General features: G+C 37.0%; 1 long non-coding RNA gene across 1 annotated transcript; it reads left to right on the plus strand.

Annotated features, from left to right (window-relative positions):
• Positions 1-21,997: 21,997 nt before the first annotated feature.
• LOC114017443 (uncharacterized) lies at positions 21,998-41,772 on the plus strand. The gene is made up of 4 exons (XR_003562504.2): positions 21,998-22,234; positions 23,369-23,502; positions 25,063-25,201; positions 41,698-41,772. It is a non-coding gene; the product is annotated as an uncharacterized LOC114017443 (long non-coding RNA).
• The last annotated feature ends 30,317 nt before the right edge of the window (positions 41,773-72,089 follow it).

Here is a 72,089-nt window from a genome sequence, read left to right on the forward strand (position 1 = left end):
ATGTGATGTCCTAGTCTTCTTTGTGCAGTGTGAATAGGTAGGAGGAATTCAACTTGGAATGGGGTTGGCATATCAATGGAGGAGCTCCATCACCACCACCACTGACGAAAACCTGACTCTGATCAGGAACATCTCCCTCCGCCCGCAGGACGGCACTCTGAATTGCTTATTGAATACAAGAGAGCTGAGCAGCACTTATGCTTTCCCAGGAAGAAGGTGTCTCCACCCTTTAGCATCTAAAAGTACATTTGTATGGTCATTAGTAAGCAGATGTGAGCAGATCTAATTACCTCATGCAAAGTGTCATGATAACTGCAGCTATAAAGCCTGTAGGGAGAAGCTGGTTTGCATATAGCAATCTTGGAGCATGGGTGGACCCCAGGATTAGCATTCAAGAAGCTTTATTGCTAATTGGACTCAGCCCCCACTCCATCTGTATTATTTCTTTATTTGCATATAAGTTCTGGTTTTATGGAAAAACTGTGAGCATCTTTATATAGAGTACCTAAGTTAATCAAATATAAAGAGCAAAACTGTATGGCAAAGTCCAGTTGTCCCACTTAACACTGAAGGATTCCTAAGACACTTTGAGTGGAAACATAACCTTCACAGAAATAATCCTGCCAGGGAAGAACTGGCCCATTAGGAGAAGGATAGAACCTTGGAAACAAAGACAGACGTTTCATTGTTTGAATGACCTTATTACCTTGACAGAGTAGGATTCTAATCAAGTGGAGCTAAAATATGAAGAAAAAAAAATGAAGAAGGCTTTGTTATTTAAAGCTCTTAAGGAACAAGGTACAAAGTAATATATTTCATCAGAAATATGTAAATGTATTCTGAATATTCTTCTAGGAAAAAAAAAAAAAACAAACTTTTTTTTTAAAAAGGAAATTCTTCCTCATAAATTCATCATGAGTTCAGTATCTAAATTAATGCCATGAAAAGGGCTTCGGGTGTAAGGATTTCCTGTAAAGGAAATTATTTTAACCTTAACCCAGAAATCAGAGGTTGTGATGGGAAACTGTGCAAGCTTGATGATTAAAAGAGGATTCATATAAAACTGTCCTGAACCCTAACGCAAGTTTTCTAAAGAAATGACAAAGCTTTCTTTCCTTTAGAAAGTGTTTCTGACTAAGTTCCATATTTTAGGTTAATGACATGTCTACCGGGTTGGAGTCTTTGCAAAAATCAAAAGTTGACTAAGGACATGATGCATGAAAAAAGGAAACAAGAAATGAAACAATTCTAGATACCTCCTACCATGTTGGCAGAAATACTAAACAATAATATTTAAATGAAAGAAACGCCCTGTACATAGTTATATCCTGTCCACACCGAGCTCCACTGTGGTCAGTGGAAGCCTTACCTCCAATTTCAGAAGCCATTGGAAAAATTACGAGAAATTTTGCTTTCGATGTAATTATAAGATGGTGGTAGATATGCAGTGTGGAATATTCAAATATAGCAGAGAACCTCTCTAGGAACTTCAGTCTGCCATTTGGATGGCAAGTAGTATGTGTTTCTACTTACATTTTTGGAGTATCTTCATGTTGAGACCCCAGAGAAAAACAGTTTCTAAACTTCAGGGAGGTTAATCACATGTTCATTACAATCACTTTCCTGTGAGGAAGTGCCCTAATTCCTGTAAGGAAGCAATCTGATCAATCATGCTTAACCAATAAGAATTGGTTTCTACGAGCTAATAAAACTGTTATTGGTAACAATGACTCTAACTACTGCTGCCTGCTTTCATGAAGGTACTTATGAAAGGGAGGGCAGCCTTATGGGACATCATCATAATCTTTTTTCCACCCAGTGCTGAAGTAATTAACACTTTTAGGAAACTCTTGTCTCTTGAGCTGTAAAGGAGTTTCACAGAAACAGTGCTTTTAACATTACTTGCAGCAAAAGGTGAGTTTGTGTAAATATGCTGAGGAATGGTTAGTGTACAAAAGATTTTCCCATGCAGTTTGAGACTGTTTCTCCAAAGACCATGAAGAACATAGATTTGAACTTAGTGACTTGAAAGGAGAGGAAAAAGTTTTTGTGAGTGGCCTCTGAAAGATTAGTCCCCATGTTATAAATGGTATTCTGCTGTTCTGTTGTACACAATATTAAAGAAGGTATTAATCCTGAAACACTGGGTATTAAGGGTGTCAGACAGCATTGTTCTTTCCTCTGTTCTTATCTAGTAAATCTGGGTCTACTAAATGTCAAATCCTATTGACTCTAGCAGGCATTTATATGTGAATATCCAAATCACTGGAACAATCTCCTTTTTCCTTGCCTGTCAAAGATACTTGGATAGTGGAAATATATAATCTGAAACCGTTTTCATAGCACTTTTATGTCATACTCGAATATCTTGCAAAAAAGCCATGTTCACCTCTGACTCAGCTTCCCCATTCTCAGTGTTTGTCATACTGTATCAGCTATTCTAATTATGCTATTGCCTCTGCCTATAAACATTGGCTCATGTATCCCCAAACCATCATGATTTCCACGCTACTCCTACCATTCTTTGGTTATACATATTTGGTGGCTTTAAACAAAATATCAGCCTCTTCTTTCCCCACTTCCTCTTCAAAAAAAGCAGAAAAGAATGTAATGAAAACCTTACAATACAATTGCTACCTTGGATAGAATAGGATCTGTCTGATATGTTAATATGCCCTGTATTTCCAAGGTTATTTTCAAATCTAGCCCATTCTTGCTTATTTTAAGAATATTCTACATGCCAGTCATCTTTTACATGTCACGGTTCTGCCAATTTGTCAGACTTGCTTTATCTGCAGGTTGTCTCATGTCAGCCTACAAAATAACATGTATAGAATACTGCTTTATATATAGTAATGCAGTAATGCATTTTAAAGCTATACTGCTTGTACAATAAAATAATGGTATGTAGCCAAGATAGCTTTCAGCTGGTACTGAAAACAGAAAATGCCATTTATTATTATATTTCTGTTGAAGATGTGATGTGTGCATATAAGTCCCACTCTGTTTCGTACAGCTCTTGACCGAATGTCAGTTCTTATCTTTTATAAGTGAATAATAGGAATTCTAATCAGGCAGAGTGTATTGCAGCACTGTAAATAATAGCCTGAGAATCCTTCCAGTTCTTGCCTAATCCCCACAACAAGAGGGACCATAGAGGTTCCTGGGGACTTGATCACAGGCATGTCTTTTTGCAGGGAGCTTCAAATCATTGTAAGAATATCAGACTTCTGTTGGCTGGCTTGCAGACATAATGTGACCGAGGGTTGCGACTACATTGAAGATTTCAATGTAAAACACTGCAAGAATTAGTCAAAATGAGAAAAGCAGTCTCAATTTCTTAAATGTAGAAAAAATACAGTCAGAATTTGTGCTTATAGCACAAATGTTGCACTTCTCTTTGCATTCCTAGTGCAGGGAAGAATAAGATTGTGTATTTGGAAAACACAGTGTTACTGCACATGCATGGTGTTTAGCTAATTGTAGATGCCTTTTGAGGTGGTGTAATTTCCCAAATCAATATCTGATTATATATTTTTACTTATGCTAATGACAAGTTCAGGAGAGCTGGCAGATGATTTCAGTAAAAAGTGAAGTGGAAGAGTGAGAACAAAATATGATTCTTTGCCAGTGGGTAGCTTACTTTCAATCCCAGCTGGAGAGAACAGTGAAATAATGCAATTCCAAATGCCCTTTTTCTGGGTTTTCTATTTCTTTTTGCTGTCTATCCTTAGCTGGATGTCTGGTAATGCAAATTTAGCTATTATTTCCTATACTTGCATCATTAAAAATAAAATGTTCAGTGATTAAAAACATTTGAAGCAGGCAGTAGATGAGGGTGAAAAGTAATTGGACCAGGGTATTGATTAATGCAGACTTTTATATTGCTATGGAAAATAGCATTTGTTTTTGATCACACACAAACAAAAGCTTTCAGCTTGTTTCCTCTCTCTCTATTTTTCTTACTGATTGTGTATCTTAGATGTTTTATTGTTTGTTAAAAAACACAGGTTTTTTTCATTTATTTGATGTGAGTATTCATGAGGCAAAGAATGTGTTAATGTAATTGATATTTTCTTTTAGATAAAGATGGTTTCACAACTATCAATTCTCTGTAAGGAATATAATAGCCATTGTAGCTTGTTGCTCATGATAATTCTGAGAAAAAAGTAATAAGGGTATTGAGATTTTATAAGAAAATATGCCACAGTATAGTGTGGTTATGCTTTAGGGTATTTATTTATAAGGTTTCCAATTTATATACTTTGTTTTGCATACATTCCTTATCAAATCCTATGGATTCTGGAATGCACAGATAAAGCTGCAGCTGCTCTTGGGAAGAAAATCTAGGCAATGGCTTAGCAATCAAACCTATAGTTAGCCATATATATCTTTTTAAAACTGGTGGTGATTTCTGAGAACCTCAGGCTTTGTCAAAGGTAATATGAATTACTTTGGCTTAGTTTTCCTTTTAATTCATAAGCATAATATTTATACACAGTTTTATCACTTAACCATTTTCAATTATTAAGTGTTCAAAACCTAAATAAGATTAAAGTGAAACCTGACATTCAGTAAACAATATCTCAGATTATTTTTTGCTGCACACTAGTGAAGATTCATGTGCTTATAGTTATGGCAGATGGGGATCTGCTATGGGCAAAACAGAAGCTTTTTTTGGAAAACAAAAACAATAGTATATAAATATTATTAAAACTGGCAACAGAATAAATTGGTGTTAATTTCCATGAATGTATCACATAGTCCTTATAGAAGACCAAATGACTAGTCATTTTTTTGGTAGAGAGACACTCTTTGTTTGTTTCTTGTGCAATCACATAAGCATTGTTACAATAGCAATAACATCTGCAGACAATGGCTACAGAATTTGCTAGATAACGAGCTCATCAGTAAACCTTCTGCAAGTGACATGAAGGTCTGCTTTAGCAGAGTTGCATGCAGTGATTCTGAACTTGGCCAGAACCAACACTTGTAAAGAACTGGATTTGCTAGCTAGCAAGCTAGAGGGCCAGGACACGTATGTGAGTGATAGTGTCTTGTCATCTACAGTGTCAAATCTGTAGTCTAGTCTCGCAATGATGCCAGGCCATACGCAGGTGTTAGCATGGGCCAAGGACCACCTCCTGTGAACAAACTGAGCGGGGCCACACAGCTTTAGAGCTAAGGAAGTTCAGTTTTATAGAGACAAGCTATACTCTGCCAGCTGTCTGCTGTGGTGGAGAATGGTCCCATGGCTGCTTTATATACTAGCGTAGATGTAACTTTAGAGTCCAACCTCTAATAATTATTGTAAAATCATGTCATCTGGCAGATTTTGAGAGAAAAAAAAATATCTGTCATTTGGCAGAGGGAATAAAGCAAAATTCTAAACAGAGGAACCACCCAAAGGGCTTACCCTGCTTTTTGGATTTTTACTGTCTGCAGTGGGCTAACCTCTATGTGCAAATTTCAGAAGTGTGATGAACAAGAAATGTACACCAAAAAACTGCTGTGCTGGCTTGCTCTGGTAGTTAAGTTTTCAATAGTAACCTGATCTTCAAATTAATGCTTTTAGTTAGAAGAAAGAAGAGGCACCTAAGGAAAGTATACAAAACCCCTAATTTTTCAAGCTCTTTGAACATGTGAAGTAAGAAGACACTGGCTGCTTCATGCTTATCTACACTGGATTCTGCCAGAAGACAAGAACTTATCCTGTCCCTCCCTGAAGTTTTCGCTGAGAAACCCGAATGCAAACCACCTTAAAGCCCCAAAGTTTTGTATCCACACCAAGCTAATACACATGGTTATTCAGAAGGGCTTTAATAGCACAGAATCAGTATAACACTAGCTATAGTTATGCAGTTTCCACCTTAAAGCTGGCTCTGATTCAACTGTGCTGGTGTACAGGCAATTATCTCTTGCATCTGTTTGCGAAATATAGCTTGCTGACGTATCTATATAATAGCATTTACAATAGTAGTTGAAAGCAAAGCTTTGAATAGTTAAGGACATCATCCATCTTAGGCTGTCTACAAATAAACCCATTATTCTTACCGACTAAAAAGTACAAACTCCATCACAAGAATATAAATGAAATGGATTTTTAATGAGTGAAGAAGGTTGTTGTGCTTTAATCCTGGCTGGCAACCAAGCCCCACACAGCTGCTCACTCACTCCCCCCACAGCTGGATGGGGGAGAGGATCAGAAAAGTAAAAGTGAGAAAACTCGTGGGTTGGGATACAGTTCAATAGGTAAAGCAAAAGCTGTGCACACAAGCAAAGCAAAGCAAGGAATTCATTCACTGCTTCCCATGGGCAGGCAGGTGCTCAGCCATCTCCTGGAAAGCCAGGCTCCGTCATGCGTAACTTTTACTTGGGAAGGTAAACACCAGTGTGTTTATATAATGCCAAATGCCCATCCCCTTCCTTCTTCTTCCCCCAGCTTCTATATGCTCAGCATAATGTCGATATGGTGTGGAATATCCCTGTGGCTAGTTCAAGTCAGCTGTCCTGGCTGTGTCCCCTCCCAATTCCCCGTGCCCCTCCAGCCCTCTCGCTGGCAGGGCCCAAGAAATTGATAAGTTCTTGGCTTGGTATAAACATCACCAGCAACAACCAAACCCATCGGTGTGCTGCCAACATTGTTCTTACACCAGAACAGCACAGCACTGCCCCAGCTACCAAGAAGAAAACTACCTCTATCCCAGCTGAAACTAGGACAAAGATTTATCAATGCAAGTTGAACTCCACAACTATTTGTTCCTAGGTCTTTTAAGAGATGAGTTTATGAATTTGTTGATTTTTTTTCTTCAATATAATTTTGGGGAAGTAATCGATACTCCATCACTTTGAAGAATCATTCTTTCTGGAAGGTTTTGCTTTTGGTTTAAATCAGTAACAATGAATCCTCCTACTAAATGCAAAAGTGTTGGCATTTCCAGACTAAGTAGCAAATCTCAGGAATCTTAGTCAGACCCAGCTCAAAACATGATGGCTATAAGACTGCACCTGTATGTGAAAAACCTTTAAAACTGCCTGCATTTTTTATTTTTTTATTTTTTTTTTTTTTTTGCCTGTGGGTTTAGGAAGTGAGTCCATTTTCCTTGCCTTGCCTTGTTTAGCCTTGACTTTCAGGCAGAGTTGGGAAATAAATCAGTAGGGCAAAACCTTTTGTTTTAGTTTTTTTAAAAATTACAATAAATGAATACTTTCTGTTTGTTAATATGTATATATATAAAAGAAAGAATAAAGCACGGAAAATAATGAAAATAGTTAATTAAAACACTTCCTAACTTGAAGAAACACTGCTTTCTGATATTTCTATTTTAATATTCCTGATTAAAATACAAGAATTATCTGGGTAAAATTTGGGAAGTCCCCAAAGTACTGTGCTTAAACTGTGGATTCTAGCATGATCACCAATGGAGACACCATCGAGGTTTCTGTTATAATTTATCTTAAAGGATGATGTCAGTCTTCAGATTACCTAAATTGTTCAATAAGTCTAGGCACTAGGCTGTCTGTTCCTGTACTTTAACATTTTCACATCACTAATGTCTGACACTGTGTGTCTCATGACAGTGTTTTTAATTTTTCTCTCTTTTAGGACTACATGGCATAGCTTAAAACATATATTTTACTTCTGTAGAACTCTATCTGTGCTGGCCATATACCGCTATACCCTGCTCCCTTTTATATACTTTCTGAAGATTACTCTCCTGTAATTAAAAATAAATTTTCTGCCTGCATGCTCTTTTAGGTTTTAATTATAAGTATGCACCTTTTGCACACTTATGTTCTTACTAGAAACTTCAGTAAATGTTCCAATTTGGTGAAGAAAACTAATAGAAAATGTATTGTGAGTGTTTTTACCACAATGCAAGATTTCAGGTGTTTTCAAAAAGCCCATTAATTTTCCAGTCTCTACAGCAAACAAACAAACAAGTAAGAACAAGCAACTGTAAACTTTTGGTTCAATAATGTTGCATACTAGCCACTAAGATCTTCACCTTATTGAATAACTTTATGGAATAGATAACATCTCTTGTCTTCAGCAGAGCTGTAGAAATATATTGTCTCTCATTACAATTCCATTGCAATTTTCCCTCAGCTGAACACACACCAGAGATTTTCAGGCTTTTGGACTGGATTGTTTGTGTTGTTAGATGGAGCTCAAAAACATTGGCCTGTGTTTGTTTGACAGATTATCACTTACAGTGCAACGGAAGAAGACATCTTTCTTTCAGCATCATCTGCCCACGGTTCTTCACTTCCATTACATTCTGCTGCATGCTGATTGTCACCATAGTGTTGCCTAAACCAAGCAATGAACTGTAGGGATGATCAGGAAAAAAAAAGCCTCACGCTCTCTCTACTCACATACCTCTGTTTTATTGCCAAAATGTTGTAAATCACCAAGTGCCTGATGACATTACGTCAGGGACAGCAGTCAATGAGGAGAAAGCCCGAACCCAGAATACCTCTGCTGGCTTTGCCTGCTCAGCTGGTTCTGCCCTGTTCACAATATGCAGCAAATCTTGAACTTCAAGTGTAGCATCAGGTAATTCTTCCCCCTCTCACCTCCCCCCGCTCTGCTCCCCCCCCCCCCCCGCCTCCAATTATATATGCTCAGTTACAGAATAGTTAATGCTATGATTAACACTGTTACGATTCACATCACATTTTTTATTTGTCCTGTTCATCCTGAAGGATCCCAAAATACTTTCCATATCTCTGATTACACAAAGACTACAGAAACGTTTCTTAATCCTGCAAGGGGTGGGGTGGGGGAATGACTGCTTTAACAGCATAGCACATCTCATTGTTATTAATGATGATAATAATTCCTATCTCTTAGTTCCACCCTTTTAATGAGACTCTCAGAACACAATTTATAATCAGGTATTGGAAGTTTTCACAGACAGCAGTTTCCCAATACAGACAAGCTTATAACTTACATCTACAGGAAAGTGGAGGCACACACATTAATGTTACCCAAGTCAACAAATGCAGTTATAATTTGAGATCTGAGGAGCTTTCAAGAGTTCAGATATTCTCACCTCAATGTCCTATTTTAGCTGTTATGACATATTTCTGAACTAAATGTCAAGATAAGCTGTGAAAGAATCTAAGGAAGAAAATCCAATTCCACCCTATTTGGATAATTATTTTTTTCTAGAATGAAAAATCTCTGCTTTGGTTCTCAGACATGAATACTAAGGAGAAAAATAAGGAACTGAGGCATGATATGAGATTTCCAGAAGTCCTGGAAAGATAACAGTTAATTTTCAGGCTTACAGAGAAGAGAATTGCTATGTTTGCAGTAAAACAGTTTATTCATTAGGACAAATTTGATGCATGTGGCACACACCAGGGTCCTCACAGGATGAAAACATCAACCCAGAAATAATGAGAAGTTTAGTTGCCTGAGATGTGGGCTTGGGAGCAGTTAGCTGACACTCTCAGTGTGGAGGTAGAAATATCCATATGCTATATAACAGCCAATATCAGACTATTTGCTGATGACATAAAAAGGTCTTAGTTTTAGCTTCTGTGTAGCCTGAAAAAATGCATATCTACCCGCTCCCCCCCCCCCCCCCCCAGTCTTTAACCCTTAGGCTACAGACTGCTTTTGATGTCCCAGGAAAGACTTCACAGTGGAAGACACATTTCATACCCTGCCCGCTCCCTGTCAGACCACCATAAAGGCAAAATATATGAGTCATGGGACGGGTAAGACAGTGACCTTGGGGAGCCTGGTGTTACAGGCTGAGTGAATGACAAAAAAGAAATCCTGGGATCTGTCAGCTGGTCATTCTCTTTGTGTGTGCTTTCCTCTGTCCAGCAGCTTTCTTTCCCCTTGTTAATTACTCTGCCTCCTTCCAGTTCACCTTGCAATCTTGTGATTCTTGTATTCTTGTCTTCATAGTAGCTGAGTTTCTACCAGCCAGGTAGGGAGAAGAGACTCTTTTCTCCAGGCAGGAGATGTAACATCACAGATGTCAGCTCTTATACTTGTTTCAGTTTGCATGTTGCACATCTACTACTTATTGTTTTGTCTCCTGCTCTAGGATCCTTGGATTGGCTGTCACCATACTGGGATATCAAAATCTGTCTCTGCCAGCAGAAATCTTATAACTTAGGGGAGCATGTTTCCATATGTTATAAAATCATCCAGATCCATTTGTCTCTCCATCCAGCTGAATATTTAAACTGTTTCTCTTCCTCCTACTCTTCTTCCTTCCACCTTTTTTTTTTATAACCTTTGCTGATCATGTAGTTTCAAATGCAACAAGCATTCTCTGTGAGAGCTGGATTTAGCAAACAGAAATAGATGCATCCAGCAACCAGCTATCTTCTCTTCTGCCATACATCATAATCATTCCAAAGAAGATATTAATCTCACAAGACTTTAGTTATAAAATTGCTTTAGTTGCTTCTGCAGATAGACTTCTTTTCACTCCGCTGCAGTCTTTGTACATCCCCATTCATTTATGTGTCAATTCTGAAGACAAAAACTCCTGAAAGATCACTCATGTAATTAATATAATTATATTATTGAAGAATCAGCCTGTCCCTTTCCTCTCAGAGTTCTGTGATTTTAAAACAAACATTGTGAATATTTTCATGTAACTTGTTTTTAATATTTATCCTAATTTTAGAAGCTACAGATCTTTCTATGTGGATTGTGTCATATTTTATTGTAAGTACAAGACAAAAAGAGCCTATTACTCTGACAGCAGTAAAGTTATTCTTAATTCTTTAGTATCCTTTCCATTCTGCAGGCTGGAACCAAACACAGAATGTGAGCCTTTCTGAAACAGGCATAAAATAAAAAGCTTGTTAAATAGGTCAACTTATTTAATATTCATTAATGCTTTATTGTTCATGGCTTTGTAGCTTAATTATATTTATTTATAGAAATTTCCCATTGCAAGGTAATTTGGCTACAGCATAGTTACTACAAAAGAAGTATGTTTAAATATTTACACAGCTAACATACAAAGTTATATGAGAAAAACCTGCGGACAGTTTTTATGTAACTGACCATAAAAGAAAAATAGCAAAGTCCTTACCTTCTGTTCCCTTCTTGTTAAGAAAAAATAAAGTCACCATAAACTATACATTAATCATTGAGATTGATCTGTATGGCCAAAGAAACAGATATGTGAATGGTGGATGAACGTAGCAATTGTTAGTGCATTCATCTGGTTGTGCTGAGGATCTGAGGGATTTTCAGGGAGGTCATATTCTGTGAAGATTGCCATGAAGACACCTAGCCACCTATCTTTGTGAGACACTGTTGATTACCAAAGAACCCTACAACATGAAAAATTCTTCACTATTAGTACCTGATCTCAGGACACATAAGAGAAATGGAAATTTGAAAAATAAATTTTGGGTTGAGTAGAAAAGCCTTATAGTTCCTCACCTGTAAAGTAGGTTTCTATCAAGCACAAACAGGCAACTATATTTTAGACAGCATGAAAAGGATCAAGGCATCATGTGGGAATAAGGTAACCTTTTCTTTTTATTGTTTAAATGAAATGATAATTAATTCATTATATTTCACAAATATGTTAAAAAATTTTTAACAACTGCCCGGATCCTTTTTGAAATTATATGTTTAAATCAGCTGGGTATAAAAACCTATTACAACTAGATGTCATTCTCTTAGTAAAAGGTCACAGGTCATCCCCAGGGTACTGCCTGCCCTTATAAATGCATTAGTATCTATAAGTTATATTGCTACCCTGATACCCTGCCATGAATTTGCTTATGAATATTTAGTAGGTACAGCACAACCTTACTGTGAAGGGAGAAAAGTAAGAGATAATATGAAGATAAATCAAAGGTGTATCAGGCTTAAAACAGCTATATACATTTCTCTTCTCAGTCATTAAGAAATTCCTTTAATTGCATAGTGAGACGTTTTTCAGATCTGCTGGGTAGATTAATGCGTATCAGAGTGCAGCCAGCAGTTATCACTGTTGCACCGCAAATATACTTGGTTTTCAAGAATGTAAAACTATGTGGGCTTGATCATCACTTAAATCCTACCTTCTTTACATGACTCTGTAAGATGAGAAGTAGAATGGAGATTTGGCTGATGCTTTGCCTATCCTGCTTCTGGCACCTGAGCTGAAATGCTGCCTGACTGCTCAGGACTAACTAGGACAAGATACTTCCAAGTCAAAAGTACTTCCATTAAAACCACAGAAAAAAGTCAGCTCTGATGTGTAGGAAGAGCACTAAAAGGCATGTGTCCTGATGCTGCTTAGCACTTTCATTAAAGCATTTTTTTATTGAGACTAGAACAGTCGACAGCTCTGAGTACACTTTCTTCTGTACCTGAGGTCTATAGCAAACCCCCTGTCCCTGCACCTGTTAATAGAAATGTGTTTTGTTACTTATATAACAACCATTTTCTTCTTTTGTGAAGAAAAAAATACTTTGGGCAAAGTAAAAACTTTAAGTGAGTAAAAACATGCACTCAACTTTTTTCTAAAGTCACCATTAGGACACACTGATGTTCTATGCAAGCTATAATGTTAGAAGTTAGTGTTTTCTGTGTGTGACATCTGCAAAAGCCGTCCACTGTAGGGGAGAGAGACTGAAGTTTTTATTTGCACAGAGTCATTTAGAAATAGGTAAAGAAGAAACAGGTTCATGGGGCAGAGGAAGGAAAGAGTGAGGAGAAGATGTTTACCATAAGAAATGTAGAAGATGCTTGAGGAGATTACAAATGACCAGTATTTGTCCATATTGCAGACCCACATGTTTGTCTATGCAGTTGCTGTGGTGTGCTGTCATAAAACATGCATGTACACTGCCTCATTGATTGTCCTTTCTTAAGAGAAGTGGGTTTACTGTCTGTGTTGTTTTGAATTACGTAGGGAAAAGATGAGCCAGTGCCTAGATCCAGCCTAGATGATGATGCTTTTTGGTCTCGTTCATAGTCTGAACACCATGATAAAGCACACAGGTCTGTATGCAGGTATCTTAGTGAGCCTTGGGAGTTTGCCATCTTGAGGTTAAGCATTTAAACTATGGGAGTTTTTATACTGAGAACCTCCAAGAGCTTATAGCTACACTGAGGAGCCAGTGATGGTCTGTATTGTCTGGCCAGGAATATAAACCCCCTATGTGTGGCATAGATTATGATGCAGATTGGTGTGTACTTGTCATTGATATTCCTAACTGGCAGTGGTCCAGCCCAAGACTGAAGAATTATGTGTGTTGCAGCCAGCCTCAGCCTCTGTGAAGTGACCTGCTAACCCTAGAGGCCTGTATTATACCACTGTAGCAGTTCTTTCTGTGCACACACAGACTCCTAGGAAAAACATTTTAATAGAGATATAGACAGCCTTTCAGCTCCACCCAGAGTGCTGTTCAGATGACGTGTATGTAGACTCTGCCAATGCCTCTGATACCTTCTATTTGCAGACAGAGTATACAATTAGTGATTAATCACTTTTCACATTAGTGTTTTGATCAGCCAACACTGTAGTTTTCAGTCTGTAAATGACAGTTCATTTGTAGGAAGGATGGTGTGGCCTCAGAAGCGATGCCAATCTCATAAATAGCAGAATGAGAAAGTTGTGTGCTGTTGTTGAAGACACAAGACAGTTACTGGTACAGAGAACTGGAAGTTGTCTTCCTTAAATTAAATTTCTATGTTTGTATAATTCTATGAGAGAAAACTGAAGAAAGTCAGCATTCTTCTCTGAAAGATGGTTATGCACACAACTTTTGTGACCCAGGGCAAAGGCCTACAGCATGGCTATAACTGGCTCACACAGTTTGCCTTGAGGAATACCAACCCTAACTCAAGCGCATCTACCAAGAGCAATACAGATATAACACAGCAGTATAAACTGGTTTCAGCTTTAGCTTTGTGCAGTTGTGTGGCCTGTTGTTAAAATGGACTTATCTTTTGAGGGTGTGATTAATCTGCTATAGGTGTGTTGTAACCTGCTGCAGATGACCCTGCTTGAGCATGAAGGTTGGATCAGATGCTCTCCGGAGGTCCCTTCCAACCTCAGCCATTCTATGATTGTGTGATTAACATACACCAAAATTAAGTCATTACTCTGTACAGAATGAACTATCTATGACCCTAGAACAAAAATGTAGCAGACAGGAGTACGGAGAGGGGATGGTAGTAGAGGATGTGATAGTTGATACCCAAGGCACAGAGACCTTAGACAAATTCACTAGTGGCCAGCAACTACTAGTGCTTAAAAGCATGGAACCTTGGGAACTGGGTAAAGTTAATTTATGCAAAACCAAGGAGAGCAAAGCATGGAAGACTGGATGTACTGCTGCGTCAGGATAACTGTAAAGGAATGTGCCAACCTATGGGGTGATTCTTGCAATGTGGGTTATAAAACCTACAATTATTTTAATTCAGAACGGTGTGGGTACTGACTGCTGAAACTGGTTGCTAAGTCTGTGTATGCTAACGTTGCTGTTATTACCTGTATACATGTTATGTCACTTGTGCTGCTTTGCATAAGTTTTTAGGAAAAGATATGGCACTAAATGTACATGCATAAATGTGTGTGTGTATATGTGTTATTCTTTTGATTATTTGGGGAGTAAAAAAAGAATTAGTAATTTATGAAAGGCATTCTATGCATTGTATTTCCTTTCCTCCTTCCTCTCTATTTCTGCCCAACCAATTGATTTGTCAACAATAATCAGTAAATACATAAAAGATGCAAGGAAAACAAACAAACAAAAGAAACAAAAGAAGTAAAGCTGCTAAATGAAATTTCTCTGAGAGATTTGGCAGAAATGAAGATATTTTTACTTTTGTTCTTGTGGAAGAAAAGTTTTCTTTTATACTGCTTTCCAAGCCCTCCAGTTTTGGTTGAGCCTACGGAAATAGCCCTAACTGACAGATGTTCCTATTGAAGTTGTAAGAAATCCTTAAAAAAAAATACTAAAACAGCAGCAGCACCATTCTATGTCCTTTGATGTATTTGTTAAACACCCCCATAGAATTTTAAATCAAATACAGCCTCAACCACCAAACCAGTAAGTTGTGAAAGAAACTTTCATTCTTTTCCAGAACCAGAAGCAATTATGCACAGCTGAAAGCATTTCAGAAAGCATAATGAGGGCATGATATCATAACCAGTCAATTGGACTAATCCGAACGACCGTCAGTACTCGAAGCAAAAGAGGCCTTATAGTTACAGTTATTACACTGCTGTGGTTACAAGGTTACTTAGAAACCTGAACTCAATCTATCAGCATATCAGACACTGAAATGGTGAATCATCAAACTGGAAGACTTAATATACCATTTAGAAACAATGCGATGAGGAAGGGGCGTATGTGAAAAATCAGAGGGTATAGGATCTTGTTGACATAATTCTTCTCCATATTCTGAACCAATCATTCATCTGAATGAGGTATGGGAAGTTCCCCTGGTATTTCCTCTTTCTGGAAGTTTTCTTCAGCCTGTAACTTCCAAGAGACACTTCTTGCATTGTAAGTTCTCATTTAAATGAAGGCACTAAAAATAACATATTGCATTATCATGGATTTTGTTTTTAATATGGATAATAAGAAAAGTGAAAGAGCTATCGTAAATGATGGTACTGCATTACAGGATCTGGAGCCACTAGTAATCAGGGAACACAACAAATTATTTTATGATTGGTGAAGATGACCAGATTTTTTTCTCTCGAAAGATGCCAGAGTGTGCTTTTCACATAGGAAGCAGCTTCAATTGTGCTTTATAGGAATGCCATAAATGGACAAGCCCAGTGCATGCTACAGTGCACATCTGGACGTTAGAAGTAAGGTGGACTAGGACGATAAAAGAAATAGATTTTCTGTTTAAAACTGAGAGTTGAAGTGAAGGAGAAACTGGAGTAGGACTTTTGGTCACATTAAGTCATCAAATTAACTATCAAGGTCACTAACAAAAAGTCCATATGAAAAGGCAAGGCACTTAAAGAAGGACAATTTGTTCTGATACCAACATAAGGGACTGCAAGAAGCAGTAGACAGAAATCTAGTACTCAGAGAAAAACACAGGCATGAAATGCTCTTTCATTGTCTGGGGTGAACTAATATTTCTTATTGCCATGCTCATGAAAGTTGGGGAAGCCACACTCCAAGTAAAAATGGAATCAAAGTTCTTGGCTACAAAACGCTACTTTTCTTCCAATTCAACAAAAACAGGCTGAAAAAAAATGAAAGAAAAGTTCTGCATCATGATACAACTGGGAAAAAATAAGTGTGACCTAGTAGAGAAAAGTATTTCTTTGTTTGGGTTCTTCTTAGACAAGCAGATGTCTGTATTCACCAGAGAACCAACTCTATCAGCTAAATAAGACAAATGGAAACCTGCTGCTGTGATGACCTGATTCTGACATTGCAGTTAGGCTTAGAGGTTGGTTTGCTTTGGGAAGTGCTATTGGATGAGCTTCCTTCCTCCCTTCCAGAAATCATTGATTTTAATCTCAACCAAGTTGTTATAAACACTAACACAGACACCAGATGGTAATAGGGAATGAATGTGTAGCCAACAAATCTAGTCTTTAGAGGATATTCAGGTATAGCAGTCTAGGATCATTTCTATACAATATTTTGCAGGGAGATGTGAACATACTCTAGCTGTACTCCAAGCCAATTGGTTGCAAACACCTCCATCCCCAAAGCTATATTGCTGTGGTTATATGACTGTTATTCAAAGTGATAAATCTGGATCAGATTAATAAAAGTACCATTTAGCTCATGTACAATGTACTGTACATCAGCTTATTGTGGCACCTTAATGAGAAGGGTACCTCGGTCTCTTTTATGACAGCTCATTAGTGCAAGACAATTAAACAAGAGGATACTCTGACTGTGAGACTTACTTTGATTATCTCCTCAAATAATTCAGAAATTCTTTAAAAACCTGATTTTTCTGTTCAGTGTCACCTCTTCTAACTCTGTTTTAAAACCATGAGTGTCTCTGACTCTGCTGTTTCATCATCATTCCTGCTCTCTCTTCTGCTCCAACAGCTTCCACTCCTGTTCCTCTCCTGTTCCGTTGCCTCTGGGCTCAGCAGTTCCTTCCGTCACTTTAGGATATAACCTCTGGCTCAAATTGTTTTCACAGAATACACAAGGTGGACATCCATCAGTCCACTACTGAGAGGAAAAAACATGGAGGAATCCATGTAATTGTGGAAGTCTTTGTACATTTGGTACAAATACATGCAGTGTAAATCTTATATACATTTTATACACTTAGATTTAATTTTATATATCTATATATATAAATATTGATAGATTTTTAGTATTTTTTTTCATAGATATATATATTCTAAGTATTGTCGATGGGCTACCTTCCACTAACAGATGGTTCAGGTGTATCAAATTCTGGCCAAGTAGGGCACTTTTGAAGAACTACAACAGTAATATAAACATGAAAAGAATTCTCTGGCTTCATTGTTTTATTTGAGCACAATTATTCCAATTTGCATACTCGAACAGGTCTACAACATTCTAAAATATTATTCCTTCCTCTAGTAATTGTTTTAAAGCATGTTTTTAGTCACCCTGTGTCAGGAGAAAAGGGAATTCTCTGTCCTCACTGGAGAAAAGGTATTCTTTAATTATTGATTCATTTGTGAAGGATTCAGATGATTTTATCACCTTATAGTTCACAGAAAGTTTTCTTTTTTAAAAGGTTCAGCTCAATGTTCATTTTCATTTAGCTATTCTATAATGAAGTGTTTCTTAATAGAATGTTTACAGTTGGTGCATGGGTAAATCATAAACAGGGATTCTAATTCTTTGCTAGTTATTCATATGAGTTCTATTACAGCCACACTGCAGGCAGTGATGCACTTCAAGGATTGTGCTGATGCTGATGTTATAAAGCAGAATAACAAAGTTTAAATGGTCTGTAAATGTCAGCAGAATCTTGATAGTAAATTATGACCTTGCTATTGACTCCTGAGTACCTTTAGCTACATTTTATGCATTTCACATGATGAAAGTATAATGCTCTTTAGATGACATAAACAAAAGGGTAGCATAACTGACCAATTTCATGAACCAAAAGAGACCATCAGATATTTATTATGAGTTCTGTAAAGTTATTTATAGAAATTGAAGTCATCTTTAGGAAAGCAATAATATGCAGAGAGTAGCATTGCAAGGATTACTAGTGTCTGTATTCTTAGGGGAATTAATTTTTTTTGTTGTTTTTGAAGTTCAATATACAGAGCTCTGAAATTCAGCACATTAAACTATCTTTATTCTTAAGCATCAAATTGGAATTCTTGGCTTGCTTGTAATTTATATATTGAAGCTTTGTAGCTCTGAGGGGATACATTAATGCCCACTACAGTGTCTGTCAGTGGCACATTCCATGACTGAGATGCCAAGGCAAACTGAATTCAATAATGCAGAGTAGATTAAGGATAACAGAACCACAAGTTTGTGCCTGACTTATAAGTGACCTTGTAATCCTCTCCTTAGAATTCTTGCCAGCATTCCTTCCTCCTGCCACTCTCTTTTATTGTGTTTTAAAATTAGATTAGAAGGACTTTGGGGCAGAGACCATGCTGTCTCTTACATCCCAAGGAAGAGTTTATTTTTTACTGCACTGAAAATATATCTATTGTGCAGATCATTTTTTGAATTCCTATTTTGAAATGTTAAAAGCTCTATCATCATGATTCACATTCCTTTCATAATCCTAAGTGGGATTCAAGAAAGAAAGCTATATGTTGCTTATTTCATTTTATAGTAACTAAAATGCACTCCAATGGCTTCTTTCTTTTCTCAGAATTACCAAATAATGCATGCCTTAGCTTTTCCCTCCCCGCCCCCCCCATTTTATTTACTGTTGTAAATGTGGGTGTAGTCCCAGCAATATTAATTTTTTGAGTGTGTGGGCTTAAACAATCCCAGATTTTATTTGTCCCTTCGTACAAAAAACACTGCTGTAAAAGTGAGTCCAGTGAGACAATTGCTGGATTATCTTCCTATGCTACTGTTCTTTTGTTTGAATTTAAAGGCAGTTATACTGTTCCTCTCAAAATGTTAGTCTGTTGTGAGAAGAAATGAATATCTTTTTTTTTGAAGGCAGGAGAAAGAAAATGGGTAGAGAACAGAAAGCAAAGGAAAGCTGTTTGAAGGTAGCATCAGTTCAGCCTGTGTGCAGGCAGGATCAGAATGAAGCCCTGAAATTCCTATTAAAAGCTTTGAAGCTTTTGGAGTTCCTCCTTGGCAAATGTCAATACCCTCGACACAGCACTTTTGCTTTAAGAATAGTAGAATCATCAGCCAGCATCAGTGTCCTTATCAGAAATAGCTATGGTCTTCTACTGCTAAAAATGTTTTCTGATGAGTACACAGTGTTGTACTGCAGATGCATGGGGTGATATTTTAGAGGACATATGAATTCTGTACGTTCGAAATAAATAGCTCCTTCTAACAGCAAGGAAATCTAAGTGATGCCTGAAATTTCTTACGTTTGCTGCATCAGAAGCCAGCTAGGAAAAAAATAATAAATAAGTATTGATCAAAGCACTCAGGAAGGTCAGAGAACCAAAGTGTTGAGAATTTGACAGATCTGATCGATAAAAGAAGCAGTTCCCATTTGACCATGCAAAGGAACCACAGACCTTGAAATATTCACTGGAAACTTCATCAGATTTTTAAGAATGCTTCACAGAGGCATTTTTCAGATGTGATTAGCTTTTGGCTTTGATGGCCAAGAATCAGTGAGGGTGCTAATGTACTTTGGTGACAGAAACCTTGCCTGTTAATGAAGCAAGGTGGAAGCAGGTAACTAGTGAACTCTTCTTAAGGGATCATCTGTATGCTTTGAGTTCAGCCATCATGTAGGTGAGAATAAGTCTTGTATAATCTGAATGGAGAAGAGACAGGATGTCAGAAGGCTTCTGCACATGCTTAGAATGTCTGGTGCATCAGAGCTGCTGCCTTTATCCAGCTGCACTGTTCAGTCTGTTCATGGTAGATCACAGCTCTTCCAAGCTGTGACCCCGTGGCCTAGGCACAGACCCTCACTGCTGCTACATCTTCTCACAGTTTCTGGTCTAATGCTACGTTCACCTTCCAAACCATGCAAGGCCATTGTCCTTTATGTATATCTGCTGAAGACTCACTTTTACAGAGTTTTTTTATCAGTGACTGATTAATATAAAGATGCACAAACGTTATATCATATGGGGCAATTTCTCCAAATATTTTTTTTTTGGTTCATATACTTTTGCATCAGAGGTAACACTTATCTAACTATAGGTTCTACTAGCAGCACCAAATACATAACTATTGAGAGTGGAAACCATTTTTTTTTTTCAAATAAGTGCAAGGAATTTCTTCTTGATTTCTGGTATTAAATATTCCAGGAAGAGAAAGAGTTTTGCACAGACCATTCTATGTGTTGCATGTATCTCCAGAAGTTTATGGATAAATACAATTACTCAGACAACTATGGAACTTTCACAGCGGACTGATTAGAGACAGGTAATATGACTGAGCTCAAGACACTGCACACAGAAGTCTGCTGCAAGAGAAGGCAGTTATCTTCTGCTTTATCTCCACTGAAAGGGAAAGACATACAACAGTCATAGAATAATTTAGGTTGGAAGGGATCTCTGGAGATCCTCTAGTCCAGTCCCCCACTGAAAATGGGTCTAATCAGATCAGGTTGCTCAGTGTTTTGGCCAGTAGAGTCTTGACCACCTCTAAGGAGCACCTTCCACAATGACTCTGGGCAACTTTTTTGAGTATTTGATGAACTGCATGATCAATTATTTTTTCTTATATCCAGTTTGAATTTCCCACATTCCAGTCATATTCAAAAATGAATGCATAAATTGTGAAGTGGACAATTGTATTGAAAGATTTGTTTCCTCATTTAGATGCTATTATACCAGATTTTGTTCTAATTTTTGTAAAAAGACAAGAGTTTTCATATGACCAAGAGATTTGTTGCTTTTGAATATAAACCAAATTTTACATAAAAACTTTTAATCTAAATGTTTAAATCAAAGGTTTTATGCCTAAAATAGACGTTGCACAGGCTTGGCTTCAGTCCATGCTCTAACAATCATGCATTTGCTGACCAAAGAAAAGAAAACTTCTGATTTTTCCTTGTACCATTTAAAAATGCACTATGTCCAAATGAAATAGAAAAAAAACACCCCAGCACCTGGCACCTGGCTGTTAGAATAATCCAGAGTACATTTTGTACTGATATTTCTACTTAAAATAGAAAAAGAATGTAATTTGCCCTGGCTACCTCAGCATATGTTCTGTCAAGCAATTTAAGGGGTCTGCTTCTGACAAGTCAATCAGAGGAAAATCCTTTTATTGTGTTTTGTTTTATTTTATTTTGTTTTGTTTTAAATGAGATGAAATGTAAAGAAACTGCAAAAGTGATAGGCCCCTGAGACAAAAAAGGAGTCTTGTGAAGAAGTAATATCTTTGGAATAGTGTATTTAGTAACTCTGGGCTACACGGAGGCACTTCACCACACTGGTTGAAAAGAAGATTAAAACCTCTTGTGTGCTATACATTTAACTGATGACAAGTACTGCAGGGAAGATGCATGTGTAGAAGACAATAGGACTCTTGTTAGTCACAGCAGATGAGAGCAGAGAAGTGAATCTATGAGATGTGGCCTGCTGGACACTGGAATGGTAAAACATTGTTGCTTATTATCAAGAACAAGAGGGGTTTTTTAAGGTTATGTAATCACTGCTTCAGATTTTAAAATCCCTAATGCATAGCTGTATGTTGTAACTGCATCAATAAAGAGGAACCTGATTGTCTGTCTTCTGGCATAAACATCTAGATTGTGGTGTTTCTGTAATTGTAGAGTTCTGCAGTGGTTTATCTTATTTAATATTAGCATTTTAACTACAGGCATTATGGATCTCTGCCTAATGCAGCCACCTACTCACGCCAAACTTCGAAACGTGTTGCTTTTGTCTTCTTACAGCCAGATGACATTTATAATTAACAAACACTGTCAATGTCATGTAAAGTATCAAATGCTGGTTGTTACTGCACTGACTAAATCAACTGACAGTAGTTAGTCTCCAAGAAGTGTTGCCCAACTCGCAAGACCTCAGCATCACAGTGATTTTTTTGTTACGCAACAAGAATCAACAGTACCACTTTACTGACGTTCTTTTCTATCTCACCCATCAGACTGGAAATAGCAAAAAGTAGCAGTTACAAGGTACAAATGAATTTTTGGTACTACATTTATACCCTTACCTGCAAGCCATTACTGGACAGTATTGTGTTCAATTTAAAATGGTTTTGATATTCATGGTCATTGTTCAGCAGCAACAAAGATAAGGGAACAAGACCGTTTTTGATTGCAAGCTCCTCAGCAAATGAAATGAACTTGTGTGCAGTGAATATATACTTGCTGACAATAAGCTTATTTATTTCCTGTTCTTGAGACTTAAAAACAACTCATGGGTCACCCTTCCCGTGAACTTGCAAGCCACAAGTTGAAAACCATTAACCTACAAGTAGCTCCCTCGCCTTGACTTGTCTTGCCTTCTCCTCCCTTCTTCAGACAACAGCCAAATTAATAGGATCAATAACTTTTTTCTTTCAGTCACCACAAGCTCTTTTGCCTTGAATTTGCTTATGGTTTGGCATATATGAAAACGTCAATTCAGTATTCTTTTTCTTTTAAAGTTATGAAATATTTTCCTTCTTTCTTAGCCTTTTTTTTTTTTTTTAATTTGTAAAAAAGTATAGGGTATTCTGCCTGTGCACTTTTAGATAAAAACCTATCCTGTAATGAAAGCTCCACTTTCAACTGATGATGGTGACTATAAATATGATATCTTAGCCAACTTGTGCTAATGGTCTTAATTCTTTTCTTATTCTCAGCAGTATCTCTGGCATTCATGGTCTACTTAATATCTGACGCCAGTTCCATTAAAAAAGAATCCAATTGCAATGTACAAAATTTAGTTTCAGTCTTTACTGCACAGCATTCTTGATCAAATGTGACCACTATTTCTCATGCATGTTATCAATTTTGAAATAAATTATCTGGGTCTGAAAAACAGTCTGCAGATTGCAAAAGGGGAAGTGTAAAGGCAAGTAGATCCTTCAGCAATAAGGTTTTTTACGATAGTTTCAGTTCCTGCTGATCTCCCTTTTCTACCCATGGGCTAAGTACAGAAATTCTCCTTTAGGGCACAACAGTATTTTTTGTTAGACCACAACAGAAAAACCTGTGATCCTCAATTTTGATTATATGCAAGACAATTAGTAATATTCTCATTGTAGGCATCTGTGTGTGTCATGGTATTTGATGTTTTTGAAAATAATTGTCTTCTCTTTTCAGACTGCACAGATTCTTTTTTAAGAGACAATCTACACAAGCAAGCAGATAAAATATAGAACACTCTCCAAAAGTCAACAATGTATGAAGAAATTGCAAGGCTTGGAGATACACTGTGGGAACTGGAGTAATAAATGGTATGAAAAAATCAGGGTGAAGTAAGAGCAGACAAGCTATATTAGGATACCTATAAGAAGCAAAGAGCAAACACAAGTCTTGAATAGGAAGATGAACAGATGAAAATAATTGGTTGTCTTGGTGTTATGACAACAATGCTATTTCACAAGGACTAGATACCACAGAATAAAGCTTCAGAATGACTAGAAAGAAACATATTCCAGCATTCCTAAGGATAATGTTCGTGATGTGTGCTTGGAATTTAGATGTTAAGATTCATACCACCTTCTGTGATTTTATAAGTAGTCTGATTCTTATATTTGTTACAGTTCTCCAGCTGATGTCCACTAAATAAAAATCAAGACAGAAGTTGTGGATAGATTTAGACCATTCTTATCCAGCCCAGAAGACACAGGACATGCTAGTTCCACTAAAATCCATTGTGAAACTCCTGAATTTCACTGTTTTTTTCCCTGCAGTTACTTTTACATTAATGTATGCCTTTGATACTAGATTTCCATTAAGTGGATATGAAATATTATTTCAGATGTTGTCTAAATATTGCTTGCCATAAAGTGAAGATAAGATGCAGAATTATTTTGTATTTTCAGAACAACTTTTTCTGAATAAACAGTTTTGAGGAGTAAGGTGCATTCTTGAAGATATACTACTTAGTCAAACACTCTGGAATGAAAACTCTTGACTATGATCTCTTTTCTTCACTTTTTTATTTTCAGAATTGGATCTAAGCCTTTCTACAAACTGCTGAATGCCTTCCTTTCCAAACATGCACACACCTAACCTTTTTCATAAGAAAGCAGCCAGCTGCCTGGAATAGAGATTTAGGTGATTCATTGGTTAAATTTGTATGTTAGCATCTTAAATATGGTGCCTTAATATTTGCACAAAAAAAAAAAAAAAAAAAAAAAGAAAAAATTTCTCTTAGTATACTATACACTTATGGAAGCTATGTAGAAACTGCGGTTGCAACCCAGGTTTCAAAATCCTACTTTTGGCATTGATTCTATATACATACCGCAATTTTCTTCTAAGAATTGGGCAATCTGCCTTGCTGAACAACAGACCTTCTGTAAACCATCATTTCTTAAAAAAAAAGAACTGGAATATTTACAGTTCAGAAGCACTTAGTAGACTACAGGCTGTCTGCACTCTACTGTGCAAGGGGGGAGAATAAGAATCTCAGTGGAGCAAACAAACAAAAAAATCAAGGTGGCTGCAAAAAGTGCTGCTTTGAGGCAGCTGTCCTTGAAGACTCTGCTCTCCTACCTCTTCATACTAGCGAGGCTTCTTAGATAGTTTTCTTAATCTGTCTGAGATAACATCTTTCTGCAGCTGTTTCCCACTCTATTCTTCCTTGTGTAGTAGTATAGTCAGAGCAAAATTAAAGACTAGAAACTCTCAGTTGATGGCAAAAGGTAAAGCTGCTGAAACTGTGCAAATGTCTGATTAGAACTTTTCTTTAAATACATGAAACTGCTTCTTGCCTCCACGTTTGATGAAAATAAAATAAAATATTGAGAAGACTGTAGCTTAATACTTCGTACATTTCTTGTTCGCAGTGCTGGATCCCAAATTTTCTAAGAAGCAAATGAACACAGAAACCAAAATCCTTTGGAAAACTAGCAGGAACTGAATGTCTTCTTGGGTGCTGCTGAATAGTTTTCTCCACTCTTCTAACACTTCTAAACTGACGTATATGTAAGTGTGTCAGACAATTTACCAAGCTGGTTTGTTCAATTCTTTTTCCTTACCCTCCTCTTCTGGATGAAAGCTGTTCCCCTACAGAGTACCAGATGAATATCTTAATGTGTTCTGAAAAATCCTGGTGGGAGAGTCCCCATTTGGCATATGGTGTTTGGCAAAGTCACTTTCTGGCATTTTTCCATCTGAACTATGAGGAAAATTAGATTGACTGTGTGGTACAGATCTCAGCAGGGTAGTGCCTTAAGCAATACTAGAATAAGCAGCACTATTTAGGAATTTCTTGATGTTTAATGTTGTGAGAGGGGAAAAAACTTTAATATTTGAATTATCTTTATCAACAAATGTCTTTAAAAAGGACATACTTAATCTGAAGTTTTCTGCTGAGTTTTTGTATTATGATAATGACAATTTAGACAGTGTGTTCAAACAAGCTAATATATTCTAATAAGCAGAACAGGTAGGACCTACCACAGTAGTTAAAAGTCTGAATGGAAAATCAGATTATCACAGTTTCCAAGTGGTCTGTGGTGGTGTTTGTAATTGGTCATTTTCTGGGGAGAATCAAGTAGAAGCATAAACTTGAGATCTTACCCTAGGAAACCAGCTAATTTTCTTATTAATCCACATGGCAAAATGTTCATTTTGACTTTTCTACTCCTAATTCAAATGGCATTTTTTTTTACTTTCATCTATCCATTCATATGTTTTACACAGAGACATCCTCATCTTACTAGAGCTCCCTCTTTCTCTTTAAAAAATATTTCATTATGCAGTTTATCTTCTATTTTCATTGGACTTATAGTTGGGTTCAGAAATCTGTCTACAATTTACAGATTAAAAAGACTAGCACATCTTTAGTGGATTTGATCAGAATTATTTCTCTACAGCGCAGACACTTCTCTATTTGCAAATATGCCTAAATGCCGAAAATTTTATATGTAAAGAAATACTGAAAAGTGAGCAGAAAACTTTAATGCAAAGCTGATTTGTTTTTCTTTAATACATTTTTGGCTTTCATATTAAAAATAGACAGACCAAATGATTTTATCTCTTCTTAAGAGATGACTACATTTGTTTCTGAACATTCTAGTAAGGAAAGCAAACTAGACTTACAATTAGAAAAACAACTAGTTGTTTTTATATAAATAATTTCTGTAGTACCATATCTCAAAATGAGAAACTTAGGAAACTGATTTTGAAGTTCTGAGCACATTTCATTTTCACTTTTAGAATCATCAGTGTGGCATGTAGTTTATTACTTCTGTCTGATGAACTTTTAATTTGGAAATGGGTATATAACATAGAAAGTTTACAGATGATGAAAGTGTAGAAATAGGTAAATTGATAATTATTGAAGGTGAGAACGAATATAAATTTCATTCTAAAATTAATAGAAAACTGGGGGGAAATGCAGAAAATGTAAACAGGTTATTATGGATCACCTTAATTCCGACTTTCATGTTTTCTACACTCTGGAGAGATGCCCTGTCATATTTTGTGGTGACATTTCCTTGATTTTTGAAGTGCCTATCATGGTTTTGCTTTACACATTCTATATTAGTGACTTGCTATGATGCACCTTTAATGACTCATTTCACCATTTTGACCTTTTTGGCTTTTTAGATAATTACTATGTCTTGAAAGTTATCTTTAGTATGATTTTGGCTTTTTAAACCCTACTGGAGAAAATAATTCTTCTTTATAATTACACTTGATCTTTTAACTCACATTAATAAGTGATCTATCATCCTAGGGTATCTGATAACATACCATTTGGATGCATAATTTGTTTAGCTGTTGTTTTCAGGATTGTTTGGAGAGTTATGTTAAAAAACAAAAAGTCAAACTTTTCTCCAACAAAGGAATATATTTAATCTTCTTCACTGTGACAGATTAAAATTAAAGTGTCAGTTCCTAACTGATATAGGTTGGAATTAATGTTGAGAACATTATAAGAAATTAAAACCCTTTTACTTCAAACTTGGGTGGATGGTAAAGGAAGAACTTTAGGTTAACTCTTAGAATTAGCATGTAGAAATATAGTTGTTAATAAGACAACAAGAAAAGAAATCTTTGTAGCAAGGAATGATGATTTTACAGTAAGAGTTCAGGGTGGGCTGGAAAATAAAACTTGTGTGCAGAGACTCCTTAAAATAAATGTATTAGTTATTTATATATAATCATGGAACTTAGGGAACAGAACAGAATACATTGTAATGGAACAGGGCAGGAGACAAGATAATAAAAGATAATAGAGGGGGACTCTTCCAGAGCTGCCACAGGGAAAGCCAAATAAGAACCACAGGTGAAATGGAGCTGGCATGGTAAAATGCAGAACTTCTGAAGGCCTTCAATTATCCATCACTGCAAATGTCTCCATAGCTGTTAGTGTAAGACCTAACATTAAAAATGATGGATGAGACAGATACAGTACAATGTCATTAAAATTTGGCCTGTTATCAGTGTTTCTACCAAAAGAATCAAAGGGGGGAAAAACCCCAAACAAAACAAACAAACAAACCACCCCAAACCACAATCTATTTATGCAGCAACACAAAACAGAAGACTTTTTATAAAATGAGCTACCTATCAACACTTGCAAAACCACCTCTGTAACTGTGAACATCCCTGCAATACTCTTCCTGACAGTAATCTTAACAAAAAGTCCAAAATAGGAGCAGAAATTATTAAGCAGGTAGTGTGCTGGAGCCAGAATTTAGTATACTTCATATGATTCTCTCATTTTTTTCTTGCACTCACTTCCTCATTACTTACCCTTAAGCATCAAGCATTTTGAACAAGGTATTTTGTCTGTCCCATTTCTCTGCACTCTCTAATACAGCAGGATCCTTGCCTGTGATTGTTATTGTAATAGTTATGCATGAATACCAGTGATCTTAACTGGCGTTTGCCTTGCTTAGGATTAGGTATGGTATAAATGGCATTTCCATGATCTATTTTGAGAACCTGATATACTGGTTTTTATTCTGCTCCTTCTAATCTACATGCACTTCCCCTTTTATTCAGGCTGTTTTTTCATAATTCCCAAGAACAGTGGCAACAGGAGGGAAACAAAGACGTGTTGCAGTCTATTCTAAAGGCAGGAAGCAAAGTGTCTTTTGCAAGCCTTTACAAGTAATGCCTACAGTGCAAATAATGAGTAAGAATTGTTTAATGAGAAATGTCTGGTTATGACAAATCAGAACCAGATACACAGCTTGCGAAAGACAGACTGCACATCTTAATAGCAAAAGTTTTCATGCTTTGTACACTCTCAAGTTAGATTTTACATGAAATTAAATTAAAGTTCTTTTATGTTTAAATGTTTTCCAGCTGAGGGAACTAGTGCTTCGTGAAGGTTCATGATTTTCTCAACTTTTGGATGGTGGGCTGTCTCCAGTGTTTTGATTTTTGTTTGGTTGGGTTTGTGTTGAGGTTTTTTTGTAGGAGAAAGAGGATTACAAAGCAAAAGCATGGGGTGTATGAAGCAATGACACACATGCAAGCTTCTTTGCATCTTAGTCATATGAAAAAAGTGAAATTCACAAACTAGAATGATCATGTCCTAGAGTCCCTAATAATTAAAACAATGCAATTGTTGTTTAAGACCTGGTGGTGGCAGTTGCACATAATTTCCCTTGCAGATCATCTCAACCATAAACTGTTAACACAGAGGCAGGTAAAGAAGAAACTCATTTAGAGTAGGTACTTTCTCTGTATGCCCTATGAGCACAATCAATTTCCAGTGTTCTTAGGTCCTACAGATAACATCTGTTTTTGCAATTCAGTTGAAAATTCATTATTAGAACTATACCCACTGAGAATTCATGGACTCCCACCAATCCTTTTATTCCTTTGGTCTCTAGACTCCATGTCATCCACTGTATCTGATCTTGAGATATACCGAGGTGTCCCCGGTTTTCATTCCTAAACTGGTTAACTTTCTAAATTAAAACTCTACTTTAAACAGTAATCTGTCACAACAGACACTCATCAAAACACAGCAGCCATTTCCATTTGTTGGTTAGATGTGTTTCTTTCTATGTATACCCTGTCCGGAAAAACCATGAAGTTACATCTATGTTGGTATAGCAGTAATTAGCTGGAAGTGTAATATATATTCTCTTGAGTTAAACATTTCCAACTATCTGACTATTTCAGCTCTGTTCAAGAGTTTTTAAAATATTGAGAGGTTTTCTGAGTAACTGGTATAAACCATCAACAATATTTCAATAGTGAGAATTATGGAATAAAATGGTACTTTGTACTGCTACTTTAGGAGTCTAAATGGGATGAACTGGGCAACAGTCTATCTTTTAATCTGATTTTGGAGGCCATGAAAAGACTCGGTTTTAGCATTTAGTTAGCAAGGAAATGTAGGAAGCAATAGCAATAATTAGTGCCTTTCCAATGTGGTGTTACGGAAAACGGTTGTTACTGAATTATTCTAGTTGAAAGACTCCTCCCAGGACAGCTTTCCACCATCTGGACAGGGGCTTTTCATAATGTGAATAACTGCATGCATTTTCCTGTCTAAAAATAGTTGTAATCTTAAACACAAAGGTGTAAGAGAATCTTAACCAGAATGTGAAGCTACCAGTTCTAGAACACAAATAAAGAACTTTCTAAAGCTAAATTTTAATCATTCATTTTGGGGTACAATGAATATTCTATGTTTTAGAGTCCTTAAATCAAGAGTGAATGTCTTTCTAAATAATGATATTAAAACATGATCTAATTATATCACATCATTTGAAATTTCACCTTTTTTCCACACAAACCTAAATTTGTCTAAACTTGAAAGTATAGATCCCCACTCAGCAATCCATAATTTGTTTTCTGTGTCACTTTTTTCTTTTTCAACAATTTGATAGTTAACTGAAAGAGGTGTTTTCAGTGTCACTTTCTGCAGAAAATTGTAAAGTATCAGAAAAAAACCACAACAGTTCCCTGACCATCTGCTTCCTTGAAATCACTGTGTATAATAAATACATAAAACCATTGCTACTTAGAAAATGAGAATCAGGTTGCTCTTTGTCTGAGAAAATCATAAGAAAATACTTCTGCAAGAAAAACTGGATGTGCATCTAAGATATTTTCCTTAGCAAATATTTGGTGGTGGCTCTTCATGTATCTAAAAATTGTCATTTGGGAGATGAAGCTTACTAAACTGCCACTGGATATAACAGAATCATTTGTAACAGATAGAGTCAAACAGATAATCTAAGAAACTACAATTTGTACTTCACTAATATTTTCTACTTGCTACTGATTCCTTCGTTATGTAACTCTTCCTTAAAAGTGCCCTTCCCCATGCCTGATGAAAACTGAAAACTGGAGCCATTCCTGGCTCCACTCTCACTCACCACTTTCATGGCAAGCACATACATGGCCAAGATTCCATCAGCTGTCCTACAGCCCAGCAAGGCAGCTGGGCCATGTGGATGCTGGGCAGCGGACAGTTGCCTAGTCTGCTCGCTTGGTTTCCTTGGAAATTCTTGCTGTTGGAAGCTTTCCTTCCATTGAAACAATCTTTGCCTGATGAGAGGCTTTTCTGTTGAAAGTATTTGATTGATGTAGTAGTTAATGCCTGAAACAGCTTCCCATTGTCACTGCGAGACTGACTTTCCCTCCCCAAAAGTCACATCTGCTGAAACTGTGCTGTGCAAGATGGCAAGAAAATTCCTTTCAGCCCTTCTCCATAAGCAGATGTGCTTTTAATCAGAGGAGTCTCAGTACAGCTTTGCTAATTTCTTTCAAACTATAGCTCTCCTGAAGCCATTTTTATTTGTTTAAAATCTGGCTTCCTCTTCCTGTTAGTCCTTTGTCTGTAAAATTCATGTTCACTGCCTACCACTGAAAATTCTAGGTAGATGTCCCTGTCCCTCCCTGCCAGTTTCTTCTTTCTCCTCCTATTTAGTCATTATTAGTTTGGCAGCACATCTGTGTACAAAAGCCATTCATCCAGGACTTAGCGTGTCCTTTCTTGAGAAAAGCCAGAGCAAAAGATGTATAAGAACTTGTTCTGAGAAGAGAGGACAGGGGACAGAGTATAAATATCTGTGGGGGGAAAAGCCTTGTTTGGTCAAAATGTAGCTCCCATGGTGGAGCTGTGAACAGAAATTTGAAAGGCTTTGAAGATGATGACTTCTGCAAATTAGTTTCCCTGGGGTAAATCCCAGGCCAACCACAGTTCAGAAGAGAAACCAAAGTCAGAAATTGGAAGAAGGCTGGACTTCACAGGTTCCATTCTCTGTTGGTTTTTCAGCACCTGTGACTGAGGAATGAATTCAGGAAAGGCTAAAGTATATTCAATGGACTATACATTATCTGATTGTCACAGTGGAAATTATCTGGGATTTGGAGAATTTGTTGAACTTAAGTTACTGAAAAAAAGCCCAAAGGCAGGTATCTGATGCAGGCAGCTGCTTGAAGAACATCAATGTGTGTTCAAAGACTACCAACTCTTCTGATTTTCCATTTTTTCTCTCCCCACAAACAGTTAAAACACTGGTTTTGTTGTTGTTTCTTTATTTCACTGTAAATACTTAACATTGCCACCCACTAAATACAAATAGTGTTTGAGATGATCACCACTTCCCCTTGGATTTTAATCACATGCCAAAGCCATTTGAGCCTCATATTCTTCTGTCAAGACAATTTGTACTGCTGTGTGCTGGATGAAAATATAATGAAAGATCTGTAGCTTTCATACTTTACACTGCAAAAAGTAGGGGAGGCTCTTGCTTTTTTTCAAAGCTTAAAATAACACAAATTTATGCAGCTTTTTTTCTGATTAAAATAATAGACCCATGTACAACTCAAGTTGTTGATGAGGGAGATAAATTGTTATCAAGATAGAAATCTCTTTATTTTACTGACTGCATTAGTGGAATTGTTCCCTTGATTGTTTTTCCACACAACAAGAATGTTTGTTCATTATACATCTATTATGAAGAGAAAATTCCTCCAACATAATGTTACCCTGTTTTACTTTTTTTGCTGTCTTTGTGACAGGCAAACATAATTTCTCTTCTTTTTTGTTTGCTGAATGTGACAGGACAGGCATTTAGACAAACTCATACATCAAGCAAAGGGCTGGATTCAAGCTTTTCCAAGTTTGAACCTCATACTTTTGAAGAGGAGTGTGAACAGTACTTTGATCAGCTTACAGCATGAACCAGTTTTTGATACCCAGATTGCTGCAGTCTGAAAAGTGCAGAACCCAAGTTCACACTAGTTGCTGAAGTCATGGCGATGTCATTCTGCTTTTCCCTACTACAATTGTCCTTCCTCAGGAAAAACGGGGAAGGAACAGGAGCTGAAATCACCTTACTCACTGTAATTTTATTTGCATGATTTCATCTGACAGCCCCAGATGTGTTCTTGCACTTAGTATTAGCAGGCACTGTGAAGAAGTATCGATACCAACAGCCCATCTAAGAGTTAAGTATAAAATGGGAAGAGTGGAACTTAGTTGCCAAAACATAGGCATAATTTTAGACGCCAATTTAGATCCTCTCGGTCTCTGGGTACTGACTGGAAAGAGCGTGAGACTCTCATAAGTACTATAAAGAATCTCAAAAGCCAGCAGACATGTACTTGGGCACCAAAATCTTGCCGTTAGAAGCCAGTGAGGAAGTATGAGAAGAGCATGATGCAGCATTTACCAGAATGGTGGGAACTGATGACTGATTTGAAGCGTGACCTTTGCATGAATTATCTCAGTGGATATACATCGGTCACACAGGTTCAGGCTGGGCAATGGCATCCAGATAGGAGATAAAAAGGGTTTGTGTGAAAGCATGTGCTTTTGGAATAAATGAAACAAAAATCTTATGAATGGTATGAAGACATAGGATCCTGTGGATAAATCTGAGAAAAGTGAAGTACTCTTCAAGGTGTGGTGTGATGGTGCTGTAATGAGGTGACGTTCACAGTGATCAAGCTGGGTGGTTTGGAGAAGGAAAATAGAAAGCTCTAAGCTGATGGCAGGGCATCCCATATGAGATCTCAGGCAGTAAGACAGAAAGAGACAAACCTGAAGGAAAGAAAAGGAAGGAGATTCACAGAATCATCAGAGTGACTTCATCATAAAGATGATAGATGAATTTGTGCTTATGGCAGAGATTACCGAAGATAACCTAGAAAGGAAAAAGATCACAGAACCTTGCCACAGAACTACAGAAACACTTTAAAGGGTATGGGAATCACCTGGAGGAGAAGCTGATGGATCTTTTAGAGCTAGAGGACAGCCAGGATAAAGTGGAATTACATAAGACAAAAGAGAACTAGATTAAAGAGAACACTTGGTTCAAAACCAAAACCAGACAGGTCAAGAAGATAGAAGGCAGTGTGTTCGATCTGACATTTGGCTGAAATGAGTTTATCAATAAAATTAATCTGCCAGGCGTGCAAAGGACAGAATCTAGATTGAAGATGGAAAGCAAAATTCACCTTTAGAAATGTTTAGACATTTAACTATCTAAATATAAGCCAATTTTTGAGATTTTTCTTTGAATCAGTAAAAAGGTAGAGCCAGTTGCAGAAAGCAGTTTGATTTCATTATCTTATACAAGTGTTTTAAGAATGAATCCCCCTCCTATTGATTAAATAGATGACTATCTGAGGCTTAGATAATTGTCAGCTATGTCTCCGATATGTGATATTAAGGAAAAACTGAAATGGGAGGTGCTCCAGACAAGTGAAAACAGTAGTTTTATTGTGTTTTCACAAAGAAACCCCCAAACCACATGTTGCAGTCACAAGCAGAATGAGATGTCCTTCAGAAAGTACATTCTGCAAAAAGACTTGTTTCTGTTAGAGTAAGACTTTTGTGGACCTGGAGGACAACTTTGTGTTCAGTATGTGCTACTGTGACAGTGAACAGTATCTGAGAGTCTTATTTGTTTTGGAGAAACAAATCCTATCTGGTGAAGCTCAGTTTCCTACAGTTTGCATTGCTTATATTCTTACTGAAACAAAAATACATTATGACAGTCTTGCAATATTTTTCCATATAGCTGCAAGTTTAGGCTGGCATGAATATCCTAGAGGGAGAATAAAAGTTTGATCTGACACTAGATGCAGACTAAAAAGATGCTCAAAGTGTGTTCAATGTCAGCTTATTTTGTTTGGGTTTGGGTTTTTTTGTTGTTGTTTTTGTATGTGGGTTTTTTTGGTTTGGTTTTGGTTTTCCGTGGTCATTTCAAAGAGTGCTTGTCCAACTAGCTGGAGTTGTGAACATAAAATAAACTTTTTCACAATGCATACAGAAGTATATATTTGCTTCTAGTACCTTTTACATCCTTTGACTTGACTGAGTGCTAGTCTTGCATGAACCAATACATTTCTACAATTGATAGATAACTCAGTTCCTCCAGACTCTGGAATTCTCTAGGCATCCTCTCAGGTATAGCTTGCATTTAATTTAAGCAACCTGCCACTCCTTATCTAGAAGCAGTGCAATCAACATCCTATTTAATAGACTCATTTAACTCAGAAAATCTCCCTTTCTACTTCTTGGTTGTTTTTTTTCTTTTTTTTTTTTTTTTTTTTTTTCATCAAGGAAGTCATCCTTGACAAAAATAAAAAGGAAAGAACAGACTGCACTTGCAAAGTGTGAATCGCACTCTTTCAATGATTAGTTTGATCACTCATTTAACAAAACCAATATGGCTAGTATTGTCCTAAGTCTGGAGGTGACCTTTACAACACTTTAAATAATACAGAAATGATTTATGGTGATGCGTCCCATGCTATTACACTTTGACATGTATAAATGATGTGCTGAAATTCTATAATGCATCAATTTGCCCATCTTATCTGTAGATATTGTACTTTTACAGAATAGGGGACCACATTTATATACTTCCCTAATGTGAAAATTATTTAGAAATCAGCTTAATTAAAAGTAGCATACACATTAAATAAATAAATTATTTATGTAATAAATTAAACAAATTAAAAATAACATGAATATGTATAAATAAACTGTTTTACATCTGATTGGAAGCTATTATTTCAGTTAGGTATTTCATTGTGATGGAATTTTAATGATTATATTAAAATGTTGGATCTTAAGTTACTTACAGGTGTTTATAAATAGCATAAACAAAAGTATATTTATTATAACCATGACATGAGCATTCGGTTTGGAATGCTTTTTACCTCGTCTTTGTTTTCAAAGTGAACTAACACTCTTTTTGCTCTTTCCTTTCTTGCCTTCTTCCCTCCATTCCCCATTTTCTGAACTACAAAATGCAACATCTGCTGCAGAATCACAGAACTGCAGAATGGTTGTGGTTGGAAAGGACCTATGAAGGTCATCTTTTCCACTCTCCCTGCTCAAGCAGGACCACATAAAGCTGGTTGTCCAGGACTGTGTCTAGATTGTTCTTGAAAATCCCCAGGGGTGAAGACTCCATAACCTCCCTGGTCAAACGTGCCAGTGCTCAGTCAGTCTCGTAACAAAAAAATGTTTCCTGATGTTTCAATTTGTGCCAGTTGCCTCTTGACCTGTCACTGGCCACTGTATGAGTGCTTGTTCCTGAATTTATATTGCTATTAGTCAACTTGTGTGACTTTATATTGCCATTAGTCATCTTGTGTTATGAACAACCTTTACCTTATTTTGTGTAACTTAATTTATATGTATGATATCTCTATGAAGTGTTTCAGTAGCTGATTCAGTGATGTGAATTAAAATCTGGTGATATTTGGAAGAATTTTCTGGCCAGACTTCCATGAATTCAAAGCTTGATTTTCATCTCTATGCTGAAATTAATTTACAACAGTGTACAGTACTATTACAACTTAACCTCTATTTCAATGTATATGGTGTAACTGTTATGTATTATACCCTGCTTAAATCTCTCTGATTTACATGTCGTTCAACTTTTTTTACTAGTGTATATCTGTACTATCCTGACTGTGTTGCTGCTGCATAATGTCATGGCACTTGTCAAATTATTCATTGAGAGTGACACTCCTGCAATTTTCTACAGCTACAGCTCATGAAATGTTTCCCTCCACTACTCCTGGCAGTTGCTTTTATCACTTGTTTCAGGAAATCACCACAGCCTAGGAACTTCCTTTAGCATTTGTATAATGCCATGCTGATCTTACAGCAGAAATTGCAGTTTCCAGAAAGGCCTATGAGTGAAAGACATCATTAGTTATCTGGGATAAGCATCATATACTGCCACCTCTTGGCTGACTGATCTGTAACAGGTCTCCAGGTCCTCCCACAATAGCCCTGGCATTATGTTCCCCTCTGGTGTTTGCCCTTGACCCAGATGCTCTCAACAAGCATTTCTCAGATGTTATAGCTCTGGGCGGTTAAAAGCAACTTACCATACAGCTCTTCCTACCCTTCCTCCCCACAGAGACCCCTCCACAGCCTCTAACAGTTATCCCATTAGCTCCTGTGCTTTCTGTCATGCCATAGCCCCATGACTGTGCGCAAACTTCACCTTCTTGTTTACTGCCTCGGCTATGCACATTGGCATTTAGCCACCTGAGGAAAGCCTTTCAATGCCCTCTCTCCTCGGTAAGAATGTGAAAGCCCCCAGTGGCTTTCTTCTCAGCATACACATCACCTCCCTCTCGTACCTTTGCACTTTGCTGCCCATGAATCAGTGAAATTTGTTTAAAGCTCCCTTTCACCACGTTAGGAAGCCTCATCAAAACCATATTGTTTCTTTTAGTCAGATGGGTCACATCTCATTCCCAGAGTCCTTGATCCTCAGATGAAAAACCATGATGAAAGAAGCTGTTGCTTGCACTACCATTTGTAAAGCCAGACATTGATTTAACAGGAGCATTTCCTGGGTGTTTCCTATTCCAGCTGGAAGAACTGAAGAGAGCCTTACCCACAGTCTTAACCTCTTCACTTTTGTTCCTAGAGCTTTATGGTTACTCTTTGATATGCTCAACGTTTTACCTTGACATGGTACCCGTATTTGTCCATAGCAGGGCTAATAGCCAGAGGATCACATGATCCATGCCAGTCTCTGTGCTACGTCAAACAATTAGCATCTGAGATAATAGGAAAGATCTTGGGAAAAATAGGTCTATCAACAGAGGAATCCTTTGGTTCCATGTGGGCAGGAGTTGATTACCACTAACAATTATCACTTCCTCTTGATAGCTCTGTTCTCAATATGAGGATGTGAGATGTACAGCCCAAAACCTCCTTGGGAACTGGTTCCTCCACCTCTGTTGACAGGCCCTGGACCTATATTCTAGGGGAAGAGCTGTTAATTTAGATGGAACCTTTGTCCTGTGTCCAGAAGTGACAAGCTTTCAAGCTTCTAACCTCTCTTCACTCTTGGGAGTTTATGCTGTCTTCTTGTTCCTGTGTTGCCTTGGCGATACCAGCTCTCTCATCCTCAAAGAGTTTAAAGGTCTTGCTGTTGCAGGGTCTCTTTTGATAATTTTCCCTGATGCAGAGAAGCTTGCTTAATGCTGCTTGCAACTCCTGCACCTGACACCAAATTGGCTGTTGGAGCTCACCTTCTCACATGGGCACAGGCAGCCACATCACCAGAGAGCATGGGGGACATGCATCCAAGGAGGGTGCCGCTTCATTTGGATTTTACAACTGTGGGGATCTGCTAGTGAGCAGATATCTGTCTGATTGAGTAGCTGGACCTAGAACTAGAGCCAGTTGGCCCCTACTCGTTCTCATGGAACGCGTCTCCTCTAAGGTAATTCCATTTGACTTGAACACTTGAAGGGTAAGAAGGTAATCAGATCATGTGTGTGATGAACATGATTGGTTTCTGTGATGAAACTACTAAGTGGATAAGGAATGTTTGGTGGATATAATGTACCTTCACTTTAGTAAGGCTTTTAATGCTGGTTTAATGCTGTCTTTTAATGCTGTTGATACATCCTTTCTGGAGGCCAAAGGAAATATGGGCTGGAAGAATGAACTTATAAGTAGATTGAAAATTGCCTGGACTGTCAGGCTGAAGGCTATAAACCAGAGCTCCTATTTGTCAACATTTTCATCAAGAACCGGGATGGTGACCCACAGGGCACAACTAGCAAATTTGCAGATAATTAGGTATAGTGACTTCAAACTAAGGGACCGTGAGAAACTCATAGGCCGGTCAACAGAAACTCTGTGAAGCTATACAGAAAGGCCCTGCGTGGATGTTAGCAGTTAGGCAAAGCTCTGTCTGACCTGAACCAATGCTGCGCAAAATCCCACTGCAGCATACCACTGATCTAGACAACCAGCACTTCTGCAAAACTGTAGGGTCTTCCCCACTTGCTGTCATGAAAAACTCATGCCATGATAGGCATTCTAAGTCCTGGCATGGGACCTTTAAACAGGCTTGGCATGTTATCTGTTTGTCTGAGAAAATAGATGTTGTCCCTGTGTTAAAAAGGTGCCCTGAAAATATTAATTTATTTTTTGGGTTATACTTAATTAATAGACTGCTGTGTTTTTTCATCACTTTTCCAAACACCCTGATATGCAGCAGTTAAGAGAGTAGGCACTGTTAAGCAAAAGAACTTCTTATTCAGCTGTATGTGTTAATTAATAATCTTTGATGAATAGGGGTCCAATAATGCCTAAATTTTCAATTGCTTCTCCATTAATGATAGTATATTCAGTAAAGCATGCAATAATTATGAGTGGTTTAGAGTATTAAACTTTTAAAATAGACAGGCCTATTCTTCTTATGTTGTTCCAGTAATTTTTCAGCTGTTGTAGTTTTCCTAGGTTATTGTAGTTTACTGTAAAGCATGTATGATGTATTGACATGCAAAGTAAAATGCACTGCATAATAAAATGCAAAAACACTCAATAGATTATAATGTTATTAAATCAAGAAAAAAGTAATATAACTAAAAACTTTGAATCTTATATTAATTGCATCTCTTTAAAAACATCCATACTTGAAAGTTAGCCCATAGCTAACTTTCATCCTCATAAAATCTGGACCTTTAAAACAATATCAGAGACAGCACAATGCAAGCTAGAAGAGATCTGAGGTAGAAGCTAAGTGTATGGAAATTAACCTGGGCAGTTTATAAAGACTGAAAGAGTAAATTTCACTTTATGTGTCTGCTCACTCATATAATCCACAGTGTTGCTGAATCACAGTTTTCTCAGTTTTAAAACATTATGATTATTTTTTAAACAGAGAATCTAGAGGCAGTAGACTTAGAGATACCATATATATTGCCAGGAGAAATTTGCACAGAACAGCATAGCTGGATATCTTTGCAGGAATTTTTAAAAATTTTGTTATGAACAGTTTTCATGTCTTTTAGCAGAAAGTATGTCCCAGTTCTTAAAGTTGTGCATTTTCTATGACTCACAAAATTTAGAATCAGAAAGTCATAGAATCATAGAGTCATTTAGGTTGGAAGAGACCTCTAAAATCATCAAGTCCAACTGTTAACCCAGCACTGCCAAATTCATCACTAAACCATATTGCTAAGCACTGCATCTACACAGTTTTTAAACACATGGTGATTACACCACCTCCCTGGGCAGCCTGTTCCAATGCTTCACCACCTTTTCAGTGAAGAATTTTTTTCTAATATCCAATCTAAACCTCCCCTGGTGTAACTTAAGGCCATTTTCTATTGTCCTGTGTCTAGTTATTTGGCAGAAGAGACCTACTCCCACCTCACTACAACCTCCTTTCAGGTAGTTGTAGAGAGCAATAAGGCCGCAACCCACCCACCCCCCTCCCCCCCGAGGCTTCTCCAGACTAAACAGCTCCCCCAGCTCCCCTAGCTGCTCCTCATAAGACTTGTGCTCCAGACCTTTCACCGGCTCCAGTTTTGCTGTGAAAAAACCCACTAAACATGACCACCCTCCTCTTTCTTCCTGCCGTCTCCCCATGTGTTTGTTAGCTGAGTACCCTGGTGTTACCTTACGGTGTTGGAATTTACGAATCCATAAGCTGTCATAAGCTGCCTGCCTGTCTGCTTCTTCAATGAGTAGAGGGGTGACAAGACTGCCTGGGATGCCTTCAGCAGGTTCAGAACAGTAGCAACTGCAGGAATACAATGATTAAGATTACAAAGGCCTCCAGCCACCGACTTTTGAAGATGATAACTTTCTCCTTGATGTAAAATTATTTTGAGGCATCATTTGCTTTTTTGTTGTTTTCTTTCTGCTGTAGCTCTTATTGCTGTATGGTATCCTCCCTTTGTGGTGCCTGGTGGTGTGCTCAGGACAAAAGAACCATTGTTAAGTGGGTTTAAGAAAGCATTTCCTCCCACTTTAGCATGGCAGGGACCTGCAAGCATTTTGCCTTTGCCATGTGAGGTATCAGTTGCCTGCTAGGAACATCTAGACATAAATCAATTCATCAGTCCCCTGCTAATATAACTAACACTGATTTGCATGAGAGAGTCTGTGATTAAAGTCTTTGCATAACACAGTTTGAAGAATTGCCTTCTACCTTATCAATTAACTTGTATACCATGTAACTTCTTAATTTTTATACACATAAATTTTGTGGCTTTTATCCACTCTCATATGACAGTTCACAAATAAATCAGTTTCAATATCTTGAAGAAAGAGTTCTGCATTATAATGATGTATTTTTAAAAGGCTTCTTTACAGGTACAATGGAGTTCTTTTCCCCATTAGAGATGCTGCTTTGTATCTGAAATACTGAATTGGTTGTATTATGCCAACTACTACTTCACTTGATGTTGATTCCTGTTCCTCAGAATAAGGGAGCTTTTAAAGGGATGTTGATACAAAAAGAAAGGTCTGCTTCAGAGTCTATTGAATGATTACACAAGAGTCTGTACACACAGCTCTGCTAGTAGAGTCATTTGTTGTAAATGTGGAAGACCATTCATACAAACACTCCAGTACATGTGATAAAATCACTGTAGTTTAAAATTGTATTTAGCAATGGAGATGCTACAGATTGAATAGAGATTCAAGAAGGGTTTTCTTCATTCTAAAGACAACAGCCCCACCCCCTACCCCCGGCACCCCTAGGAAAAACAAAACAAAACAAAACAAAAAACAACAACGAACCAAAAAATGTTGTTACCCTGTGAATAATTTCTGGTTTATCTGTAAAGGAAGAACGTGTTTTGGATAAAATCTGTTTCTGATAATGTCAATAGAAACTAGTTCATCAGCCTTGTGAGGAATAAAATTTCTTACTGCCTTTTCTTCAAGATGATTATACATGCACTGCTGTATCTCCAGTGTTTTCTTCCCCTTTTGTAAGTGAAAGACTTTACAGGACTGAAACACTATAAAAGTCCAATGTGACTTGAAATAGGACCATGGAAAATTTCACTCCAGCTCTATTGTTAACATAATAAGCAACATTTATTAAACATCTTAGTTTCTCTGCACTTCAGTTTATGTCTCATATAATTAAAATCATGAGATTTCTTTTGTTTATAATGCGCTTTGAGATCTCTGGAAAACAATACTTGAGCAAAGAAGAACAATAAATACAGCTTTGCCATTTACTGTGTTCTAGGTTGTGCCCCTCCATCAAAGCTAGATCAGCAGCATCCCTTCATCAGTGGTCAATGCATTATTGAATAGTAAAAGTAAGTTCCAGCCTTTCTTTTGCATGTCTTCTGTAGTGTGTCCATCACTATATTTTTTTTTCTTTGAATTGCAAGTACCAGAGGAAAAGCATTGTTATGGTATACAGAATTGTGACTACTATTTTTGCAGTATACTTTGAAGGTATGCACAAATTAAGACAATTTTAGATGTCAGACCTGGCTGTGAATGTTGATTTATTTCACTGAACTCTATATGACTACAGTAAAGATGTCTACATCTGAGTTATTTTTCTAAATGCCCTTTTCTCAGTGAGGGGAAATAAAAAAAATTAAGGCATGAATCATCTGAGCTGGTTTAGATGTCTCCTTGAGGATGAGAAGAATTGTGCCCTGAAAATAGCCGTTCTTTCCATGGATGGAAGAGGGACTGACTAGTCCTAACATCTGCACTGAATCAGATGAGTCTCCCTCTGTGTCTCCTATGCCTGATGTCAAGGCATTTGAAACAAAGGAAGGAAGCACACAGCATTACTCATCTGTAAAGAGCAATATCCAGAGGAGGCTCAGCAGCACATTGACTGTGGGTCACAGTCCCAATGAATTATTAAGTTACTGTTATGTAGAAAATAGATTATTTTGTTATATAATTCATTTACTCAGCTGTATCCTACATTTGTCTTCAATTATTTCTGTTCTACTATGAAATATTTAAACTACGCTGCCAAAAAGTCACAGTGAAGAATCAAGTAGACCTCACTCTTGGTTTTGGGACATGTACATAGTAGCAGCTACAAGAAAAATTAGAACAGGGAGAAAAAAATTAATATAGAGCTTCTCATTCTTACATGGCTGAAGAGTTCCTCCATTGCTTATTGATCCTGCCTCTTTGAAGGGAAGATGAAGTGAAGAAGCTGCAACTGGAAATGACTCCAGTTGCATCTAGAATCCATCAGAAGTATCAGAAGTTCATCTCCAAAGCATGATGGTTACAGCTGTAGCCTGCCTGTCTATATAGTATTCTCCCTTGGGAGCTAATGCCTATGTAATCTGTAGATTGTGGTGGTTTACAAGTAATTTCCAGATTCAGTTCAAAGAACAAGTTTTGGTATAGACAAGTCTGAAATGGCACTAATCTAGTTACTTCAGATATTACTTGGAGATATCTGCAGCTGCTTCTTTTGCCATGTTTCCACTGAGATGATTGACAGAGTCATCCAAGTTTTACAACCAAACAGAGCACTTGGAATGGCTTGTTTCCATCAACTACCACAGAAGTGGTAGGACAGATTTATTCTGCAAGTTTAATAAGAGTCCTCTTTCCTTATTCACAGTTAACACTGAAGACAACATAAAATTCAGATTTCAAACTTTTCTGTACATGCCACATGTCAAAAATCACACACAACTTGTCCCTCAGCATGTCTATGAAAAAAACATGTGTGGGGACTTACTGGCTCCTGGCTTTCAGCTTCATCTAAAGCAAGGATAGGTAGCTGGTGTTGATAGAAGCCTGTAGAGGGATGAATCTGGGCTAATTAGCATTCATAACATATAGATGTGGGCTGGCTTCAGGGGCAGAGGGTTGGCCAGTGTAGATAGGGTGCAGGTGTGGCTGGTTCTGTTAAGTGGTTGAGAGCCAGTGAAGAGAGAGCAGCTGAGGAAGAGAGAAAGAACACATGCCTGCGATGAGGTGAGGGCAGTAGAGGGACTGTAGGAAGAGTATGCTGGTATGAGGTAGTAAAAGACCTTGTTGCAGCTTGATAGTCTGCAGAGTGCTGTGACAGAAGCTGATATAAAATGACAGGAAATAATTTCTAGGAAATGAAACAAAATAACTTTTCTTCATCAGTTGTTAAAGTCAGAATAAAATTGCAAAAAATATTGACAGAGTAATGGAATTTTGCCTATGATAAAACCCTTTATGGCTTAATTGCAGTGTCAGTTTAATGTAGCTGATATATATATATGTATATACACACACATGGAAATCCATACGTACAGTGCTTGCTGTAATCTGTTGTCACATAGATCATGTGCTGTACAAGGGAGAGCTTAATAATTCTTTCTTCCCTCCTAAGTATATATCAAGCTCTCATTTCCTATTGTCTCTTTTATTTTCTTTCTAAAGGATTAGATTTTTTTTTATTAATAAGCCTGAAATTTGAGTCCTGCCAGTTTTGCTTGTATATCATTGAGTAGATGGATGTCTATATTTTTGTAAGCATATTTATGAAGTGTTGATTTTTGGTGCTCATTTCATTGATTAATGATTTGGTGATCTAAACAAACACACTCCTTGTCTGTAAGAGTAAATTTTCTGAGAGCTTTCCAACACAAAAAGTCACTTACAGAAAACTGTTGCTTATGTTTTTCAAAGCTAAACTGAAATACAGGAAGCTTTCAACACAGTGATTAGGAAAAGAGGTTACTCTGTAAGGGGGTGGGTGGGTGGGTGGGAAATATCACAAAAACTGATTATTCCATGCAAAGCATCCTTTAGAAACACAAATAAAATCTGAGTCAGTACCAGTGGAAAGAGATAATTCTAAGCTGAAGATTATGCTGTTATCATATCACTCACTTGGGAGTTCTCTGGTAGAAAACTTTGTGAACAATTACTCACTGATCTATAGAGAGGATATTAAAGTCTTCCAAAAGATGCAGAAAAAGTGTTATTGAGTCTCAAGAGCCTAATATTCAATGAAAAATTAAGGAGCTTCCAATTATCCCCATTTGAATGGAGAAGATTTTTAGGTAACAAAAAGGAAAAACTTCAGAACCATAACTCAGGATGATAGCATTAATAGGGAAATATTTTCTTACTTCTGTAAAGCTAAATTCCCCGCAAAACTAGAGGATGTAATCTAGAAGATAGGGAGTTTGAAGTAAACAGGTGGTTCTGGGAGAAGTAGGTCATACAAAAGATAGTAAACGTATTTAAGATAGTAGTGAATAACAATAGAAACTGAGTATCTGCCAGGAGGAAGGAACTAAGAGTGTTCAGGGAAAACATCCTACCTTGGATGTGTTTTCTCTATGTAGGAATAAACAAACACCCTCCACCCCCCAACCTAAAACAGCAGCATCAAAAAGAAAGAATATAGCACGTCTAGGTAGGTTTTCTTCACAACTCTGTTTGAATTTTATTTTGCTAAGGCCTTTCCATGCCCACACAAGTCAGGCTGCATCCTTCTCCCATTGTGGGTATAGCTGCCACACAGAAACATGCAGCAGCAAGTGAAATTTGACCTTTTGTTCCATGTTCCTCTCAGACCCATGACACGTGGGCATTTGTTCCTAACCAAACTTGAAAACATGTCTCTGACTTAAAAAAAACCCACAAAACAACAGTGAAAAACAACTTCTCCTTGCTTTTTACTTATTAACACCCACCCCCAAAAAGAATACTAGCAAAACCTAATGTTCTAACTAACCTTTCTATAAAACCTACAAAAAGGAAAAAAAGATTGCATTGTTTTACATATGTAACTTTGAAAAGTGGCCTTTAAAGAACAGAGATGACTATCTTGAGAATTTCCTTTTGATATAGCAGAGTTTATTCATTGGATGTTTTGCTGTTAAAGGTACAGATACTTGAAATCTCTTCTAAAGTGCAGGTGGTGATTCTGTGAACATGGTAAAGTTAAATCATGCCAAAAGGCAGATTTTTAATAAGATGAACACTGGTAATTTCTAAGGATGCTTAATGGTGGCTATAGCATGAATTCAGAAGTCTAGATGGGAAAGGAATGCTCCTTTCTTTTTTCCAGTTATACTATGGGTACACCCAATAAAGTCTAGAGGAACTTTTTTCAGCAAGGTAAGTGAACTATTCAGGAAATCACCTATTGTCCTAGGAATCTTTGGATATAACAATTTCAGAGGACTTGGATGTGGGTATAAACAATCAATTCCATATTTGATTTTTGTTTGGTTGATCTGTTTTATGACCTTGGATGTCATTTTTGTTCATCAGAATTCAAAAAAAGTGGCCTCTGCCTGCATCATTAGTATCTTCAAAATAAGCTGTAGCGTGGAATCAGTCATTTTGCACAGTTAATCAGTACCCTCAGAGGAAGGAAAGGATGAGCTTGATTAAGATTGCAGATTGAATTTGAGACATTTTATCTTCATTTCCTCCCTCTGTCACTTCTGGTATTTCTGTCATAACCTTCTGCAAAAAACCTTGAGTATACGATTTATTACTCAGCCTTCTGTTCTTTAAATGAACTGATACTATGTGTAGTTAGACTGCAATTCTTTGAAGCAACAATTGCTTCTTTCTTCCTTTGTATTTAGAATCTAAGGCAATGGGATATACTTGTGGCTTGGTTTTGGTTTTGTGGTTGTTGTTTGTTCAGTTTGGTTTGTTTCATTTTTAAATACAAGCCAAGCCATCATTCAGTATAAAATAAATCCTGGGATCAACTGTATTGACACTTGCACATGTATCATTGGCCAGATCTTGACTTGGCAATCTGTGGGAGTACATAATTTATTTGTATTTTTCATAACTGAACTCAGATCTGCACCTGATTCCACACTACAGCTGGACATTGTTACTGGTCTCTCTGCTTCTCTGCTGTAGAAAGGCTGATATAGACCCAAACCCATCTCATGAGAGAAATTGTACTAGAATAGAAGAAAATTGTAATTCCCCCAATTAAACAAACCTTAAGGAATCGCTTGCTAAGCCATGCAGGTATCGAGGAGGAATGTCAGTAATATTATTCCCAGGGCTGAGGATGGGCAAGACACTTCCACACTTGTTACCAGAGCTTGGAAGGGATGCTTTGGGAGTGAGAGTGAGTAGAGAAATGTAAGGTATTAGATTTAGTATTTGAGGGAAGGCAATTTAATTTTGCAACCACCTCTCTCTCTCACATTGCTGTAGGGAGCCCAGCTGCAGGAAAGATGTTTGATACTGGATTGTGGCATATACACTAAACTGAGCATTTTTGTTCATACTGACTGTGGTATAGGGAATGTGGCAGCTACTTCCATAACAGCAGAGCTTAATCCTGGCAGATATTAAATAAACTGTGACTTCTGCCAGAACTTGTGCCTGTGGAATTCAATTTAGACCCCATCATGAGTGTGAGCAGGTGATTTGGCTGACTCTTCCTGTGGAGACTAACTAGTTGCGTTATAGTGCCTGGATACTTCCAATGGGATCAATCAGGATATGTTAATTGCACCGAGATAATTTTAAAGTAGTGTAATGGGAAATTTGTTAACTTGGGAGAAATGCTATATTTTTAACAGTAAGGGGTATTGTTATTATTATTCTTTTGAACAGGTGGTCTAACAGCATGGAAGGAACCATGCCGCTGAAAACAAGAGAAAAGAGAAGGATGCAGAGAAATGAACCAGCAGGAAGTTCAGAGTTTGTTTGGATAATTTGAAAAACTTATTAGTGGATGGCTCATCTGCACCAAGAAATACAGTATGTTCAAAATGAAGGGATTGAAGCAGGACTTTATATTGCTTTCTCAATTGCTTTTTTCTTCATCTGCAGAAAGCTTTAACAGAGGGGAGAACCCTGGATGGCCATCTTTTAGACAGTATTAAAAGTAGTAAAAACTGTTCATTTGGGAGAAAAAGAGAAAAAGTTAGTGAAGATACTCTGGAACTGCTGTTGTAGCTCTTGTTAAGTCTGATCCTGTCTTCCTAAAACTGAGCACTCAGAAGTGAAAACACAATATCAAAGGTAATTTTGTCATCAGTTTCTGATACTGGTTGTTATGAGTAATTCCTTCTCAAGAGAAAAGTAACCCTCATCCAGGGCCAATGCATCAACTTCCATTGGTAGCTGAAGGCAAAATATGATTCGGGAAGAATGGAGCCTCTGCTAGTAGGTGCAAACTGTTTATGGTAAGCAGTGGAAAATAGATGAGAAAAATTGTTTAGGGAGCAGAGGATTGGAAGCTTCCGTAGGTGAAAAAGAGAGGAATTAGAAAATGGACTCAGTGTTGGAAAATATTAGGTAGCCCGCAATAAACTGTGGCTTAGCAGTGTGTTTTCTTCTGTGGCAGCAGTAGCTGTGGGTTAGACCTGGAGGGAATTGCAGTTCCTTCCAAGGACAGGCAGAAATTAATGTGTGTTAGTGGTACTTCTGGGCTAGCATTCCGACTGCTAGGGGAAGGACAACAGGAGATCTCCCCACCTCAGGCCCTTCCTCTTCTTGCCATGTCATTAGGCTGTTCCCTCTGCTGTCTTGTAGACAGCTTAGTCTCCAAGTCCTGGGAGTGTTTCTGACTAAATCCTGTCTGGGGGCACTCAGCCTTGGATTAAGTGCTTCTGCCATGGATTAGGACAGAGTTTAAGATACGCTTTCTCCACTACTTTTCTTATTAGTCAGTTCAGACAGCTCTTTTTTCAGCATGCTCACTATTGCAAATCCAGTGTTGAAGTGATCATGTCTCTCCATATGTGGTATACTGATCCTGACTACCTGTCCCGGGATCGTGGATTCCATGGTGCAATGCCTCTAGTGCTTAGCTGACACAAGGTAGGTTAATGTGGTGCCAAGCACCTGTAGGAGCTTTCTTACAAAGGAGTTATGTATGCAGAAGCTGAGGGTTGAAGAGGGAAAACTAGTATTTTTGGGACATGAAAGGAGCTGGATTTTTGCTGCTGTTCAGAGCCCCACTTCATGCCAAGGTTGTGGACCTGGGCCACTGCTGTGTGACGTATCTTTATGCTTGTTCAGCCACCAAACAAGAAATAAGACAAAAAAGCATGTGACATGATGACAGTTGAGTGTATGGTTCACTTAATAAAATATATAGCACAAACTTTAGAATAAATTTGGTATATTCAAAAAGTAAATTAAGTAACAGAAAAAAAAAGATTACTCACTGACATATTCTATTAATTTTCCACATGATCAAAATAAATGCTAATTGTACTGTAGATATGATCAACATAAATCATAATTTCACATAATGCTTAAGTCCAGCTAGATCATGAGCAGTGCCAGTGACTTGCTATACATGTGGGATAATAGCTACCATTTTAAAAAGTAGCTTATTTACATTTTAATCATTGTATATAGTCTAAGTTGGTTATTTTACTTGCGGGGATGCAGCACGATATGATGCGGAAATGACAGTTATTCAGTGTGACTTGAATGGATAAGGGGTGTTTTCTCTCTTTACATAAGCTACCTGCCTTTAGAAGGGCAAGTGTGCAGGAGGAGCTGCGCAGTGGGCCGGAGAAGAGCAAGTGGCAAATCTGTCCTGCAGTATGAATGGCAGAGCTGGTCATTCATCACTGAAAACAGGGAGGCACATTTCTAATAGAGGATTTTTATTTGTCACATTTATCCCAATTTTAGAATATTTATTTTACCAGGAGGTAGCCACAGTTGACTAATAAGTCTCATTTTTTAAAGTGTATGGTAAAATGGCTATTGACAAGATTATAGAAGTGTCCTATAAAGCATCATTTAATAACAAATAAAATATTAGAAGAGATTGATATGACAACCTTAAAAACACATAGATATTAAATGGGGTCTTACACAAAGTGAAACCAGATCAGAATTTACCAATATATCAATGGTCTCATCTGTGTATTGGTGTTAATATGTTTGGGATGTTTACTGTAACACAACACATTTCGTACTGTGAAAGCTATACCTCCCTTTATCACTTTTCCAATTTATTCTGAAGAACTACCAATTCAAAAGTAAGTCAGATTCAATTCTGTATCAGAATGAGGTCTCTCAAGATGGTTCAATGCCTACTGAGATTTATTTTGGGCACTTAGAACTATCTGGGTTAATGATTTTCCAGGGACCCCAGTCCTACCTCTATAGTAAATCCTAATATCGACCTCAGATGAGTGATGTAACTCCTCCTAACTTCAGCACTGCATGGCAGAACCTTACAAGCTGAGGAGCACTGTTTCCTTTGTATTTTATTGGACACAACTTAATTCTATTAAACATCATTCCAGACTCCTAAGCATGAACTAAAATTAAAATTTTGAATAATATAGAAAAAAATTACCTGAGGCAATGTTTCTTTCTGACAGTCCATAAAATATTACTAAGAGGTTAATATATAACTTTCTTACATAAGATTGTTGATATTAAAAAAAATATGATTGTAAATAAGATTTTCTTTGTTTATCACAAATATAATGAAGAAATATCCTGGGTTTTCTCCCTGGTAGGTATTAGTCTGATGAAGTCTGAAATGGTACATAACAACAAAAAATCCCTATGTAGAAGTGGAGAGCAGAGAATGTCCTTATCAAATATGTGGAAATTGACCTAGTCAAACATATTAAGCATTCTGCCATTATGCTGGGAGGCTCTTCTACATTAGCCATTGTAGTCTTTTAAGATTTCATTTTCCTGTCGTGTTGCAGTGGTCATGGTCACAACCTATGAGAGTTCCCCTACTGACAGGTGTGCAAAAATTGTGACTGGGGATTCACAGGGTTCCAGAAAACACAAGGACACGGAGGTCTGAGTTTCTTAGTAAAACCAAGTACAAGTCACTTCAAAATTACCACTAAGAGAGTAAGAGACAGAGAGAGAGAGTGAGAGAGAGAGAGTGTGTGTGCGTGTGTGTGTGTGTATCACAAGAATAAAGCAAGTATATATATTTAAGTTATTACTGAATTCCAACTATGGAAGCATATGTATACTTATGAATCTCTACATCTGTGTGTGCCAATAAATATATTGTATGAGGTGTTACTGTTACAACACTCACCAAACTGCTCCAATCAAGGAAGAAAAAAGTCAAGATGATCTGTGTCTTGGAGTGTAGAGTCAGCCAGGTATCCCTAGCAAGGGTCTGGTCTGTCTAGGAGATCTTGTGCAGGCCAAGCACTGGAACAATGTGCAGAGTAGCTCTCTTTGATTAGGTAGTGCGTTACTTTTTGTACCTTTTTAGTGTAGATACATACGTGGGATAGGACATCTATTCCTGGACTAGTTGTTGCTGACTGTTTTCCTGGAAGTCAGTTCATTATCACATTTTCTTTGTAACGCACCCATCAAGGTTTCTTTAGCCTGCCAGCTACTCCCCATTGTTATCAAATTTTGTAACCAGAATGCTTAAGCTAACTAATAAATACTATATGGACATATGCTTTTGTTTAACGATCTGCATATATTCTTGAAGAAACAGAACGCACACATTATTTCAACTCAGGATGTCCCAAAGAACTACCAAGGATGATTAACTGAAGTAATTGCTGCTTAGGACAAGGTGACTTTGAAGAAGATTACATCCTGGAAAGCTGGCAACACAAAACTCTTGCAATTAAGACATATCTGATACCTGTTGGACAGATAGCCAAAGATGTGTCCTTAAGGGAACAAACATAATTATAATACTCAAAATCACACCTCTTGCACCAGATACCCCAGCCCACAAAGAGACCCTTCCTCAATGAGCATCCGTAATGAACCAATAATATTGTGTAACCATTATGTAGATTACCATCCAGTCAGTGTTATAAGGCTGGAATTAAACAAATTAATGTTCATGTAATCATGTCTAAGTCTGATTGAGGAAACTGCCAACGTATACTAGTTCACCTAGCACCCCAAATTGCACAACTTTGTATTAAAAGCAATATCTCATATTCTTAGGGTTTTTCTTTGATTTTGTACACTGGATAATGAACTCACTTTTGAGACAACACCATTACAGAGGCTTTGAGTGAGCTTGGGGGAGTCTTGGGGCTCCAGCTAAGGATACATCCTTCTTTGCCAGTATGTTTATCAGGTTGCCTTTGTGGTGGCTCCCATTAGGTGTACCAGTGAAATTTTTAAATTTTCAAGCATCAGTTCTATTTTTACTTTAGTGAGAAATTAAATTGGTTGCAACTTTTAACAATGTGAAAACGGTAACATAGTGTCCCTGTCACCTCAGAAATACAACTATCCTGTTATATGACTTGCTTTTCTATGCTGTCCACATTAAGCTGCAAAAGACCTCTATCTGTAGAAAAGCAGAGCAAATGAACAGAATATTTCTGGGGAAAAAATAATCTTTTTTTTTTTTTTTTGTATAAAAGGATATAAAACATGCAGTAGATTTTTAGTTTGAATTATGGAAGTACATGATATTTTTTCAGTGTGGCATAAAGTTAATTATAACTGATTTCATACTCTTTTCAGGGAGTGGAAAACAGAGTTGTTAAGTGAGTGTCCAAGGCCACTGAAATTGAGCTACAAGTTCTTATTTTCTGGTCACTGGGTCACCTTCCTCTTTTTATTCTCCCTCCCTCCCCCAGTCCTCATGTATAATGCAATATTTGTGACACTCAGAAAAAAATTGAAAAAATACAGGATATTTTTGTCCTGAAATGCTTCACGTCAGTGTTCAGTGAAACGTGTATTAGTATGCCTACAGGTGTATTACAGGTGCCTTAAGTACCATAGCAGCATACTAGCATCCTCTAAAAGGTAAGACCATATGGTGAATTGGGAAAAAAACCAAAACCAAATGTATTCAAAGACCAAATTTTTGCCAAGCTGTGAGTACAAATTTGCATTCCTAATTCCAGTCTGTCAGGGGCTGTGCTTGCTTTCCTTGCCACAAAAAGCAATATTGCAAAGCAATATTGCAGGGATATCCTTTTTCACCCTTCTTCTAGCCCAGCTAACTAGACATGAACCCTGTCCTGCCAACTAGAGGCCTCAGATGTGGGCAGACTGCATCAATATTTTCAGATTTTAGCTTTTCACATGGGAAGTATTAGGGGCTGCATGTAGGAATGGACTCGTACCCAGAAGCTTCAAACCTGTTTCTATGGATTTATTTGGAAAAACTAGTTGTTACAACAACTAATATTGAGATGATACAGGAATTGCTATTCATCAACCAACTGAAGTGTCTACAACTGCTATAGTACTCTATTCATGTGGGCTCCTAAAGTATCTGAAGGAAGGAATGAAGCTGCAGATTCATACGATGCTTACACTGGACTATGGGTATATTTTAAAATAATGCAGCACAATTAGCTAGATTGCAAAGCAAAGTCAGATACACCATGGCCCACCACAGCAACTGAGATCTCACAATTGCTACAGGTTTTTCAGCTGACTGTATTTATTAATATATGCCTTCTTACATTTTCCTTCTGTCGTCTTATAGCTCAGAGTCCTTGTAAAGTTGTGAATGTTAAGACATTATGAAAAATACAAATGGGAGAAGCATAATAATATGCAATAAATTTATATGAGTAAACTCTTACAGAAAACATAAAATATCCTATAAAATATGTAATGAAATTCTGAATCTCTACAGATATCTGTAATGTCATATTAAATTCTTCTATATTGCTTAAAAATTTGAAAAGATTTTGGGGTAAATTCTAGGTAAATCTATATATCTAAATTTCTGTAAAATCTCTTGCTTTTAAGTAAAAGTGACATCATCACAGTTACTAACACTGTGGAGGAAATGAACATCTGGTGAACATGGAGGAAAAATGAACCTTTTGTGAAACACCATTTTCATCTGCATGTGGAATTTTGAAGTGTCAAAGGGACCATTATAATAATGGTCTTCTATAAACTAATAATGGATGGTGCCCACAGGGATTTCTATATCCAGCAATCTCCAATAGAAACAAACAAGAAAATGTTGGTTTCTGAAAAACAACACTTTATCTAGTTTCTTTAGTTCATGATCAATTTAATGGAATTTATACTTTAAAACTACACCAGTGCAAAACCACTTTAGAGTACAGGGAAAAATGACATTGTCACTATGTCAGAAAAATAGATATATTTTTCATATCCTATGCTTCAACTCTATTTTGTGTGCATACAGGATAGTTTATCAAGGCTGAATCCTTCTGTAAGGAAGATTCTGTGCAGGCAGATTCTTTACCTCATTTGTATCACCCCCACTATCAGACAACTTCCAGAATCTAGGCAAAAATATTTATATTATCCTCAATATAAGTATTTACAATCTTCTCATTTCATTCTATTTATGGTAATTGGCCATTATTCCATGCAAAGTTCAGTACATAATGTTGCTTTCATTAATTCATGTTCAAATCAAATAAAAAAATGTATAATGGTTATAGTTTTTATACCATTCTAAAGGATTTTTATAAGGGTAATTTTTAGTATAACAAGATACAAGAAACATTATGACTTTCTAAGACATGACAGCATTCGAACATGCTGAAAAGTTTTGCTCTGTGTACTCCTATCTCCCCAAACCCCTGTGCATGTAATTTTATCATTAGATTCTATCCTGTGTTTCTGGTTTTTTTCTGAATAAAAAAATAAAAAAGACTGGATGTTTTGTTGCCTACTTTTATAAATAAGCAACAACTCAGCTCTGTTTTTCACTTGTTTTGTTCCTTGCCTTTGCAATTTTGCAAATAGGGTATGCCTGTTCATATCAGTATTTTGTGTTTCTTACTGTTTCTTTTTTAAGATTGGATCTTACTTGTCTCCTAAGAAATGAGCATTAAAAACACACACAAATAAATAAATATTGTATAATAACTTTTCTGTAGAAACTTTACTGGCATTGATATGGTCTTCTATTATATTCTTTATCTTTTTTCATCAGTCCTTTGGTGGTGGATCCAGTATCTACATATCCCTTTTATTCAATAGCACATTTTGATAAAGGTGCTTTGAGAACTGTGGCCATGAGCTGTTTTACTTCTGCTTTGTACAGGCAGACTCTTTGAATTCTTTAGACTGTGGATCAGAAGCTTGGCTTGCAAAAAATCATTAGTAATGCAGGAAACTACTCATATTCAGCTAACTGCAGTAAAGTTAGTACGAATCGAACATACAATTATGCTGAAATATGTGCTTCAGTGTTTTCCTGAATCGGCAACTTAAAACTTACCTTATTTTTCAAGTTTTAGGGTCATTTCTGGGGTCAAGAGTTGAATGGAATTATTATGTCACAGCTAGAACTATCATGAGAAACTGGAAATCACATGAAGAAAGTACTGTGGATCAATCTTAACACCAGGTAAAAGAAAGACTTTTTCAGAATTATTGATCTCATATTTTTCAAAACCACTAAAAGCACAATAAAGAGATGATACATTAATGGCTTTTAATACATCCTGCTGTGCAAAAAAAATTCACAGCATGATGCAGTGAGTTACATTGTTGATTTCCCCTCCTTCCATTAATATTTATTTTATAACTTACAGGTACTAGCTTTTGCAAGTGTATGTGCAGTCTGGCTATGTGTGAATGGTTTTGTTCAGTAAAAAATAACAGCATACAAATGATGGTTTAACTAGTTGATCATCAAATTATTATAATGGAATCTATATTTAAAAGTAATTTTAATGTATTCTTGTGTGCTGTTTACTTAAGTTGCCTCTCCCATTCTCAGAGAGAACATGTATTTGTAATTTTATTTTGTCAGTTGACTCAAGGTTAAAGACAACGGTGATTACCATAGAACACTTGATTTTACAAACAGAATGTGAATCATGTATAGTGCTCCCTTTAAACATCTTTCTAAAGCAATTGGTGATAAACAGTGATGGACATTACTATTTGCGACAAATCATTATGTTTCTGTCTCCTTTGAAATATTCAGTAGCCCAATTGTCATCTTTTCTTTCTTTCTTTTCTTTTCTTTTTTTTTTTTTTTATTTTAAATACGAGGTGTCCCTGGAAATATTTTGGAATTAATCAGTATTCTACTAAAGCACCACTGTTAAGAGGTTTTGAGTGAATTTTCAGTACAAAGCATGGAGAATTAGATAAACATATCCCACAAGTGTTTGTAGGAATTTTACATGGAATCTACTCACTGTTTAAAACTTTCCATTTTGCCCTCCTGTGTTCCTTGAATGTTGAAATACATGGAGTGAATCAAATCACATCTAAAACAAGCATGAATGGAAGTTTGAAGAACATGAAGTATGCAAACTGTGTTGTCATTTGGCCATCGTACCTCACAGGAAATAGACAATGTAAATCCTCATACATATGAATGTATTTTGGCTCCTTAATATCTAGGTTTTTTCCAGAGCAAGAGGGAATGTATGGCTTTTATACAGTGACAACAAATAAGGGTTTATAATACATACTAGAACAACTACTTTTTGTTGCTTTTCATGTTAGGCCTTTCTGTGCAGCTTTGCCTATTTCCTTTATAACCCATCAGCCACTCTTTTTCTATAACCTGTTGAAGTAAAACACAGAACATTAGCTAAAGAAATTACGTTATATAAAAAAGATACTATCAGATGAAAGACCTCAGCTTTTAATTTACTTTATGTTGACACAGATTGCTATCTGCTATCACTTTTCCTTATCAGACTGATGAAATAGAATTTGTGTAGTGGATATATAGAAAATTCACTGAATGGCTATCTGTTATAGTCAGAAAAGGTGCTATCTGTCATCAGTGGAGACTTTATTTACTTTTAAAAGTGTTTGCTCATACACAGAATATCAGCCATAGTGTCCTTGTCCTTTGCTTTGAAGAGTGTAGTTATTAGAAATGAGGGAACGAGTACTAAATAACCTAATCTGCCTTTCTGCTCACAGATAATCCTTCAAATACCTAATGTGTATGCTGAACTAAATCTCAAGAGCGGAAACAGTCCCAGGAAATAGAACAAATATTTATTCAACAACATAATAAGGTAAAGTATCTAATTTTAAGCATGTTTGTAGCATTGTTCAGCTTGTACCATTTTCAAAGCAAAGAGGGACCATGCACTTCATGAACTTTACCCATTATTGTTACTTATTTTATGTCAGTACCCTACATCCTTCTGTTATATGACGTACACTTCATATGTGTACAACTTCACACAACAATTTTTAACATGCGTTTTTCCACACTTAATTTAAGGACCTTAAATTAAAGGTTTAAAACCACTTCCTGGGTAGTTTTTCTTCTCATGAATCTTAGTGGTTAAGAAGTCATGGACTGAAGCGAAAAGGTTCAGAATGCGTCAATAAAATGGCTTGTCACTGGTTTATAACTGTGTTCCCTTTGAAAGAATAAAATTAGAGAGTAGATGTAATATGTATTACTACAGAAAATATTTACAGTACGGTGAGGCACTGGATTCCCTTAAAATTAAATGTATGTAGAGAAAAAAACATTATTTCTTGAGCCTACTTTGAGATGCCACTCACAGTCCATGATACAGTACACAGTTCCCATTTATTTTTTTTTCCTATGGCACATTTAAACTGATCAGATCCCTATACAGATGAAAATGTGGTCATATGAAGAAATCTAGTCCAAATGAAGAGACTTCTATGCTGGGTATTCTCGAGCTATATATTCCTCTTATATTTATAGTCAAGTCGGGCTTTTCCCAAACAAGTGCTTTTTTCAAAAACTGTGCTCCAAAATTAGAGATTTACAGCTCTTCTGTTCTTAATATAGTCTGTGGTCCAAAAGAAAATTACATTTAGATTTTGAAAAGTATTAGAGCTTCATCTTCAGTCCCAGACCTGGACTGCCTTGTGGTTTAAAATATTAAGAATATCCTAAGCATGAGTGGAGGTATTAAAAAGTAAGTACCTCAAAAACCTCAGAAATTGAAGATTACCTTCATAATATCTTACCTTTAAAACCGTCCAATGATGATGAAGAACAACTGTTATTTTAGAGAGCCCATTAACATGGAGGCAATAAACCCTAATGAAATCACTGTGCTAAGAATACAGAAGAGAAAACCTAATTAAATTAAGGAGGAAAACCGACCTCTTTACTTCAAATACTGTAATGGCACAAACATTTGGTTTCCAAAAAGTGCCAGGGAATTTTAAACCAGCTAATGTTTTAAGTGACCATGCCCAACATGACATTAAATATGTACAGGTGACAAACACAAAAAAGTGTGAAAAGCGTGCTTACACCCCACTATGTAACTGCTACACATTAATCACTATATACTGTGTATAGCCAGGAGCACAAGCTGCACCAAACTTGTGTCTGAACGACATGGATACTTTCTTGGTACTTGGTGTTTCTAGTTCCTGGAAGAAGCCCTTTAATGTATCCTTGAGGAAGATGCTGTTCTTTGGGGCATGCTGTTTCCTGCCACCCAAACAGCTACTGCATTGGTCTCAGCGGTGGCAATTCTGCTGCAGTGAGAGCAGATCTGTATGGGAGCTACCGGCTACCCCTTTTGTCAGGACTGAGGGCAATTCCTTTGCTTACATGAAACAGCACAAATGGCAGCTGCTTTTAACGGGAAAAACTGCTGAAAATAAGTTAAGAACCAAACACTGTTTGGCCTCCGCAAAGACAAATCTGGAGGGTAGATTGCAAATATTCAAAGTACCATCATGGCCTGACACAGACTGATGGAGTTCTGCCACTGGCTTTGTTCTGCAAAGGTAAGGGCCAAGATTTCATTCTGCACATGCACTACAAGAAACATACACAAATCTCTTGGATTAATCTTTGTGAAGTAAATTTACATGTGAGTCTGAAAAGACACAGACATGTAAGGTAATGTGGCAAATGAAGGGATGGGACGCAGCTTGATGCAAGCAAATGTCAATTTATTGTACAGAAGCACGAGTTTATATACACTTTCAGAAGCTGCGCATTTTAAACAGATTGGTTCTTGAAGCTAAGCATTGCATACTAGGCAATCCCCGATTGGTGGTTAACTACCATCAATTAACAGCAAGGTGTTACCTTTCCTTGGTGCCAACTGTCCCTCATTCCCGGCATGACTCATCCTGTTGATTGTTATCTATTCACATTCCTTGTCCTCCCAGGGTTTGTGGCCTACAAGCTCCAGCGCATTCCTTTCAGCTGACTGATTGCCACTTTATGGTCCGGATTTCCAGGCCCCCTCCTGCAAGGTAACATAGGATAAAGTCCACCATACCCTGGAGTCTCTAGCACAGTGAAGGTAGGTAATGTCCCACATGTGGGCTCATTTGTTTATCAGGAATTAACAAATGGGCTTTTTCCCACCACATGTACTGAACTGAACAAATGGCAGGACAGAAATGGTAAGGGAGAACGGTGCACTGAAATAAAAAAAACCAAGCCAGCAACACCATCCCACTTAGAAAATGAAAGGAAAGATAATTAGTAACATCACTGTTAAATAATTGCAGTGATCAACCAGTCTGGCATGATTTTTAACACTTTTCTTTTTCCTAAGGAGAGAAAGAATTAATTGCAAAACAAAATTCAGAAAAAAAGAGTACTACAATGTACCTTATAGGAGGGAACCTATTGTTCTAAGATTATTTTCTTTGGAATAGATTTTAAAACAAAAGACTTTCAAATTAAACATAAATGGATGCTGTGATTCTGACTGGCAATAAAAAATTAAGGGAGCTATGAAACTCTAGAGGCAGATTCTTAAAAAAAGTATGAACTAAAACATCAGTAGGGACTGTCTGGCCTGAAAAAAAATTAGAAGACTGATCTTGGGATTTTTTTAATGCATAAATAATAACAGTAGTGGTACTCATTAGAAAAATGGACTTGTCTGAGCTATAGTTTTTTTTCAGGCCATTGTACATGCAGCACCATAGCATCCCAGAAATGTAGTGAGCTTTTTGTTCTCAGTTTGGAAGGATAACACAATTATGTGGGGATCCATCTGGCTGTTGGGAGACATCTATGTTTGAGCTAGTCTCCCAATGCTCCCTTCCTAGTCCACGGAGGACTAACACTTCTGAACTGAGGTATTACACAAAGTGGATGGCTATTACAGATCAGATTAACCTGCCTTTTTCAATGAATATAAAGAGCCTTAAAATACTATCTCAGGTACAGACATCCACAATGTAAACATCTGAAATCAGGTGAAATGGTTCTTTCTCTTACCACTTTGATACCATCTGTTCAGCTGCTCCCATCTGTGTGCCCCTCCTTTCTTCTTGCAGAAGTTGGTGATTTGGTGTTATTTTGCCAAACACTAAACATTTGCTTTTGATACTCAAAGCCTTTAGGAAGCTTGTGCACTGACTTATCAGCATGAGAGAAGTGGAGGAAAAATGAGAAAAGATGACCAGAGAGTTGAAAACAGGAAAGAAAAAGGAGGCAGTATTTCTTTTGTGCTCCTGACTACATCTTCCTTTCTCTGCCCAAATAAATACTACAAGCAAAGTCATAACTGAATAAAGGTAAGTTGTACAGACCTCATGGATGCTTTGCTTGATGCCACATCACTCATTATTGGTCATACAGCTCTGGGCTACACAGCTAGTTTTGCTCAGGGAAGTAGTCCGATTTCTCTGAATTTCTAGTAGCTTTGAGAGCTTTACGAGTATATGGGTACTCCTGGAGTGTCTGAACCACCAAACCACATCTCAGAATTGTAGGTGGGCTATGTTTGGGCTGCATGTTGTTGCTATGGTGTCTTCTGTAAATAGTCACAGTTCAATAACCATGAACATTCCTGTACATACTGAATTTACTAGTATTCTGTGTTACTAATGTAACATTCATATCTGAAGGACCTGCTTGATCTACAGCATAACTTCAGGAAGAGAAGAAATCACTGGAGAATATCCTTTCCCATTCAGCAGCTGACCATGTCTTCTGGTCAGACAGACATCAAAAATAATTTTGAAGTCAAGAAGTCAAGAAAACTTGCAAGTGACACCAATGATTAAGCAAGGGTGGACTGGACATCTAAGTTGACATCTTTCCACTAACAAATCTGTTACAAATCAGGGGTTAATCAGTATTACTCTTTGCATGATTCTGGGGTAAGAGGAGAGGTGATGGGTGTTGGTTGTTTTCATTGGTGGAGGGTTTTTTTGTATGGAGAGGTCAATGTTTTACAGGATTATTTCTTAGTGTAGTTGATTTTCAATGCTATGAAAATACTAGCAAACCCTTTATAAAAATACAGGATGTTGTGGTGTTTTTATCTCTATGCCAAATGAATAACAGTCACTTGGCACATAAAGTTGTTGGGTTCAGTTCTTGACTCTCTCGTTGATAAGCTGAACCTACTTCTCTTTCTGTAAAGATGCATGTACAAGTCATCAGCCTGGAGGTTTTTCTAGAAAGGAGGTGAGATACTATTTTCTCTTCCAATGAACATTTATGCTAAAAAAGTGAGATTCACTACAAAGTGTTAACTAAAAAAAAGGAATTCCTGGTGGATGCCCCTGTAATGTGAGAGAACTATGTTCACTATCTTTGTAAGAAATTGACCACCAAATGATATATAAAAATCAAGATAATTTGTAACTGGAAAAAAATATTTCTGATTAAAAGAAATAGATTGTATGCATGAATCAATGTTTAATTTGATAAAGGAGTTGCCTTGATTATATTTTTGTTATAATTGACATGCATTAGACCCAGTTCACTTTGATACGCAAAGGGCGACACTGGCATAAAACTCATGTAAAAGTGGATAATCATGCCCCTTGATTCCTCTAATTTTAACTTGTTAACTCAGCTCCCTGGTGTCTTTTGAACTTTGCATTTGCTTATTGACCAGTGGTACAGTGAATTTCATCTTACAACAGAAAGATGTGTCTGAAAATTAAATCATACTCATATGCCACTGAAGTAAAGCCTTATTAAGCAAGGAAATAGAACAATAGTCCATAATCTTTAAGTGTTCTAGCTGATTCTATAACAACATTTTCTACGGCTGTTAGGACTAATGCTTCTCTACTATCTCAGAACATTTTTATAGTATTGATTTTATTATTATTATTTTATGCTCAATAAACTTTTAGTATTTTTTTAACAATTATATGTGATTTTCCTGAACAATAGATAGTCTCCCAGGAAAAGGAGGCTTGAAAGAACTCTGAATGTGCTGCCTACCAGTGAGATATAGAGGGTCTATTACGGAGCTATTTCATTTCAGCATGCACTAGGCAGAGACAAGAGCATTTTGTTTGATTAATACCATGCAAGACCTTCTATCAAAATATTAATATCCTTTAAATAGGCATATCCACTTAGTAAATGAGATATCATCAACTTTCTCTATTGCCAACATTGCGATATTTATCTGTTTCTCTGGTAATAGTAGCTATAACTCCATGACCCTAAAGAAATAAAACATGCATATGACAGGACGAGGGAGAAGGTTTGCACTGTGTACATCCACAAAGATTTCTTTCTTGCATTTATTGTCTTAGGTACTCAGGAGGACTAAAATCACAGAATGACACAAACCCCAGCAATGACTACAAACAGACAATCTAGAAGCTGTCTCCTGGGAGTCAGCCTAAAGAGAAAAAAGTGCACCCTTCTCAAATCTCTACAGAAATGCTGTTAATGTAATACTGTGCACTGAGAACAGAACCTAATAATAAAAACATAATTACCTCTAAATTTACAATCCATGTATCTGGAGAATTCCCACGGTAATCTTATTGCTTGAAATGATATATGCACTCAGAAGCTGGGATTTGATTTGATTTAATTAAAATTCAAGGCAGAGGGGGTTATGATGGTTCAGAGCACATACATCAAATGACTAACACCAGGGAAATAGGAGACCACTTTAGCTAAAAGGATCACACCAATCAACTAATTGTCACACCGTCACACCAATGTGGAGCTACAAAGTGGTCATAGAGTTTGGACTGGAAATCTGAAAGACTGTGTGCACCTCAGTAACTTGTAGTTCCTGTTCAGAACTCAGAAATGAGAAGATTGCCTGAGACAGCCTTGTAACACAAGGACTGGTCCCATGTACTGGGAACACTAGTGCCAAGTTTTCATCCAGAACACTTTTTGTTTGCCTTTACTGGGTCTGCAGCAGGACAAGAGTCTGGCGATCCAGATCCTTGTATTTGGTTTCACCGAGGCTGGCTGTTTGCTGATACCCAGCAGGGTGAATGGTTGGTGGAGAAAACCTTGAAATGCTTGGGATTAATGTCCCTGAACGTAAAGCTGTGAGTGCTGCATTTTCTAGGCGTGCTCTGAAAGTTCATGTACTGACAATGTCTGACAAAAAAGCAGAGCACTTTCATTTAAAATAGCAGGCCCCAAGGATTACACACCGGTTCCAAGAGACATGGTACAGTTCCTAGGATAGCCTGTAAGGATTCAGAATTACACTTTCTCTTCCCAGTTTCCAAGGGAAAGACCTTATGGCCCAGAACAGAGAAAGGAAATTTCTAGAGCTCATTGATGGGAACATTGTGCTGCAGATCAGGATTTTGAACACATGCTTACAAGGATATGACTCTACCTTTAGATTGGAAAATGTGTATGAAAACATAAAATCTCAATGACCGTGCTGTGATATTTCCTCGAAACATTCTCCTAGTTTCCAAGTACTTGTTTCACGGAACCTAAAATCATTCTTACGCGTTTCAAAGGACTTTTCCTGCCATTAGTTTGTCCCAATGGACATGTATAATCTTACAGTTTCTGCAAAGCACAGTGGTTATGAACTGGGTGAAAGAATACTTTGTTTTGTTCGTCTGAACAAGCCACTTTTCAGTTTCAGTTAATTTCCCTTTGGTTTTGCACTGGAAAAAGCAGTGAACAATCAATCGCTATTCATCTTCTCGCTGCTACTCATTATTTTGTAGTCTTTTATCATATTCTATTTTGGTCATTTTTTTCCAGGCTGATAAGTCCTAGTCTCCTTAGTTCAACAATCCTATGGAAGTTATTCCATCCATTTGATAAACCTTTTTACTCTTTTTCTGAACATTTTCCAATACTACTGTGGTAATTCACCGTGTATTAAAGTCTGCAGATTTATAATACAATGTACTGATGCTCCGTGGTTTTGTTCTCTATTCCATTTCTAATAATTTTTAAGGTTCTTTTTGGTTTTCTGACTACCACTCAGCACAGAACTGACATTTTTATAAAGCTATCTTTGTAATCTCTATCTTATATTCTCTCTGTTCATAAGAGCTAATAATCAGTTGAGTCCACCACTGCATAGGTAAAATCAGAGCTTTGTTTCCCCATGTCTTTAATTTTAATGAATTCTACTGAATTTCATTAATGCCTTTATTTCCTTTTCACTATCAGTGTTCTTTTTCAGAATTTCCTGAACCTAACATTTATTAATCTTAACTGCTAGGCTCCACACTACTTTGAATACTTCTTGGTTCAACCTCTTTTTCAAATCACTTATAAATACTGGGGAGAAAGGGACTTCAATGCTGTGTTCTCTGATCTGCTAGTTAAACAATCCTGCTTCCTATCTTTTAATTTTGAATTCTATATATTTACTGCCGTGGTTTTTTTTCATTACACTTTAATATGATACTTGCATGCTTTAATGTAGAGCCTGATCCATGGAACACTGAATAAAACACTAGGTAACTCCTTTTCTGGGGCATACCCCACTGTGCCACAGACATAACTTCCCAAATGTTCATCCCTTCACTGGTTCCATGAATCTTACAGTCACTACGGCAGGTACTTTACCTTGAAAGGACACATTCACTTGTGCTGTTTAATCTGTAGTCTAGTGGAGATCCCAATCCTATCTCCAAAAGAAGTTTTCAGGCCAGGAAAACTGGTGTCCATCTCAGAGGCACAGTCACATACGCTATGCACTAAAGTTAGAAGAGTTTTTACTTTAGATTTTTCCATCACTCCCAGCAGCCATCAACTAACTATGGTGACTCTGTTCCTGGGCTCCATAACTCTCCCCATGCTTGCACAGAGAATGTATGTACACTGCTCAAGCTTATGAAGTCCACTAGGTGTTGTGGTGCCTAAAACTGTGCTCGGTAACATCCCAGTTCATTTCTGAATCTGACCTTTACAGATAAAAGAAGTACAAACTCTCGTCATGTGCTCATCAGTAACTTGCTCATACCTTTTTGGAAATGCATGGAAGCTCTTGTTTTATAAAAGCTCTGCTGTCATTCAAATTCAGTTTTCTTCATTCCTAAACCAATTTAATGGCTCACCAAGTACAAAAACTTAAATAAGCCAAAAAATCAAACTGAGAAAGTTATGAAAAAGAAAGCTGGAAAAACAAACAACATTTGACATTCAGAAAAATTAACTTTTTGTGATTTGTTTTTATAGGCCATGTTCAAATAACTATTGGTTTCTCTTGAGACTATTAGACATCATTATCTTAAGGTGGTGGGAATTTTTGATCTTGTTGAGTGTCTTTCCTAGGCAGCTGTGTAGACAGAACTTTCATTTAACAAGCATATTGGACATTTGGACATAAAAAAATGACACTTAAAGATGGATGAAACTGCAAGAAAAATGTACATAGTCCTCTCAGAATATGACACCCAACTAATGAATAAAGCATTCTCTGATAGAAAATGCAATTTTAGTGCTTGTTACTTACCCTTTGTTCTTCCCCCTCAACAGACTATTCCATCCATTACATCCTTTCGCCAAGTGCTGCTCCTGGTATTTGTTACTGTTTAATGCAACAAAATAGTACTTTGGTATCCTTGGGCAAGGCTTCTTCCTGTCCCTCTAGAAGAACTGCTTGGCTGAATGATGTCTGTCTTGCCCAGTCAGCTCTTTGCCTTTTCTTCACGACCTCAGAAGGAGCTACTTTTTTATAATTTCCATGCAATCCTCATAGGTTTGTCAGTAAACCAGTTTAGTCAGAGAGCTTATATTTTATTTTCAGTCATCTAAGCGTTACAGCAGGAGCAGGGTAGAGCTCTATGAGCTCTGAACTGGCAGGTTTTACGGTAAATTTCATATGACATGAGAGACTTGGTCAAAGAACTGATGGAGACAATGTTCATTGTACTTCACTTGTTCATCATTTTATGAAAGAAAAAAGCTTGGGTTTGTATTTTACATTATCTGAGTTCCACTTGGCATGGGATTCCTTCCTCGTCCAGTGAAAAAGGGCTGAGTGAGAATCAAAATCTGAAACCTGTTGTAAAATATTAAGACAGGGGTCATTTACATTGCTTAAACCTTATCCCTTACCCTGGCTAATTACTCATATACTACATATTCTTATACAAAAATCTGAATGATTAAAATAGCTTTTCCCAGTTGCTCTGATTGTTCAAGTGGTCTTAGGCATTATTAATGTAGAGCATGAAAATCACAAAACCTTAATGTCATACATGTTTAATCAGTGCCATTAAATAACCCTGTATTTTTTTCAAATGATAGCAGATTGTTACTTTCACTGCATTTAAATGCATATCTAGTAATTTCATATTATTTACATTTTAAAAACCCTTACTGATGTTTAGTGCAATTTTATATTACAATAGTAATGGTATGCTAGCACTAAATTCAACTCTCTTCTGAAATGCAGCATGGAATTGCTCTCCTTTCTTTTAAGTGATCTTTCTTCCATCTCATTTTTAATACATTCTAGTAAACATTTAGTATGCTACTGCTGCTTTCACAGAAGTACTTATATGACATTTTCATTCTGTTTTTAAACTAATAATCTGACTTAATTATGAATGATGTCAAAATTATAAATGATTGGGGTTGTCTTCTGAAAATGTAAATTGATTTTATCTGCTTTTTTTCCCTGCCTCTTTCTAAAATAGACTTAATGTTTCAAGTTGGAACATCTGCTTTCAATAAAATCCTTATGTATTTTCCCCAGTGAATGCACTTGCAATATGTAATTTCTCTTTTGTTTGCAGCTATTCCCATATATTTTCCTCATCTTTGTTTCAGACTTATAAAAAGGGGGGTTAAATCCTTTGTCCATCTGATGCATGTTAGCATCTTCCTTGGAATGATAGATCTCAGACCAACAGCCATTCACAACCTGGGACGAGGTGTCCACTCGGGAAGTGTCAAGTCTGAGGGAGATCTGCCGCTACAGCTGTAGGTCTGCTCCTGCCAGAAGGATGAAAGGAAGAGGTTACGTATCGACACCCTTGGCCTCACTTGGTGTGGTAACACCAGTGTGTCACCCTGAAGTCTGTCTCTGCAGGCACTGTATGTTGTGCATTAGGAGGGCAGTGGTACAACAGAAAGCAGATGACTATGTAAAACAAAGAGCACAATGACCTGTTTCCCCATGGCAAAGAGCAAAATTATAGAAGTTCCTTTCAGCTCTTCCCATTTCAAACGTTTTTTTACATTTCAGGGAGAAAAATCAAGGACAGTAGATATTTCTGCTTCATTAGAAAAGGAAATGGAAGAAGCTTTTCGGTTGCTGCATCTGACCAGTTGTAGTGTCTCTGAGGGGGCTCATTTGGTAGAGTTAAAACAGGATGAAGACATACTTCTGTCCTTTTTGCACAGAAAAGCCTTCCAAACCCTCTTTTTCCTCATACCTGTGCCAAGCTAATAAACAAGCCAGACAGTGTGAAGGGTCAGGCTGAACATACACATAGACTTTTAAAGGGATTCCAGGAACATTAATGTATAAATCTGTAGAGAAAAAAAGAAAAATGCAGCCCCACTGACAAACAAAAATTGGATTTAAATACATTCTTTTCTTGTTATACTAGCTTACAGTGAAAGCAGCTATGCAAATAAAGCCCAGAAACAATTTAGAGTAGTGCCTGAAATTTCTAATCTTCTTTTATCTTTCCTTTTTATTTCCTAATGACTTCCACCCCAAAATTTTTTAATAACCTAGATGCAGGCTAAGTAGGCAGTTGCCTCGGGCAGTCACAACTTTAGTACCTGCATTTCATTTGAAAAGCTTTGCAGATCTTTCTGTAGAGGAGAGCAAGGAAATACTCAGGGCAGCAGTCACTGAACAGCAGCTGCTAATTGCCCCTCCTCCCCCTGGACAGTCCCAGCAGGATGTGCAAATTAGGTCTTTAAGCCCTGTCTCCAACTTCTCCCCTTCCAAACATTATCAGCTGTGCAACCCAACTCTCTCCCTAACATTCCTATAGCAAGGAACAATTTAAACACAATGCTCTTGGAGTGGATAAATTTGATTTTTTTCATGCTTTTAGAAAGCACATAGTCAACCCAAGATCCAGGTAAATATGCAGCTTTCCTGAAGACCTTTAGAAACCTGTAAAGGGGGGGTGGGGAAAAAAATAAAAGAGAGGGTTCTATTTTTCATTTACATTCCACACTACAGAGGTTCTGTTGTGTGTTTGCCTTCTATTCTGTGGTTAGCCAGATAATTTCATTCTCCAAGGCTACACTCTAGAAACTATCACAAACTGTAATATTAGTTTAAAAATACTTTTAGTATTGTTTGCTAATCAGTCCTAAATCTGTTGGTGTATTTCACCATATATTTGTACTGTATAATGTGCTTGTGATGTTTGATTTCATCTGCGTTACTCCATACAGTTGTAGTCTTTATAGTGTATTACATTTTTTAGGGCTTTATCCAAAAAGATTCATATGACATTGTCATTTGCCAAATATCTTGAATTTCATTTTTCTGTTGTTCTGCTTTGCATGTATAAAAAGAATATTGAAGAAATAAAAAGAAAATTGAAGAAATAAAATATAAGACCAGTGATGAAGAAAATGTTAACATAAGAATTTTTAAAATTTTCTGGGAAAAGTTGAAAATTACAGTCCTGGAAACTTTGACAGTTGTTTGCATTAAAAATTAATCATAATCAACTGAAACATTAAGACAGTTTCATTGCATTATTGGGATGCTTTCCTACACAGAAAGTTCAAATTCAATTTTTATAACAGGGTAGTGTATAGTATAAATGGATTATCTTTACAATTCATTCTTACTATGACCACCTGTTCAGTTATCTTGTGTTACATCTAAATACTAGAAGTTAGCATACTCATCACATCTGGAAGTGACTGAAATACAAATTCCTGTGGAAAACCAGAATACAATCAGCAAAGCTGGAGACAGTAGCTGGCCCGGCTGACACTTTTGATATTTTTTATTTTCCATTATTGGTAACTATTTTTCAATCTTATTTTTCAATAAATTAAAAAGGATGATTTGCAGTTATACACATTTCCTTCTAATGTTACTTTCTTTTATTGTGATTAGAATTTTACATTAAGTGTTAATGCTTTTTACTAAGCAGGTTAATTGTATCATCTAGTTTCAATTAGCTCTAATAGAGTGCATGTATAGCTTCAGAGTCTATTGTGCATATCCTCACATAGCTGGGAAATGGAGTAAAAGCTATTATTTTGATGTCCTGATAAATTATGTTCCATATTATGTTAGATTAACAAAATGCATGATGACTAATGTCCCATGTACACATGAGCTGTGACAGCATTTCTGAGTGTTAATAAATCTGAACACTGGCTGATGTCCAGCTCTTTTTTTTATGGTAAATGCAAATTAAGTCCACATTTCCTCATTATACTTAGCAATTTACTTCTAAATGCTCAAAACTAGTCATTATTGTTGGCAACCTTTCTACTGTAGCTCTCCAGACTGAATTAAAAATAATAATAAAAATAAAGTAATGGTTATATCTAGATTAGAGCCTGAAGATAGCTGTTCTTTCTTAAAGCATGTTACAGTCATAATGAACAAATTAATGGCTATAGGCAGCACTTGTTTGAAGCACGGTGGACTTGGAGATACTGAATTTGTTTGCAAACTTCTCCATTATTCAAACTAACAAAAAGTTTTTTTCTGAGCAATGGAACATAAGTATCAGAAAATTCTATTACCCCTTTGATATAAAAAGGAAAATCTTAGGTTTTGCAGTTGTGAGGTCCTCCTGAGACCAAGGAAATGGAAGTGTGCTGGGAACACTGGTGTCTGAATAAGGATATAGTTGGCTGCAACCTTGTAAGGCACATCAAACACCAATTGTAAGAATGGATTAGAGCCCCTCCTGTGGTGCAAACTGATCCCTTCCTTGCCACTAGTCCTAGGATGACCGTGAGGTTTTCCTTAGGCATAGTGTAACTGGAAGCTTTGCTGCTTTCTCTTGTGTATCTGAGGTAGAAGCATTCTTCCAAGCCTGGATGGTACTTTGTTTGCAACAACAGTTGCATGTAGAGGTGAGTTTATAAACTGGATGTCACAGCCTGGGCTGCCCACAGTTAAGTCTTGAACCAGAGATGATGTAGGTCCAAATATAGTTAGTACAAGGTATAAAGCTTATATGGCACCTCAAATATTTGGTTTCTAGAATGCCTAACTCTATACAGAAAATAGTACTGTCTTTAGCACATGCTGTTGGGTTCAGAATAATAATTTAACGGCACTCCCTTCTGTTGCTAAGGTGACTATCATGCTAGAGAGATGTTCTTAAAATATTTACTGACTCCCAAAGTTGCCATGCAGTACAGAAGTGTAACACTGTGAGAGCAGAGGACAACACCTTTTGAGTGGCAGGCCAGTTCTTGCATTGACAGGGGACTGTAGTGAATCTTTGCATGCAGAGAACAAGCACCTAGGTCTTTCACCTGGTGCATGTGAATATACAAAGGAGGGTATTTTATGCGAGTTGAGAACTGTGCTTTGAAGCTACAGCTGAATCTGTCCTAAGTACAATATAGATGAGAAGCAGATGCAGTGGGTACAGCATGGCTGGAAAGCAGTGCACCTGTGATTGTGGCACAGGATACAGAACTCATTCATCCTGCACTGTATTTTGCAATCCAGCCTTGGGTCACAAAAAAGGCTGCTTCCTTTATGGTGCATTAGATGAGCTCAGGCTACTTCAAAGAATATTTGTGATCCAAATATCCTAGGTGTGTCATATATGAAAAGCATAAAAGTACGTAGTGCTTTGCCCTGAGTATAACAGTTTGGCGATGCTGAAAGAGACTGTGTTTAATGGGAAGGCTAAAGCCCTATGAACCTCAACCCATGTCTGAATACTTGACAGCTGGGCCACAACGTACAATGACTTATTATTTAGTATTATTTTGCACCTCTCTGACATTAGTGAAGGTTACAAATAAGTGCTGCTGCTGCTAAGTGAACAAATAAGGTCAATTATGCATATATCTCCCCAAAAGGCTTGCCTTTGAAACATCTTCATAGTCTATTGGTAGATGATGAACAAATTAAGACATTGAACCAGACAGAATAATACTTCAGTAGCCATTCTTAACCATTTGTTCATGTCTACCTGATTCTGAAGAATATAAAATAATGAGGGGAAAGAAAGATAGAAATACAGTTTATTCTATGGGCAAGTATTCTCAGCTACTTAAAGGGTAAGAAGTTAAAGACAGAAATAACTTAACAGTTTTAATAGTAAATATATACCAGATGTTGTAAAGGCAGCAAGTTCCTTCCAGGAAAAGGTCCAAATTATTTCAGAGAGAGCACAGTGGTTGGAATTTAATTATTTGACAGAGCTGGAACCTTTGAAGGGCTTTTTTGTGTGTATTGGTGAGAACTCTAATTGAGGCAGACAATGAACAGGTCAGAGCTTACTGAGACTGATTAACTGCATCACCTGCCCTGCAATTACTGTTACTGCTTTTGAGGCTTTTAACTGTGAGAGGTTTCCTCAAGAGGTACATATGTAGTTTTCCAAGAAGGCTTTTCTTCCTGCTCTGCTTAAGTGCCTGAACATTACTTAAGTGTAGACTCATCACCTTTAGGGAAAAGTAGACCCCTGGAGGCAGTGTTTCAACTCTTTCTAAAATACGTATCTAAGATGAATTGGTCTCTGAAGGTGTCATTTCTCACCACTGGCTTTAGAAGAAATGTAGGGTGATCAATGACATTTAGATGACATATTTAGACATCTGTTGAGATAAAGTTTACTATTGATACGTTTTCATTTAAGACTTTTTTATATGTGAAAAGAAAAATAGGTTATGCATATAGTACTTTTGATTCTGTATCTTTGAAATTATGTGATCAACTATTGGATATGCAAACAGTCCTAAATAACAACAGAGGTAATTACTTGTGTGCTAGGAAGTGGTCACTGAGGTCAGAATGGACAGATCTGCTCTATTTTCTTTTAGACTGTCTGTGAGAGAACATTTTCTTGTGATTAAGTTCTGGTATGTTTCTAATTAAAAAGGCCAATTACTATGTTGCTATGACAGATCCCCTCATAAGTAGATAAACCATCTTTTTTTATATATATGTACATTGTAAATTCTCTTAAATATGTGGCAGAAACTTTACGATTCTAGTAATGAGTATCTCTGATTTCAAAAGCTGTGAGAGGTTCTGAGCATATGGACTGGGATTATCCATATGTCAAAAAGGAAGGCTACACTTTCTTCTTCACAGATTACAGATGTGTCTATGTTGGCCAAAGTTTTCAAGAGCAGTCACTGTAATTAAATAGAGAAACCATACATGGATTTCATTTTAACATTATGTGCCTTTAACCTATTCTACACTAGACACTCAAAGCTATTTGTTCCTATTGAAAGGCTTATTTAAATAAACCAGACCTGGAGACATCTAGCTTAACTACACATCTCTGGTATCTAGTTCATCTGTAACACAGGTTATCATACTTAACCTATATTATTTTAGAGATGCCTATTAAAATGATTTTACACCTCTTTTCCACCCAAAATTCAGTGTTTCATCCACAAGACAGGCTCTAATTACTCAGTGAGTG

This window comes from Falco cherrug, chromosome 6 (genome assembly GCF_023634085.1).
Source record: "Falco cherrug isolate bFalChe1 chromosome 6, bFalChe1.pri, whole genome shotgun sequence".
Classification (NCBI taxonomy): Eukaryota; Metazoa; Chordata; class Aves; order Falconiformes; family Falconidae; genus Falco; species Falco cherrug.